We start from the raw sequence: 72,089 nt of genomic DNA, 5'->3' as shown, positions 1-72,089 counted from the left end.
ACTACTCCTCGCATATCAAGATTTAACACTGTAGTGTGTTGTCCCACATATTCTCTGAACATTTGTATTTCAGACAAAGATTTGTGTGCTCACTGAATGGAGTGCAGAAGTGTTGTGAGCCATTGCTTTGAACAAATAGAGAAACCCAGGTGCTCTGCTGTATTTTCAGATACAGTCCAAGCAACACAAGCTCATGTGAAAGTGGAAGTCTTTGAAATGTGAATGGATTTCTTTGGGTATCATTGTCTTGTCTGCAACTAAACTTCAGCGAGGCACAGATGTGTGGGGCAGGGGGCTGCACTGTGATGACTTGTCGTGAGGGTTTCTTGTGGCAGGCTAGGAAAAATTACAATGTGAATAAAGGGAACTTGTTCAGTTCAGATGAAGACTCTATTAATGAGCCCCATTATCCCTATTTTTGGAGAGTGTTAGATTTTTTAAAAGATATACACAATGCTGTATTATTTTTGATTACAGCAGCATTCACTGGTCACTTTTATCTTTGTGTGTGTGAATTTCTAATTATACATGTTAGACAAGTGATCTTTACTGTAAATAGTAATGTGGTTTTCTTTCACTTGCTCTGTCTGTAGTGGACTCTGTTTCATTGTTTGCTTTCTTCATCACAGTATCTTGCTTATTTTGTCCTTCAACAGACATTTCTTTAAATCCTCTCGCACGGTCCTCCCCTCCCCCTTGTAACTTTTTGAAAAGGGCTTTATCTGAGCAGGCAGTTTCATTTGTCTTTTGATCTATTTTTTGATGGATGTGCGTTCACTTCTGGTAGTAAGCCCAGGAATGAAATCTTTATTCACGGCCAAAGTGCGGGGGCTTGACTGCCACTTCTAACTAAGGCTCTTACCTGTGATTTCCTAGAATTACTGGGGAACTTGGGGACCAAAGATGTTCATCATTTAGTTGTGAGACTTTCAAAGGTTTGTCAGGAAGGATATTAGCAATGCCCAAACTTACAGTTGCTTCATTTTAAGCGCTGAATAATGGAAGTGTTGGCAACCACCAGCCACTTCTGGAAGCCTGGATTTTTCACCTCTTGGGCTCACTCCAAGAAGGAGCGCTTGCCTTGCTCTGACAGATGTCTCGCAACATCGGATCTCTTTCTGTCCATGCAGTAGCACGGTTAGTCTGCACGTGAGAGCAAAGTGTGCTTGATGCCTTCCGATGGTCCCACTGGGCCTCACCATGGAAGTCTTTCTTCCATGTCCTTATTGAGGTCTTCTCAAGTGCAGAGACCGTGAATAAAGAAGGCAGAGGGTGGCCCAGGAAAGTGAATCAAAAGGTTTGTAAACCCAAGTAGTACTGACACCAGCTTTGGGAGAGGGAATAGAAATTCTGAAAGCAAACAGAAGAATCACTACCTGGAGATGATAAATAAGGAGAACCAGCATTCATTCAAACCTAAGCATCTCTAAACCAAAATAAAACTGATTTGCAGAGATGACCAGTGTATGACTGGAAATTCAGGTATTTGTTTTGTTCAGACTATTTTTCTGTACATATGTGAGTGACTTAAACCCAGCATTTGTATGTTAAACAACTTGTTTAATATAGTATTAGCATTCAGAGAGTCACAATGAGGCTTTGAGGTTAACATCCCATTAAGATGAATTGGAGATGTTCATACCTCAGGCTGTAGATTCAACAAGACAGCAGAGCATTGATTTACATAGCGAAGGCTGTATCTTGGCAAACCAGAAGGGCTGCAGACATCATTTTTCTAAAGGGAAGCTTCGATTCCAGTGAACACATTACAGTCTGCAAAAGGCCCCAGGTCAGCAGAGCTGCTGGAGCTGGAGAGCCGCTGGCTGTAACTTTAAACTGAAAGACATCAAATGTGCTTTTCACCATAAAAGTTGAGAACTCGGCCAGGTGCTCCCCACTCCTGTCTTGAGACTCTTTGCTTTCCCTCACCCTCTTTCTCCCAGAACTGATTTTCTGATAGAAAAGGTAGGCCGAGGACTTGGTGACCTTTACTGACCTTAATGTTATGCACATTTTTGTTGCCATTTTTAACCAGTATGTCTCCCTGTTTGTGCTTAATCTTTAGATTCCCCCTTTCTTCCATGTGTTTTTTATTCTCCCTTATGTTGATGTATTACCACATTAATTCCTTTCCTTCCTTAGCTCCACAGTTTTCCCCACAGGACCTCTTTCACTTTTCTGTTTTCTTGCTTGCTGTCTTTGCTGTCTGGCACGCTATAATTTTTTTCTTACTCAGGGTCCTCCTAAAGAGTTCCTCTTTGGACAGCCGTATATATGGATGCAGATTTTCTTTAGATCTCTCCCACACAGGCTCTCCCCTGCGGCAGAGTAAGGCCCTCCTGCAAATCCCAGGATGCTTCTGCCTTGGGCACACAGAAGGGAAAGGCAGCCTGGATTTTGCAGTAAGGTCAAACCGCAGCCATTGCGCCTGTGTGTTTTGCAGCTGAAAGCCTTCATAGTCTTTCTAGCACACACCAGCTTGATTTGGGCACCAGTCTGGAGTGCAAATGAATGTGGCTGCATTTTAGTTCCAGTTGGTTACATCGCAAAACCAAAGCATCGCTGTTTGGCCTGGCTGCAGATTCAACAGCGGCTGGGAAGGGAATAGCAGGGGCACTAATGCTGAGTGTATTAATATTTGGCAGGATGAGGCTTCCCCAACAGCAGCTGCTTGTACTGTGCTGCAGATATTGCTTGTGTCTTTTGTCACTGAAGTCACTCAACTCTTTTGAGTAATTATTAGAATTATCAGCTTGTAGCAAGAGAGCCTAAACTGATTTTTTTTCTTTGTTTTTCTTTTTCTTTTTTTTTTCTGAAGGACTTCTAACTGCTTGTGAATTTTGATTTGCAGTAATGTGTTCATTTTTCACTAGTCCAGCTTGTGTAATTAATTAATCAGTCATGGATGAGACATAGAACTTGGAGCTTTTGTTTATCTGACAGGTATTGCTACATACCTTGATTTCCTAATTTTTCTCTTGGAAGTACCTCAATAGAGCTGGAATGAGGGTCACTTACTTTATTAATGACTCTCTATTGCATTGCTTTCAACATCTCGACCATCACTGCATGTCACACAGCCATGCATTTGAAACTCAATGTAGTTACTGTCTAATCTTCATTTTCTGTACCACTAGCTCGTGTTCTGTAGTGTTAGTTTCCCAAGCATGGTACTAAGCAATTTTAGGAAATGCTGATACAACTGTAGCAATTTTCCTCAATTCGTTCCTGACAAAGAACTCGCTTCAAAATTGAATTGGCTTCCTTTTTGTTCGAAACACTGGTAAACACAATTAGCCTCATTAACCCTGGTTTCTGTTTCATAACAGAAAATTAGCCTACAATCACTGGTTTGCTGGAAAGCACTGTTGTAATTAGTCCTCAACAGTCTGATATGAAAATCCATTGCGTTTTTAATTTATCTGACATGTCAGTGGAAACAGAAAACATGCCCGATTTTTCACTTATCTTGGGGACTGAGATAAAGTCAAAGACCAAGTTCTCAGCTGCCTTAAGGTGCTGTTGGTCAGGTAGGACAAACATATGTCAGGGGTGTCATCGGTGCATTGGTCCCGCTGTGCAGGAGGGCAATGGGTGATTTCTGGAGGTCCTCTCTGCCTCTGCAGTTCTGCGAGGTTCTGACCTTTCAAAGAGCACGACAACCAAACAAGGACCATTTAAATCCTGGCCCCACTGACTGAATGTTTTTCCTTAGTGGTCCTTCCCAAATGCCATATATTGTTGCAGATTTATGCCAGACAGGAGCCCTGCCTTGTTCCAGCTCTGAGATGGTAGCGGTGCTGGAACCAGTGGCTTTTTACTGACATAGAAATGGACTGACTCAAAGGTCAGTCAGGCTAACTATTCTTAAACTTCCGAAGATAATCTGAAATTGGTTGATCGGGAGAGATTTATCACCACCTTTAGGACCTGTATCGCTCCAGTGAATATGTCGAGGACTGTGATTATATTCTCAGGAAACAACTGAGTATTTCAAGACTGTTATTCCAATCATAGAGGAAAGCTGTGGTTCATGTGGGTTGCTAAGGCAGTAGCTGGTACAAGGTACATGACACTCTTGGAGGTTCACAGAACTAGTGCTGCTGCAGGGCGAAGCATAGTAGATCAAACTACTGTGAACTGGTGTCCAAATTGTATCAGGCTCTTACCCAGCCACTGCAGAGCAGAAATAAGGTGGTCTGCATATACCCGTGTGAGTAGAAGTGTACTGAAGAACTTCTCTGGGAATTTGGGTATATCACTTAGGCCAAACAGCTGAGATGTAAGTACATGCAGACCTCTTTGTTTGCATTAGGAATGAAAAGATGACCTTAATATTTTGAATTCAGGATAAAAACCTCTAAAGGTAACTCCTAATCTAGCTCTTGTCATGCAGGAAAGAGAGGTGGTGATTGCCTACCTCTGGATGTGTCATGAGTGTCTTCAGTGAGGGATGTTGTATAAATGCTTACTAGTGTTTTAGTGAAAGACAAGAGAAGTTATCTGTGTAATTACAGCATCTCCTTGCATGCAGGACATAGAGCAGGTTTAGAAATGCTTCTAGGGCTGCTTGCACAACAGGGAGCTGAAGACTGAATCGTGTCATTTGTGCAGGAAAGGGACTATTCCACGAGTCTCTAGCGCCTAGTGAAATCTTTGCCTAAGGGACATTTTTCTCCTGTATTAAATATTCCTCTTATTTCTCAATTGTTCTCTCTAAATGCGTATGGCACCCTGGGGGTATCTCCATTTGAATGATCTCAATTGCTTATGTGTCCATTTGGGCGCCAGGCTAAAGGGCTGTGAAGTGAAGCTGAGCTATTCTATCTTGATATCCGAACTGCAAATGAGGAATTCTGCAATTCAAGTTCAGGTCACTATGTATGTTTGTTATTAAGTTCTTAAATAACCAAACAGTAACCAAACAAATGGTAACTTAATTTATTAAGTGCCCAGAGCATTTAAAGTCAAAATGCTAGGGAAATTAATAAGAACTTGCTCATTCCAGAAAGAAACATAAAAGCCTTGACAAAAAGCAAAGCCTTCAAACACCATCTTCATTCATGCATGAGGCACCCTGTGTGCAAAATGATAGTGTTAGGAATGTCAGCCAATCGAGCAGTGTAATTGGCCGAACTACTTAAGTGCCTCATCATATAGAAATGGTTTTTAACATTTTCTTTGCCACAGTTTAGCTCCTCCAAAGTGTGCCTGAGATTTACTGTACTCCCAGCCTATTGAGGAGTTTTCTTAGGCCTCTGCTCGAAGATCTGCAGGATGTGTTGAGCTGTGACCTAACACTTCATCTATCTGCGACTTCGGAGGCACATACCTGCCTCTGAAACCTGGTCATGGGGGAGCTCTGGAAATACTTTGTGGATGGGACATGGCAATGGATCCTATTTCTCCTGTTCCAGTGGGCCATGAAGGTAGATTGGGTCCAGCTAGGTTTCAGGGTACCTGCAGTCTCACTTCTTCCCGCAAGAATGGATTTGGAGCCCCACTTGTCCCTGTGCCAGCACAGCTAAATTGCCAGTCACGTGAAATAGCCTTATCACATAAGCAGGAGGTGAAATGCTCAGATATCAGAAGCTGGCCGAATGGGCCACAAATTACAGGTAGGGAGGTGAGCAGCCGGCGCTTCAGTCCCTGCTAGCAGAGATGCACCAGCACCCGTGTGCTCCAGGCAGCGTTCAGGCAGACGTCCACTCCTGCTGAAGCGAGCGCGTCCTCCCCGGGTGTGCAGGGGGGAATCCCCACCGCGCAGTGTTAGCAGTCTGCAGGGGTGAAGACCACAGAGCAGAGATGATAATTGGAGCCTCATGACTAGTGGTTTTCATGTTTTACTCTCAGCTTCTTCACTGATTTTTTGTGATGAATGGGGATAAATCATCCAGACCATATGAACCAATTCGCTCTTGTGTAAAATGATTATACTGGTAGTTTCTGATCGCCACGCTGTGCTGCGTGTGACTATTCGAGGGATGCCTTGAGATGCTTGCATGAACATTGCTATATAAAGGCAAAGCGCTATCATCAAGTGTCTGTTTCAGAATAGAGTCAGACTCTGCTGGGGAACACTTTACCGTGCATGCACGCACAGAGTCCATCTCTTAGCTTGTATTTGTCAACATGTGTTTGTCCATCCTCCTTTCTCTTGTTTACTTTCTTTGGTTGTTTCACACTACATTTGTCCTAACCTGAAAAGGAAGAGATTAGGTTAGATTATTTCAAACATCTGCAAACGTACTAAAAGGCACAAGGGGCATTTTTGGCATCAATGTTCTGTGGATTTTGTTCGGGTAATTAAGCATGGAAAGGTCACCTTGTGTTCTAACAAGAAGCATGGAGAGATAGCAGAGAGAAAAGCCAAGGAGTGAAAATATTTCCAGGAGAAAGCATCAGTGTCTGACAATATTTTTTATTTCTTCAGCATTTCCCAAGTTGCCACAATACCTTGATTCCTACTCTGTGTCCATGCATTTTGTTTTCAAAAGCTACATAAAGTATGAGATTGAATACGAGATAAGAGCTAGGCAGCTCAAAGAGTGCACACTGCTGACAGCCATTTGGCAATGTTTGTCCTTTGGGACAAGCCTCCAGATGAGGTTTGTTCAAAGCGCATCAGCCTCGCCCAAGGAGGGGATACATGAGGAGGTCCTTTTCTTGTCGTGTGCTTATGTGCCTTGTGAATATTCTGTCCATAATTTTTTTTTTTTTGTAATAAGTGAGAACAGTGGGTAGACTTTGATTATGAGGTTCCAATCATTTTTGCCTGAAGCCTTTCCTCTCTCAGAGATGCTGCTCCCTTTCTCACTTTGCTCCTTATGGTTTTCTGTTTGCAGCTTAACTCTGCTCATTATTTGTCTGGTGAATGCTTCTAGTGCAAGTCACTGACTGTGCTCATAGGTGAGCTTGGTCCATCTTGTAACATCCAGAAATCTATTTCTGAATTACTAACACTGAGAAGGGATTGAGCTGTTGGTTATTGTTCCCACAGCAGCTCCAGGGTATGAAGCAGGGCCAGCTGTGAGCTGTTGTGTGCACACACAAACCCCATCTTTCCCTGTGAGACCCTTGCAGCATCAGAGAGACTAAAATAGCCTAAGAATGATTCCTTGAGGATGATCTCTGCTCTCACAGAACCTAAGACTGGGAGGTTATATAGATTTCTGCTTCATGTAGGACAAATGATTGCAATGGATGAATGCAATGGGAACCCATTTTTCTTCTGCTACTGGTTCTCACAATATATTTAAAATTCACTCTTAGGAGACCTCCCCACCTCATCTACGACTGTGGGGTGGACTGTCTGTACTACGCAGAGCTGTAATTTATTTATTCTTTCTACGTGTGACCTGGAGTTCTTTGAGTATTTTTACCTTCTCGTGGAAAAAGTAACTCTCTCTGCTACCTCAGTCCTACATCCTTTCTTAGGAACACTTGGTAAAGATTTCATTTCAGTTCTCTGCGATCTTTTCTTCTGTTACTAAATAACCCTGGCACTCTCTTGGATGCCCTGCTGACATTTTGCTTCTTATATACTTGAAAAATTCTTATTTGTCTTTATTAATTGAAAATCTTTTTCCACTCTTCCTTTCAGCCTTTCCTAGCTAAGTTTTATTCTTTTAGCTTTATTCCTGCACTTCCTTGTCCACCTCTTGTCTCAAATACCTGTTTCATACCTTTTAGCTGCACAGTCATTCATTTATCTTCTTGTGTCCTTTCTCCCAATGATTTACCTCACTGGATTGCCTTCATTCTTCTCAAACTGATGAATCACAAAATACTCCAGTCTGTTTTTGGCTTTTCCAAGGCCAAACAGAAAACCTAACAGAAAGAAGATAGTGAAGGCTTGGTGTGTGTTGTATATCTAAAGGCAACAGCTTCAGAAGGATTGGCAGTGTTTCAGCAGGGAGTAGACCCTTGGTGGTACTCGTCCTCAGCGAAGCTGCTGTCATGTTTAAAACTGAACTACAGCACTTGCTCTTAAGGACATATGGTGGCCCTTGTTCCTAAATGTTGGCTGCTCTACGAATGAAATAGGAGCAATGTAATTATGTGAGTCACGCCCCAGATTCTTTCATGGCAAACCCAAAATTTGCCTTTAGAGTTTTATTTCTCAAAAGCTGCTTTTTCTCCATCTTTCTGTCTCCTGAGATGTTCTGCTTTGAGTCTGAGAGTGCACCTATTGACTATGGTAAGACAGAGCTTCCATTTGGCCTCATTTCACCACTCTGATTCAGCTTAAGCCTTACCCCTGTGATTTCTGGGTCAGCTTCTGCTTGGTATGCAGCGTTTTGCCTGAAGTTCTAAGCATCTTGATTCACTGTGCTGCTGGGTACTTCAGTGTCTCTCCGGATCAGACCTCTACATGTGCTTGCAGAGCCATCACTTAACTGCAGCATTTTGCCCAAAAGCAAAGCTGGAAATTCCTGAGTTAAAAATGCCACTATGGCTTCTTTTTGTGACTCTATTCTCTTAAAAGCTTTCACAGTGGGCCACAGGCACACTTTCCAGCAACGCAGCTAATTAAGCGTGGTTTGAAGACTTCAAAACTTCTCCAGCTTACTAGGTAGGAAAGTCTAAAGGAGGATGATGGTACTTCCACAAGCCCTCTGAAAGCCATTACATGGTCTCAGGTGAGACTACCACCTCTCCTGGTTTTCATTTTCACTTTTGGTGGCAGCAGCTGTACTCTTGGAAGAGGACAGGATGACACAACAGCCTGAAATTACAGGAAAGCACAAGCAGCCTCCAGTAAGACACTCATGACTGAAAAGTCCTTTACGTGTAAGCCTCTGACACTGCAAGTTCAGAGCAGGAGAGGAGAGAGAAGACAGCAAGCCAGTGGTTCAGGCTGAGAGAATTTAGTTTTACAGGAAGGAAAAAACCCATTGTCTGTGACCACACAATCTTCTTGCACGGTGTGTAATGTTTATAAAGAACAGGGGGTCGCATATGGCTGGCTGTCAGCAAGAAACAGCAAGCTCGAATTAGCATTAAAAAAGCTGAGTACTTAAAAATAATAGAACTACATGTAACAAAAGTAAATGGTTTCAGCTGTGATAAGAGAACAGTCTTTCCTTCCTTCAGACTTGGCTCTATGCTTCCTTCCTTAATTTCTTCTGTCTAGTTAAATTATTTATAAAATACATCCTGGTATTGAAAAGGTAGGACATAAAGCAGCCAGGTTCTTTATTAGCCTTGTGGTCAACGTTTAACAAATTAACTTAGATCTGCAAATGAAAAATTTCTACAGTTCTTTTTATGTATTGCCAAATATGAGGAGGTGTTCAGGTTGAGAACACAGAGAACTGTTGTGCAAACAACTTGTTTTGGGACAGCTTCAGAAGCCCACGTTATTCCCTTACTAGCCTAAACAGCCCCCGTACTCCAGTTGTATGATATTAGGAATGGGAACAAGAGCTGGCCGTAGATAACTAGGGCTGGCTTTAACTGTGTGGGATACTTGTATGTAGGGAAGAAAGAGCTAGTTCTCAAAGAAAGAAAATGAGGCCAGTAAGTACTGCAGGCTTCCCTCTTCATCTTCTGCTGCTTCCTGGGGGTTAGGGGTGTCAGTGTACAATGCTGTGTTTTAACATTGACTGCTGATTATTCAAGTGACTATCAAAAAAAATTACACTGCTGCAAAGAACATACCGAAGATATAGTGCCCAGAAAATGCCATGCACTTCAACAGGGAGCTTTTGCCAGAGAACAAAAGGCCTGGGGCTGCAAGAAAAGACAGAAGGAAGTGTGGAGCCCGGGCATCCCTGGAGGAAAAGAAAAAAATTCCATTAACTTATATTTATTATATCCCTAAAGCATTTTAAAATATGTTTTCCGTCTTGTTCAAATCTTGCTGCTTCTAAGTCACAGAGGAAAGGAGGGAAAATGAGGAAGAGCAAGGCAATGATAGCTTTACAAGGAATAGGGGAGAGTAAACACAGCTTGCCCATCCTTCTGTTCTCTATCCTGCCTCCCGCTTATTTTGTCGCTCCTCATGGCAGCCCAATGCCAGAGGCTTGCACAAGCTGAGGATGACAAAGGGAAGAGGAGAGCGGAGGATAGAAGGTGTGGGGCGGCTGAGGGGTTCCTTTCTCATGGCTGGGGCTGGGCTCCTGAGCAGTCTGCCAGTGATCTTTCTCCTCTCTTATCCGTTGTATTTTCTTGATCATTCATCACTAGCTTCATTGATTAGAATAAGCTGTCATTATAGGGAAAGTCATGAAAACAATGTTCTGTTGAGATAGCAGGTAGAGAAAGCAATAAAAAAAGGAGCTTGCAAGAGCTCAGTCTGACAACTGGAGTGAGGAGGTGGCTCCCACATCGACAGGAGCCACAGAAAAAAGCTGTTCCACACCAGTGCTCCAAATCTTCTTACAGTTATTCACTGCCCACCCGGTGTCCTTCTCCTCCCTGCTGCTCTTTCCCGGAGTCTCTGGGCCGGGAAGAGGTTGGATTTCTGATGATCCATTGGATCAGGGCGAACCCTGGGAGCCCTGAGCGGGAGGCCTCCGGCAGCTTGTGTTCTCTCTGCTGGTTTACCTCATGGCCTTTCCTTCCTAACAGGGCAGGAAGGTGAGGAAGGGGAGGACAGAGAGATGGAGGCTCTGCAGACTGCCTGGGGCAGTGTGATTGCAGCTGTCTCTTGGCATATCAGAATGGGCAAGCAGGTGACAGGCCTGATCTGCCCTGTTAGCACTGCTTGGCAGAGGGGAATTATGTTATCTTGAACAAGGCAATAACCCTTCGTTTAATTTTAACATTTCAAAAGTGTACTCTCTCTCTGTGTTATGCATTTGCTGGGAGCTAGTGTCTGCTCACGCAGAGCTCTGCCTCCTCCAAATGTGGTGATCAGGACACATTATTCAAGTGCAGTGGGGTGGTAGATGCAGCAGCTGCTATATATTTTCTTACAGAAAACAAGATTTTGTTGTTGTGGTGGTGAAAAATACTTCATTTGAAACACAGTTCTCGAGAATGTGAAATGGGCAATATTTTAATCCTAATTTATGTTGACTTTAGTTACACACTTCACTGGAGAAGTTTCCATCTAGTTTGCATACTGGCTGACCAGCGTGCCCCCAGTCCTGGCTCTTCCACATAGAGCCGGTCTGCAATGGCTTTGCTAACTGGCTCACCCTCCTCTTCCTCCTCCTCCCTGCTTTTGTCTGTGTTTCCGGCAGAGCGCTGAAGTGCCCGCCAGCCCAGTGGTGATCCTGCCCCACACAGCTCCTCCAGCTGCTCTGCTCCCCTACCTTCACAATTTGTTCACCCTGTTGAGACCAGGGCCTTGGCATGTGTTTTACCCTGGGGTGTGTACTTCTCTCCATGGCACTATTTATCACGTATCCTTTCTTTCCCAGTTCGTTATTTATTCAAGCATGCAGTTCACATCCTCCCACAGTGGGAATTAGAGGAGGGGGTCCTGCTTGGTAAACGGGAGGGGTTTTTATGCATTTACTTTTTATCTGTGGTGGTTCTTTCATTGCTGAAGTCACTGTTTCTGGCACTGCTGTGATTTCCATGCTGTGATCTCATTCAAATGAGCTCCTTGACATTCTTGTGCCTCTTCTTCAAATGATAGGCATTGTCCATAGCTTGATGCGTTGTTTTTCAGTCAGCTCCAGCTATGAGTTCCTTGCAACTTTCTGCTTCCAGTCCCCTTTATCATGGTAGTTTATATTCTCTCTCCTGCCTGCAAAAGAAGAAGACTGTCCTCTCCCCATCAGTTCTGGTCTGGACTGACTGACTTGGCAGGTTCAAATGGCTTTCTCAGAAGGGCCCCTTACAACTGAGACTGGTGCCTTGATCTTAGATCGGTCCAAAATTTCTCTCTGTTGCCAGAAGCCTCTGTTGCAGACTCTGTTTCTAAACATGTCTGTGAGATATTTTAATCTTTTGTTGTTGCAGGTCTGCTCCTATCTCTGCATTACTTCTCCCCACTCAGCCTTCTTTGCCCAGATCAAATGAGAACTGTGAAAAATGTCATCATCTTCAGGACTAGCCCTGGCCCAAAAAATGTTCCCCACTTTGACAGTTGCTCTCCTTTTGGCAGCCACATCACTGTCTGCAGCACATTTTAAACCTTCTCCGGTTGTATCACACATTCCCAGAGAAATTCTAGCTCTGACGGCACTTCTAATTGGCTTGTTTTTTTTCACTGTATGTCTTATCTTGTTTTACTGCAAGTACTTTGTGTTGTCCTCAAGTCACCCTGAGCCAAAAAGGGTGGCAGGGATTTGCCTCATTCGGTGTCCGAGCTCCAGCAGCCTGGCATCGTGTAAAATGAGAATTGGCATAAATGGAAAATCGGTTTCAAATGGCTCATGCCAACGCATGTAGGAATGTGTTGACTGCAGAAAGTGTGTTGTGTGCATTGCACAGATAAGCATATTCTCTGCTATACCATCATTCAGCGCACAACCTGCCCTAAATGCATGTATCTGCTCCTTTACAGATGGACTAGTTCTTAGTGCAGTTCTGTTTTCTATAATGATCTATAATGTGTTCACTGGCTTTTTGATCTGTCCTTTTCTGGCTAAATCTGTCTCAAATATACCATGCACCACAGGTATATAGGAAAGTCAGATGGCTCTATAAGGGCTCCTTGCCAATTAAAAAATATCCCCTGTGGTTGAATATAGTCAAGTGCTGTAGTTTGACCCACCAATAGATTCTTTTCCTGCAGCACGTCCACTTATTAAAGCTCCCGATTGTAAGAGAGGAATGCCTTTCTGTAGAAATTAAACTACTGCTGAAGAGTCCTTTGGTGGGGGACGTTCACCTCTCTCCGCAAACAGCCCGAGAGATTGAGGAGGGCTGGAATCACCTGCAGAAACTAAGAGCAGCTTCTCTGTAGGTGTTGTTCCAATTTAGAGACTGAAATAATGGCCTCTGGCCCTTGCCCTACATGGAAGGATAATGTGGGAGTTTTGGGCCAACAGATTTGCATAAGTGTGGAGCCAGCATAGAGAAATACAATATAGAGCGTTTGTTAAGTAGCTCCTTTTCTTAACTGTAGCTCGACAGGCTCTACCTGTTTACCACCACAGTTTGCATATTCTCACTTGGTAGTATCTGCAAGGCACCATGCCTATGTTAGAAATCCCCACCTATGTTAGAAATCCCCAGGCTGGCTCTGAAAAGCCTTGTACCTCTCCATTGCTAAATTGCATGCAGATACGGAGTCAGTTCAGTGCTGACTAAACCGGGAGTCTCCGCAGCACCCTGCCTTGCAGGGGAGATGCACCCTGCTGTGCTCTGTGCATCCCCTGGGTGCTCTTAAAATGTATGCAAATGCCACTGTATGGCAATGAGACAGCAGACACTGGTGAAAAAGTTAAATTTCACAGAGCCAGCAATGATACACATGATCTTCTACCTGGCACAGAGTGGTTCACAACCGGAGTTATTCTCCCTCGACAGCCCTGAGAAGAGGGCTGATGCCTACTGCTGGTTGCCAGTGTTTTCTGACAACAAAGTGAACCACTTTTTAAAGACAATGACTTGTTTACTTTTCATTGAAACTTGAATTGAAGATATTTCATAATAGAATTTGAGCAAATTTACCAGATGTTTCATCCCACTGTGCTTTTCTGGCAGCTCTACAAGAAAGAATGCCGACTAAGGCTAATAAGTCAGACTGTGCATGAAAGGCTGGGGGAAAGAATACAATACATATGCCTGAAACCATAGGAATATCTTGCCCCATCGATCCTTGGCAATTCCTGATGTTTCCTGTGCTTTTCTTAGAGACTGATCTCAAATACGGGAGGGGAAGGGAGCCCTGTTCTGTTCTTGTAGCCTATGGTGAGACATAGCTTTGTCTAACAGCACTCCTTGTGCTGGCATTGGAGATCACAGACATAAAAATGATTAATATAATACTATAGTCAGGCAATTATCTATCCAGCTGGGAGAAAATGGGAAATAAGAGTTTAAGGTGCATTCAGAGGCTGGCTGTGACCCAGCAAAGTACTGTATTGCTCTGCAAAATAATATTCCCTTCCTCATCCATCTCCTTCTCTTCCACCCCCCGCCTTTTTGCTTTGTTCTCTTTGCTTCCTTGCTGCCCCATCCAGCAGAGCTCTGGTGGTTCCCTTGGAATCAGGAAATAAAGCCGCCTGTAGAAGACTCTCTTCTTCTAGGGCCTTGCATTGCATATGTTAACCACACAAAACTGTTTTAAAACACATTTCCACTCCCCTTTCAGTGACTCTTATGGTATCTGATCCAGTTTACTGACTGTTGTCTTTGCAAGTTTGTGCCATTCAGTCTTCTTTTGGCCTGGACACCTGCTTTCATTTCTCTACTCTTGCTTTTATTTTCTCTTATTATACTTCTGCCAACTCTCTAGATATTCCCCTCCTTGTCTCTCTCCTCCCTACATATCAGGAAAAAGCAGCTGAAGTTTCCACACTGTCTTCCAAGAAGAGGAAGTGATACAGGAAATACTATTCCTGTTTGCCTGACTGCAGTAGGAAAACATTTATCAAACTCTTAACTGAAGCCCACACCAGACCAGCAGCGCTTGTGCTAGTGATACCTGGTTTGCTAGGGTGCAAGAGGCTTTGGGTGACAGCACAGCATCATGTCACTCTACCCTTGCTTGGAGTGACTAAATTAATGAGCCTTTGAAATCCCCCTGCGGCTAAAGGCCCTGCTCGCTGCAGGACCTGCTGTGCTGCCCTTCCCGTACGGCCAGTTTTGAGGATTCTCACTCACACCAGGGAGACAGTGGTACCAGGCACCCCTTTCAGTCCAGGAGATGTGAAATCAGGATACTCAAGCACGGCAAGGTATTTTTTAAACAAAAACATGGAGACGAGTGGGCCCACAAAGAACAGATTTGCTTCGAATAAAGTTTGTCCATCTGAATAGCAGTGTCAGATGAAAAGAAGCTGCATTTTTAAATCACAATCATTATTTAAGCAAGTTATTCTGTGTGTAGCCTTTATCTGAAGATTGCAGGCATTTATGATTATCTGTCATTTTACCTTTACACAGCTGTTTTCATCCTGATAGGTCACAGAAATTTGCCACGTGGCAGTAACAGCAACTGTGTCATCCAGCATGTTACAAAGGAGCAGAAAGAAGGGGGATGTCTAGCCCAGGACTGCTACAGCAAATTGCTACGCTTAGAAAAATGCTGTAAAGCCATTGCACTCCATTTTCAATGCTGTGTCTGAACAGTCTATACTCAATGAATTGTGTGGTGTTCAAGTTATCTGTCTGTGCAAGATGAAGAGCTGAGCTGGCTGTACCAGGATTAAACCTGTGCTGCTTGTGGCAGTAGGTATTCCTCCGCTCACATTTGAGAGCATGAAACGATCCCGAAACCAGGGCTCTGAAAATACAGCAGCATCTTGAGGGTTAAAGGGCTGGAAAAGCCAACCTTGACTACCCTCCAACTCCTCAGGTCTTAAAACCATCAATACCCGAAGCTATTGTGATGTTCAGGCTGTGTCTGCTGAGCGAGTCTGCACGGTTGGCACCACTCCAGCTGCAGCTGCTCTTTAAAGTTGAAACGAACTGCTTGGAAAGGATTTTTTTTTAAATTACTATTTTCTCAGCTTTGAGAATAGTTCAGTGTCATGTCCCACCCCCCCCCCACCTCCTTTAACAGCAGCTTCAGTTTAGCTTGTGTCCCAACACTCGTCCTGTCGCTGCAGCCTTAAAGGAGCACAGACCAAACCTCAGCAATTTTCAGCAAGGCCACAGAGTTGCTGGAGAGGTTCCCGCTGACTCCTTCAGTGAGCTCTAACAGGCAGGCTCCGGCGCTTCCAGTGCTGCTGTAAATAATGTCTAGAAGGGGCCGGATAAGGAATAGGGGCTACACGTGGCCTTGCTTTGAGCTCGTCTTTCATTTCCTTTGTCTCTTTTAAGAGAAACAAGGGAGCTAATTTCATGTAACTTGGCACATGGTCTGATTGTTGGGCCCTTGGGGGTCTGTTTGGTGCTGCCTCTTCCACCAACAGAACTTCAGGCTCCAGGTTTTACTTGGAGGAGCCAGAGAGGCCTCTCGGTGACTGCAGGGGAGAGCGCAAAGTGTTAAATGCAGTAAATGCAGGAAGAGCCTTAGAAACAAGGGTGATTTGCTGGCTTTGATCTGTCCCTTGGCAGATCCTGGAGACAGGCTTGTCTGGTGCTATCTCTGTAGCAGAGTTTGGAAGGGGCTGAGCAAGATGCTGCTCAGTCGGAGGGAACCAAGTGCCCCCGAGAGCAAAGGGGCACCGTGTCCTCTGTCTGAAGCAGGAGCTGTGAAATACAAACGCAGTGCTGCTCCCAGCTGGGAAGCCAACAGAGAGGACGTTTTTCCTCCTTTCCCTCTTGCTGTGTATTTTTCAACAGGTTAAGTTGGATTTACTTGTTAAGGATTGTAAGTACTGAGAGAGACAAATGCAGCATCTGCAGATAGAAGGAAGGTAGTATTGCTAGGGTGGGGTTACGATCCAGATAAAGTGGCAAATACTAAGTTATGGAAAACTTTCTATATCTTTCCCTTAATTCAACAGAAGGTGACAAGGAGACAAATTAAATATAGAAACCAGACAAGACAGAACTCAAAGAATGTCAGTGCTCTTGTTCAACATTAGGATACAGAATGCACAATTTCATGCAAATCAGGCTTCATTTATTTTCTGTTTTGCTTCTTCAGTTAAATATGAGATGAATGAGAACAAGAGCTTTTTTCAGCATCCCATACCTAGTAAATTCATTCTGGGAATGGAGGAAATAGAGTGAATATGATTCTGGACAATGACATTGCCAATGATCCAAAAAGATTTGCACTGGGTGACCTGAATAGTCTCTTGAATATAAATGAACCACAGGGGAAAATTTCTATTAAGAGCAAATGCAGTAGCTAAAAGGGTGATATTGCTGAATTGGAAATATGCAGAAGGATTAAAGCTTGCTGAATTGTACACAGGATTAAGTGAATTGACACATGTGGAGAAAATAATTTCAATAATAACCAGGTTTTTGTTCTTTGGGAATCTTTCTGGGAAATATAGTCATAATTTTCAGAGACTTATGACTGAGTTGTCATGCTATACATAAGAAGTTACTGCTGTAATCTAGAATGATGGAATGTATTTGCGTGGTAAAGTTGGTGATCCATAATCATATTGTTTTGCTAAACAGTGAAAAAACATAAACATTTGAAACAAAATAAAACTTCATATGTTAAAGTGGATACGTTACCATATGCTTCCTTCTGCAGGACCCCTTCAAAATGATGGTGTGCTTACTAGGTTATCACACAGCACTTCCTTCTACTGGTTGGCCCTTGTTTACCAGTGAGGGACTAAAACACACATAGGGGCAGAGAACTTTGCCACAGCGATGCAGAAAGGACCTCAATTTCTTGGTCACCTTTTCTTTTCTAACCCTCTGTGCTGTTCCTCTGTATGATGATCCTGCTAAAAGGGCCAAGCAAAAGCAACAGCTGGTGAACCTGTTGGGGTGGTTCTGCTCTTCTACAATCTAATGTCTGCTTAACTCATGAGCACTCTTCTCAATGTCAGTCAACCTGGGCCGTTGCAAAGGCTTACAAGTGTGGGGGTTAAATGGTAGAATGGTAGGAAGCTGGTTGAGGCAGATTGGCAAGGGTTTGTCTGTCTTCTCACAAAGTTTCAGGCTTTTTTTTTGTCAGTGCCTTGTATTTCTTATCAGGTTAAGTCTAACTGGTTACAATTACTATGCGTTGAAGGTTACAGCAGAAATATCATTTTTACATCTCTGGTTTTACGGCCTTACAGCTTCCCAAGGCACTCTTTGCCACTGAATTTTTCCATGCATGGTCTCCAGCAAGAGTCAGTTGTTTTTTGATTAGCCCCTTTGAGTTATTCAGTGAAGCCAAATGATTGAATCTTTTTAACTTACTGGAGCAAGGAGTACATCTTATCTCCCTTTGTGTCGTATCACAGTGTTTGCTCTCAGTAAATAATAATAGTAACAACTTGTCCATTAATGGGCTGTTAAGGTGTGTCATTTGAGACCCAGGTTGTACAAAATGATGTTTAGCATGTATGCTTAATACAGATCTTCCTATGTGGCACTTGAGATTTTGCAACCAACCTATAATCTCTGGTTTTGCAGCACCTCTGAGCCAGATAGTTCCTAGCTGAACATGTTGAACAGTATGAGTTCCAATAGCAGCTAATTCAGGTAAAGCATTACTTCCCGACGGCATTAAAGTATAAAAGGTTCCCCTGAAAATGGTTGTGACCTGCCTGTTTTCCATGGCTTTGAGGATTAGCAAAGTCTTTCTTTGAATTGAGAAAGGTAAAAAAATGTTTCTTGACGAAACAACTGTTATTCACGTGATTAGCAAAACCACTAACTGGGGAGTGGAGAACAGCAGCCAAACAAAAGCTCTTTGACTCCAGCCTTGCAGTTAGTGCCAAAACATTGATGGGCAATATGCAATTTTTAATCATTGCATACAGGACAGTAGATGCATGGAGAAAGGCTGTGATCCAGCGCTGCCCAGTGTCTTCTTTGAGGCCATTGCAGTGGTATGAAGAGAAGGCGGCTTGGTGGTCGGGGTGCCTGGGTTTGGTGTCCTCAGTAGTACAGAGCTTCTTCCTCTCTGGTGGAAGAAAGTGTGTGTGCCTGGAAAAGTTTATGATGGTGAGTGGGGACTTGAGTTGGGCTTGTTTTTGCGATCTTTTTGCTTTAGTAAATCCTGAGAGGTTGATCCTGAAAAATGCTAAAGGGCAGAGGTAGAGCATTGTGCTAGTGATGTTGTAGGATATGGCAGTAGTGCTCTGCTCTATCACTTTTTTTGCCCTTCCTCCATGTACATCCAAGCAGCGCCTGAAATCATTACCTGTCATAAACCATTAATTGTGTCATGTATTATCTCCCCACAACAGTCAGACTACAGGGGTCTGTGTAGTGTGGGGAATTGATGTTTTTTGTTGCTCTTGTCGTCTGTGCTGGGATTTGATTTTGATGCTAGAAATATGCTTGGCACGGACGACGGGGATGTAAGGCGCTGTGGCTCTGGGGACTTCTTTGCACATTCTTGCCCTGGATAGTATCCTGCGGAGATGAGTTTTACTGTTGTAGCAGAAGGAAAGTGTGACCCTGCTAAAGGAACACAGTTGGTGATTGCAGCTCTGAAATCGCACAGAGAATGTTCTTGAGCAATTCTGTTGCTATGTTGGAGAGCATCAGGAATGGTCAACAAATGGCCTTGACCTATGGTCCCAATGCCTTGCATAATGGTAACTGAAACTCCAGTCACTTAAGTTTGAGTTATAAATGAATTATAAACTGTAGTACTGAGACCAGATAGGAACTACTTTTCTTCAGCCAAAAGGCGAATCACTGTTGGTGGGTTGCAGCGTAGCTGGAGCCCAAGTGACTGCCTGAAAGTTCAAGTAACTACACAGAAGACGGCTGTGCCATTTTGATGCTGAAGCCCTGCTGAAGATGCCTGCAGCCTTTGTCTAGGATTTATGCTTCAACAAGGGATGAAGCTTTAAATGTGCACTGCTTTGCTGACATTCACTATGGTAGTTCAGTGTGCGGGGCTTTGGATCCCCTTCTGATATGCTTAACCCGTTCCTGAATTTTGAACACTGTGGCTACATGGGGCTTCTTGGGATGACACAGATGCAACCTATGAATAATTTATAGCATTTCAAAAATTCTGATTTTGCTGTCTGGGGAAATGGACTAACTACAGTTTGTTACATCTAAAAGCAGAAAGTTGTTTTTATTGTAAAACTCCAAACTGTGTTTGAATATTCCAATGCTCTGCTATCTCCCATCTCTTCCTCCCTGTCAATAAGCAAAATCTTTCAGCGGTTTGCTAGTAAGAAAGTGATTCCACATTATTTCCTACAGAGTTTTCTTCTGAAGTGGCCTGGCTGTATAGAAGCAGCAACTCCTTTACATTCGGTAACCATACCATTTTCTCTATCAGCATGGAGCATTTGACTCATGTGCCCTAGAAAATAACTCCTCACTCCCACTATGTGCTTATATACTGAGCTGAGATCTAAACCTGACCTGCAGTTCTGGGGATGCAAACTCATGATCAAAATCACTGGACGCAGGAGGTCAGTGTTTCAGTGTCCTTAGTCTCTGGGGTGAGAATCCACTATTTAAGGAGTAGTGTTGTGAATTCAAAACAGGTTAATGCTTTCTAAGGTCTAGTGAAGTTACAAAAACACAGTACAAAAGATCATGTCTGCCTTAAATAAAAGCTGATTATAGAGCTCAATCCTGTTTCTATTAAAGTCAATAAGGGGATCACGCTTCTAAATTTCACCCAGTCAGGGTCGGGGTCTTTTACAGGGGGCAAAAAATTTCTGTATGAAGAATGGAGGCGCTTGGTTTCCAACACAAGCAGTAATTCTACTCTTGCAGTAATGCAATGCAAGTGTACTCTTTAGGGAGTTTATTTCATAAACAATAAAAAATAGTTGTTCTGTCTACAGCCTTTTCTCCCACACAGCACCTTGAATTGTATTGAGTACGGGACCTGACGAAGCAGAAGGCTAACCTTCAACAGGATTTTGCACTCCCCGTAGTCCAGGGACTGGGCTTTCATTAAAGTTCATAGGAGATGGGGTAACGAATATTTTAAGCCAGATCTGGGGCTGTGAATATGTGGCAGAGTTTTGAGTAATTTAATTTTCTGAATCTGATACTCTCAGAATGTGCACAATCCAGAAGTGCTTGGTTGTAAAGCTTGGAAATAGGCTCACCTCCTACTGTAATTATCAGAAAGACTTCTGATCTGTCTGCATGCATAAACTGGATATTTGTATGTACACACGCACCCACCAGGCAAAAGACTCTTGAGAATTTTGGCTCCCTTTGTTCGTAACTTTTTGTTTCATGATCCTTGCTCTGAATTTCTTGTTTGTTATTCCCCATTTCCCGTACTGGAAACCGTGCTGCTGAACGCACCTAATGAAGGCAAAGTGCCTGCTAAGAGTTGCTTTTCTGGGGGAGATCGTGATGAGCAGGCTGGGATTTCAGAGAATGCTGCAGAAACCTACCTCTGAAACCCATTTCTGACAGTGTCCCACTCTCATGTGGCAGCACCCTTGGCTGCGGTGAGCTCCCCTCATCCAGTCTGCCCTGGCTTGCGCGTGATTTTCTTGTTCTCCTGTAGCTACCCATGGATTTGCTACGTGCTGGGGAACATATATTGAAAGTACCCTAGAGAGTAATCAGCCATATGTCTGCTCCATTAATTTTCATGGTGGCCCTGTGCTAGACCTCTGTATGTTGCTGTGGAAAAAAAGTGCCTTCTGAGTTTAATTCAGGGATCATAAAGACCTAACGTCACTTTTCTATAAAGGAGAGAGCAGCAAATGGTTCCTTGGTGCGTTCTGCCTTTGTTTTGTAGCGTGCGAAGACAGGGAGGTTTATGACTTTGTATATTACATAAAATCACTCGGACAGTTCTGCAAAACGTTGTTCACAGCTATTTCATGACCATTTTGGATATTTCTCAGAGACAGAAATGCATATCATGGTGCCATGGTTTGACCAAGTAAAGAAAGTGCTCGTTCTGAAGTTTCTTCCTATAGAAATTAATCAAGTATTTTTAGGAATGAATTTTGAATGTGTTAATTTGTTGATCATCTTCACTATTAACCAGAGATTGACAGAGAAGTGTCAAGTGCAGTAACCCCAAGCCAACGCGGATAGCTGCAGAGCAGCTAAAGACAGACTGCTCAGCCAGCGCTGGTTTTTTCTGCTCTGTTCCCCTTGCTCTCTTCAGGTATAGACTTTACTTGTCTGTTTAGTGGTCCTAGTAAATCCAGAGGGACTGCGTGCCCATGGCTCGAGGTCCCTCTGTGCATGCACGCACACTAATATTCCTGCCCTAGGTGCCACTTATAGTCTTAGGTGTTACCTTCAGAAGATTGTTTCCCTCCCACATAGTCTCAGTTCCAACCAAGGCTGGATCTCCTTCAAAGACGGCAGCTTTCACAGCCCTAACAGGCTTTCATCCATACGGCTTCTCTCCCTTTGTTTTTTTTCTTTTCCCTCCCTCTGCTTTAGCTTTCTCTTGTTCACCTGTCAGCTCTGCAGCTTGCTTGCATGCATTGCTGACTTGGGAGCTCAAGACCAAAGATTCTTTCAAGCTTTCTGTCCTAGCATGTAGCTGAATATATTTGAAGAATCCCAGATGTGACTCTCTGGCTGTGTGTTGGATGGGCTGGGCTGAGGGCTCTACCTAAGCCACTTCCAGCTCTCTCCCAGTGCTTCCCCTCCCCACCGGCCAAGGAAGCCATACATCCTTTTCCTGGTGGAGCAGAAGAAGAGTTCAAAGTCTTGCCCCTGTGGTTTCCTTCCTACCGTTAAACAGATCCATCTCTATACATCAAATATAATTTTCTTTTGCAGCTAGTCAACTCTCTTGATTGTGCTCTTTGCTGATCTGGTAGTTATTTTCGTTGCCTCTGTGGAGGTCTGTTCTCAGCACACCCAGAGCCAGTGCTCCTGACAGGCAGCACAATCCTTGAGTGCCTTGGCAGGCTGCCTGCGTCTGTCCTGCCGGCCCTGGGGGGACTCTCACACGTTTTGCTGCTTACTTTCCTCTTTCCTAGAGATCTAACGCAATTCTGCAAGCAGTCACTTGGAGCCATATTTCCCTTTGCCCTGGAATATTTTATTTATTTTTAGTAAACGTTTGTCAGTATTTCTAACATTGCGCCTCCAGCAACGTGGCCTGGACTGAAGCCACGCAGCAGCCTGACAACCTGTTAGGCGAGTCTCCTATCAATTAGGCTGCAGCTGTCATTGGATCTATTCTCAGCCTCCTTGGTACGTGTTTGCAAATAACAGGGGCTGCTGTTTTGCAGTTCATTTTTTTTTTCTCCATAGCCAGTCAAGAACATTTTGTCCCTAGAATTCCTCCTGCCTCTTTTGTTTTTGCTTTCCAATCATCTTCGCTTTTATCTCCAGAGAATTTATGTTTATCAAAGATATTCTTATAAGTAAAGTGTCTGCTCTTTATTTAACGCACAAACCAAGAGAAACCTCCCCCAAAGAAACAAAAAGAGGAGTATCTCGTTCAAGGCTATACCTTGATCTTTTAGATGTTTTCAGACCTTTTCCAAAGCATCTAGGCTGCTTCTTTCCTGTGGGGAGCTGCCCTTTTGAAAGCCTGTCTCACATGGAAGCTCTCCATGGGGGCTGCCTTGTTTCTGCTGATGTTTGAGCTTTGAGGTGATTGTGTGTTTTATTATCAGGTTTGCCACAGCTGGAAGGAGAGTCCCTGACAATGTACAATCTGTTAGAATTCCCCCTTATACGTTCTGCCATTTGCAGTCTTCTCTTCTCCCGCAAAAATAATGAAAATTGCTCTATAACTTTTTTTCCAGATGTCGCATACTGCGTGGTGGTACTTGATACTTATATTTCATTCAGTAATCTATGGAGCACAGCCCAGTTTGTATTAGAGCAGCCATGCTTAGGTATATAATTTTCTTGGTTTGCTTCCATGTGAAATGGGAAATTAGTATTGGGGTGTTCAAGCAAGCCAGAAGCACCCAGAGCATTTCATCCTTGGGCTGACTGAAAGATACATTTTGATATTATGCTGTCATTTCTTTCACAAGCCAGGCTCCGGCTTTGCACAAAACCAGTGGAAACTGTTCCAGTTTCCTCTTGATCCGTAGGTCCTAACAACAGGTCTCCAGCCAGCTTGCAGCTTTGGAGGCAGAACCAGCCCATCGTAGGCAGATTGAAGCAGTTAAGTTTAGGTCAGCTCGTGCTGAATTGGCAGAAGTCCTTATGCTTGCCTGGTGAGAGAGTAAGGGCAGGACTTTATTCTGTCCCTGCTAAATAGCACACAATACTGCAAGCTTCTTCCCCTGCAACATCACTCTGTGTTTGCTCTGCAAGAACCTCCACAAGGAGCCCAACTAGTGCTGTAGCTGTGCTGGCGTTCAAAGGCATCTTGAAGATTTTGCATATAAAATTTCCCCAAACCAGCTGTGTGGCCTTGGGAAGCTCTTAAGGCGCTGTAAGTGTTAATATAGCTCTGCCTGTCCACGCTGTATTTCCTCGAGTCTGATAAACCCATGACGGGAAGGCTCCACCAGGCTCCCCGGACCGGGAGGTTTGGTGTCACAGCCCCAGGGCGCGGGGCAGCTGGCTCTGCGCACGGAGCCTGCGGGGCTCCGAGCAGCTGCCTGGCGTGCGAGCAAGAGGGGCTTCTGCGGGAAAAACTGGGGAATCTGGGACACGCAGAAGGCCTAGGCAGGGCATTGCTGGGTTGCCCAGTAGTGCATTAGCATCTCAGAAAGACCTGAGTACTTTTGTAATCCTCTTCCTCGGTGTCCATTACCATCTTTCTTTGCCAAGGGAAATGCAACTCTAAATCCCTTAGGAAGCAGCTATTTAGACCAGGATGTAGGCTCCCACAGCACTTCAGGTGCTTCATCAAATGCTTGTTGGAGATAGATGCTGTTGAATGGTGCTGTGGACCTTTGGACAATCTCAGGCTGAGACGTTTAAGGTTTTCTCAAGTACTTATTTAATGAAAAGCACGTTTCACAAGCATCCCAAATTGCTCCTGCTCAACCACTGAGCTTTCAGCCCTTTGAAAGTATAAACATAGTGAGAACAAGCTGCCATCCTGTAGACAAAGCTTAGTTGGCAAGAAGATGTAGTTGATGCAGTATTTATGTTCTCCCAGTAAACAAAGACAAGTAAGATACTTTACTTGTTAACATTAATTCAAAGAAAAAGCAAATGATGGCATTTGCTGTAATCATGTTCAGTGTTCTGAAGGTGTCTGTGTGTTTCACCTCTATTCTAAGCTCTTGCTTATAATTTGCTTCTTATGTTTAATAGTGTGTGACGCTGTTTCTGAGAATGCAATGTACAACTTTGTTTCAAGACTGTATTTAAGCAGAAGGTTCTCTCTGGATTTTATAGTGATAATATTAAGTGCGGCAGGAGGACTGGTTAAATAAGCAGGAGGGGCCTGAGCTGACTAGTTTGGTGTTCATTTCTTTGTCAGCTGCCATTGGAATGGTGTTCAGATGAATGTAATTACTCTTTGCAGTGGCTGCAAGTTCATAGACCAACTGTGCACTTGTATCAAAGCCATCAGAATGATTTTAGTCCAGGGTTCCTACCAGAATTATTTATATAAAATGCATTTGAAATCCTATATTGGCCATTTACACGTGAGGATTTCTATTTCAGGAAGCTTTGGAAACAGCCAGGATCTTCAATGGCACCCTTTCCAAAAGATACAAGATCCTTTTAACATTTAATGATGACTGAGAAGGTGCTTAAAAATAACTTAGAAGCACAAAGCACATTAGTGTTCTCCCTACCAGTTACAGGACTGGACTAACAGTTAAATTTTGGATTCTATTTGCATTTCTTGTCCTTTCTTGCTTCATGACCTGAGATGAATTGCCCAGTTCCCCTTGATAAATGAGTCTAATACTTATCTATTGTCCATATTTACATTATTACATTTAGGAGGTGATAGAATCTGGATTCATCTTCTCTGAGGAAAGAACTCTAAAACTCTGTCGTTGTCAGGTGGTATAAAATATATCCTTCTAGATGACTGCGTATAGTATCATCTGATGTATAATTTGCCAGGTATCAAGTCCATTTCACATGCAAAAGGTCCTCAGTTAACGGTGGTATAAGTTCTTTTGGGAGGAATTATGCTTACAAATATATTTGTACAAATTCCACATAATAGCAAGCTAATCTTGACTGCATCATTTATGCTTTGCTACAATTTATACAATATAGGTAATCAATTAGTGTAATTCTTCTGCATACTGCTAAATGAAACATGAACAGCTCGTAATGGGCAGCAGTAAATACACATTTTTATGTACACAGGTACACTGTGCAGTGAAAGAGGCATGCTGGAGACAAGGTGCTGAACAAAACAGCCTTGCATAAAACCGGGCATTCATTTAAAGGAAGAAAAATGTCGCTGAAAGCTGCAAGATTATTAGCATTACTATGCATGAGGAGTAGTCAAAGAAGATGTTACAAGAGGAAGGGAGACATTATTCGACTGTCTAAGAAGACAGACCATCATCAGCAGTGGAGAGAGAAAAAGCTTCCAAAGGGATAGCATAGCATTTCAAACACTAAATTATAAGGAGACTTGAAGCTTTAAAAGGTATGTTGGAGTTTCTGCATTATTTATTATTTGAGATTGACTTTTCCCCCAAATGTTCGAGTTTTCTTCCATTCATACAGAACAGAAAAGTCCTTGCCATACTTCTCAACTTTCCTAGGGCTTTCTGGACACCGAGCCAGCTCCAAGTGTCGAGATATGATTTACTCTAAGCAGACATTGATTACCTGCAATGCTGCAGTGGGTTGGAGCTGCTTGTTAGAAAGGCTGGGGAAGAGAGAAGGATTTGGCTGCTGTTACTCTGGAGCCTGGGAAAACCAGGTTTGGAATTAATTATTATTTTGTATTTTTATTGCATCCTTACCTGCAAGCTCCAGGCACTGACAGGTGTCACAGTGCTAGGTGCTGTCCTTTCTCCAACACAATTTAAGGCCTTGTGGACACCTTTTTCGAACCTAATGCATAGGTGCACTGGTAGTTCAGTCACTCAGAGTGCAGAAGTTTACATTAGGAAAAAGCCCACAAAAATATAGCTTGTTGCCTGAGCAAAAGAAGCTGTATTGGCAAAAAGAAACTTTTTTTTTTTTTTTTTTTCCATTTTGCTCATATTGCACCGTGTCTACATTAGGGCTTTTGCTGGCATAGCTAAAAAAAAAAAATCACACTCCTAGCTGACAGGGATATGCTGTCAATTTTTTTAAATAGATGAGTCTGAAGTATTTCCACATGATGGATCAGTGTGTGTTTCTGTGTGTGGGGAAGGGGGAGGGGTGAATCTATTTTAAAATAGAAGTTTCTAAACTTGGTTTGCACAGATACCCTTAAAATGGCAAGTACTGCCCTTGCCAACAGCTCCTTGACGCTCCCGTCCTTCTCGCCCAGGCTCAGACCCCAGCCCTGTATCCACCTTCCCTTCCGCCTTGGCTGCCCCACACCCTGGAGTGTCCAGTGGGGACTCTCACCTGCCGTCCTCAGTCCTCCTGCTTTCTGCCCTGGCAGCATCCCACCTCCGTGCCTCTGCTTCCTCTCCAAACACCTTCACTGAAGCTCCAGTCCATCCCCTGTGCCACCAAGGGCTGGTTCTGCTCCCTCAAGTGTGGGTTTCTTGCCTCCCTCTCCTACCGCTGCTCCCAAGGCGCCTGTTGGGCGCGAAGGCTCAGGCTTTGCACACAAACAGGAGTCCTCCGTAAACTCTGTGCCATTGCAAAATGTTTCATTTCCTGCGGTCAAACTCCATGTTAAGTCAAAGAGCGAACAGAGGGATTTCCATTTCAAACAGGGAGGCAGAGCCTTGCCAGAACATCTGGAGAATATTTGGAGGAAGAGACAGAGCTGTGATAAGATCACAGGACTAGAGGCATGAAGGTCGGTTCTGTTGCTGCTTGTCCTGACCAGACAATTACTGTTGTTTACTTTGTTCCGTCAGCTCGGGTTGGTTATGGAGTCCAAATGGCATATCAAGGTACCATATGTACTAGCTCCTGGGGAAGGAATTGATCCCAGAGATGCTGTGATCTTTCTGAGTCACCTTTGGGCAAAAGTTACTGCTTTGGTGCCTCAGATCCTTCATGTATGAAATGAGACTTCACAGTCATGAGGTACAAACCTGAATTTGAACAAACTGGAAAAGGGGATGGATGGACATCTGTGGTGGTTGCCTGCTGAATTGCGAGCAACAGGGATTAGCTGGTCCTCAGATGGCTCGTACTCCTTTAGAAGTACAAATCCGTGAAAATAAGTTGCTAAATAACCTGCACACAATAAGCAGGAGTGAGGGGTCAGGGACAAGCAGGCTCCTGAGCAGGCAGCAGCCTGGGCAAACAATTCCTTAAATCACCCACGTTTGTTAGCGTGCATAGCCAGCACCCCAGAGCTCTGACTGGTGGTTATTGCTGGTAATCCATAGGTTATACACCTGGAAATTAGGCAGATGTAATAATTTTTAAAGAGAGCAGTGAGAGGACTTGTTTTAATTTTTTCTGAATATGACAGTTTAAGCATTTAAATAGCATTTAACCAAGTAACCCACGGCCCATTGGTATCAACTATTGTTCAGAGTTTAAACTGACATTTCATAAGTATGTTAATTGATACTGCACTAACTTACTATAGGTATCTTCCTAAGTGCCAATTATCTGCCTCAACATTCCCCACAATTTAAGTTTGTTAGTAAGAAGCTAATTACACTAGTTTATTGCTGATGGAATTACATGAAGAGTAGATTTCGCTCTTACGTACTTATTAGACCTCAATAAGTGATCCTTAGCAGTCTGTTGCTATTCAATTAACAAGTAATAACTTCCTTAATGAATCTAATTGAAATGCTTATTTCAGCCAGGCACCTAATATAAAGTGTTTTACTTTGAGCACTTTTCTGAGTGCTAGTCTCGTTTATGTAACAAGAACAAAATGGAGCCACTGAGGAAAACTCTGGGACTGTGATGAGAACTGAACCGCTGTTGGTAAATCCCTGCCAAACATGACCAGAAATAACTTGCCAGGTGATTTCTGTTCTACAGAAGTATCATGAGAATAAACCAAGACATTTCTCTCTAAGGGTTTAAATCCATGGAGGGGATTCTGCAGCACAGAATTCTTCTGGCACATTAGCTCTGCCTCCTGCAATGGATGTAAGAACGCCCGCTGCTCCGCTGGGAGCTGCGCAGCTGAGCTCCGGTGTGCTGCCGTGGACGCCGTCATTGAGTTCTTGTCACAGTTCAGCTCTCTCAAAAACTCATTCCTTTTCTTTGTGAGGCTGCACACTTGCCTTAAGAGATTGATAGAATATGATGATGGCTGTATTTAATGATCTAAAACTATCAGTATAATTACAGCCCAAAAGAGGATATAACTGGAGGCTTTTATACTGTTCCACGTACTTCAGTGAGACTGACACTAAATCACCTTGAATTTAGTCTTTGCTCACAAGTGTAATCTGCACCAAACTGTCCTGAGTGACCACTCCTGGGGCTAACAAACCGCAGTCGTACGTAGGGACAGCTTCCTAACAAAAGTGGCAAAGAACGGCGTGCAGTGTACGTGGGGCTGTGCGTGCTCTGGGGACTGGGAGTCTCCCTAATGGGGAAGGAGATTCTTAACTGGGATTTTGTAGTCTAGGAAATGATAACCTGCTTCGTCCACTTATGGGATGGGAACACCCAACAAGCATTGGCTTCTGAAACTATTTTCGGTTTCAGGGTTAAAAGTCTGGTTTCTGCTGTAATAAGGCTTTAACAGACAAGATTTGTGTTTGTGGGTAAATGCCAGGAAATCTTCTCAAGCAACACTAACAAATTATTCCATTTGGCAATGTTAGTGTATGGGCAGTAACCTTTTCTCAAGAATTTTTAGCAGATAGATTTAGTGTCAAAAAAACCCACAATAGACTGTAATATCTTCTCCAGTCTATCAGGTTTGTTACTGACTTTTTAATGTATGCTTTCTACTCATTGAATTGAAAGACCTTATTGATCTCTTTGCAGCTGAGCTGATTATTGGGGTAAGAGAAAGACTTCTTGCAAGAAGCCAAGAAAAATTATTCATTTAACATATTATGATTTTAGTAAACTTCCATTTAACCTCCAGGGTTAATTAAAAAAAAAATGCTGGTTGGCTGGCATAAATCTATTAAATCAGACAGAAACTGAGTTCAGGCTAGTACATTTAATGTCAACTTTTGTAGTATTCTTGGGGAAAAAAATCCACATAGACTTATTAGTATTCCAGAATTACTTTCTTTTAAAACAACAGCAAAGCAACCCGACTAGGAAAATAACCCCCCAAATGAAAACACATTCTGCAACTTTGGATAGTCCAGAAATACTCAAATAAGGTATAAGGAACTTCATAGGTTTGCTATTATTGGTTGAAACCCTGTTTTCATCACGAAGTATCAGCTGGTTGGTGTCTGTAGCTTCTTTGGGTTGGAATTAAGGGATTTGGTATGCTTTCCAGAGATGCCGCAGTTCTTCCCTCTGCCTACAGGGTGAATGATACGCATCATAGCTGGCGTCTCTGTTAATGTCTGAACAGAGAGCAAGGATTAAATGGGCCTAGCAGCTGACGGGATTTTCAAAGGCATGAGTGGTATTTAGACATGTATCTCCTGCTGCTTTCTACTGGTTTTCCAGACTTGCTTTGAGATTCCTGGTTTGGTGCGTGTTTGTCTCCCCGCTGCTCTCCCCGACCCTGTTATGGACAAAGCTACTTGCGGGTGTTTGATGGAGATCTGGGGAAATTTCAGAAGTACAAATGTCAACACCCAAGTTACATGGATGGACTGGAGGAGCCCAGGCAATAGAGAACCATACTGGAGATGGTTCTGTCTTGTCATTCATGCTGTGATGAGCCTGAAGGTGAGATCGGGTGGCATAACAAAGGTGCGGTCTGACTTTTTGAAGCTGGGCTCATCTGATGCTGACTTGACCTTGTATCTGAAGCAGAGTGGGGCTAGAATATCCAGTGAAGCAGCAGCTAGAGAGAGGAGAAGCCTTCATTGGAAGGACTTATGGAAAAAAAGAAAAAAAAAAGAGCACTAAAATACCAAACTGAGGCTTCAAGACAGGTGAGTTTTTATCCTGTGCAGGACAAGTGAAACCGTGTTTTAGAGAACACAAGGAGCAGTATAAAAAATCCAGTACTGGATTTAGACAGAAACTGCTGGCGTTGTTAGCTGTGTGGCATTTGTGCAAGATTTTGTTAAAAGCCAACATCATAAAGCTGTCCATTCTGTCAGCCAGTTTCAGGGCATTTTCTCCTCCCCCACATCAAATTGAGATGACAAGTTTCTAGGTGGTTTTAGTCTGAAACATGACAAAAAGTGTATTTTTGGCAACTAATCTCGCTTTGTGTCCTATGTGATATTTTGTCCCTCCTGGCCTGGAACATCTTACGTAGTTAGAACCTTCCAAGGCATATCCCCTCCCTCAGAGGATGAGGAGAAATTCCACCTGGAGTTTTGTTCTTGTGGAAGAGAAAATCCAGCCTTTCGCCAAGTACTGCAGTTTAACTGAAGCGGCAGGAACTAGCAAAGAATGCTCGTAATACGGAACATATCATGTATAGTAAAAATGTCATTTTCAAGTGCTTTCTGAACTATCCATCCCAGTAATGGAGCAGCTCTGAAACGTCACGTGGCTTTCTCACAGTGCGTTGCACTCCGTATAACCTTGCCTTTGATCATGATGTCACTTTAGATGAAAGACTTGCATGCAGAGTTGTGCGTTAGGATCAGCTGAGTATCCTCTGGGATCTGAACAGTGAAGGACTATTTGAGATGTGCACTCTATGCTTCTCAAAGAGAAATGAGTGCTGCAATAAAAATAGTAGTCAGATATCCAAACCCACCTTAGTCTGGGTAGAAGGAAGACTTCACCTTTAAGCAAAAAGACCTGCTTAATCTGAAAGCTCTCCTAGAAAGGAGTGATCGTCACTTTTGCTGTCTTTCAGTTCAGGGTCCTAATTCAGCTCAGTGACTTCCCGAACGCTTGAGTAGCTCTAGATGGCCCTGCCTGGGCAAGGGGGTTGGACCAGATGATCTCCGGAGGTCCCTTCCCACCTCAAACACTCTGTGATTTTGTGATTTTGATATTTCGACACCCCTCACTTGACTGTTACAAACAGAAGTGAAACAAACGCCACAACCCCCCTCTTCTGCTTCTGCTGGCACAAGCGGCTCCCCACAGGACACCCTCTGTGTGCTCAGTGGGTGTCTCTATGTAGCTTTTCTCTTGCGTCTGGGAGCCTGGCATTTGGTGCCTTATGTCCCAGTGGAGTGTAGTATGTGGTGTGCTTTCCTAGTGAATTTAAACCAGGCAAACTTACAACCACGCGCATTGTGGTCCGGGGGTGGCAAGAGGACTCCACACACAAAATGCCAGCTGGCATAGGCAAGCCTGTTCAGCTCCCACTGTAGTATCTGCTGGAAAACCCTCCGAAACCCAGAAAAAACAGACTGTTCCCACAGGGGCGTTTTTCTTACACTGAAGCTGTGATCTCCTTATCAAATAAACATGGCCAGAGATGATGTTGGGGCTGCATCCTGTTACAGCAAATGCTTTCCTGCAGATGTGCACCCATTTGGCTTTGGTCTTGCTCGCACCTCCTTAGCGTTTGCTTTCTGGGAACGTCTGGGTGATTGAGGGCGAAGGCCTGGCCCCGCGCAGCGCTGCCATCTCGTTCGATCGAGTCCGTATTTCACCCGCGCTAACAGTGACAGAGACTGAATGTCAGAGCCGCACGCACAAGCTTTCACAGAAATCAATTCTCACACACAGCATTAATATTGGAAGTGCTTCTCACTCACCTGGTCGCTGGCCAGGCACAATAACCTGTGACTAATAGCCGTTCACGGTTATATAGCACGGCCTGATTAGAAAAATTTGCCATTAGTCTGTAACAATAAAATGTTAAGCTGTTAATTGACAACATGTATTCCTGAGGAAATCGGACTAATCAGATAGATATTCATTGCAGAGAAAGGGAAAGTACAGCTAGCTTGTGAATTGCTTTTATGATTCCTCTGCTCTGATCTACTTCTGATTATTTTTCCTCCTGTGGGGCCAGTATTGTAAATCAAAGATTTGAGAAATAAGCCTGTGCTTAAAGTGTCCCAAATTAAAAGGCAATTGCCACCGTTCTTCTCTTACCAGGCAGCTGTCCCTTTCTGTGCGGGAGCAGACGTGTGTTACAGGCTGTCGTACAGCTACAGAAGCAAACCGCTTAGCTCATGGGCCGCCTTTGCCAATGTTAAAGGTCAGCTACTGGAAAAAGTTACAAAACAGCTATTCCAGCCAGGTATGATCCTGTGAAGGGCCTTTCTTGAGAACAGTTTGTCTTTGCTCATTTTTGTGCAGGTCAGTGGGACTCTGCCCTGGAAAAACTGTCTGTGATTTGCAGAACAAGGACAGCAGGTCAGTTTTGGGGTTGTGCTGTGGGGTTTTTTGGCCATTCAAGTTTTCCTTTAGTAAACTTCCTTGTTTGTTGACCAAAGGGGACCATTCCAGAAAATGGCCAGGACACCTTGTCCACGTGGTAGATTTCCTTCTTCCCTGCCCTTAAAGTATTACTGGAGCTTGAGCAATACCCTCCTGGCTGACATGAGCGGCAGAGGCACCAGTCTGGCAGAGAGGATGCAGCATCACCATTGCAACCCAAGGAATTCTCAAATTTTAATTACACATGGTGACCCTCTGGAATCTCTGCTCTGGTCAGCAGCCTTCACTGTAGGACACAGACTTGGATCTACTTAGGATTTTAAAGAGCAGAGCTCAGAAAATTAGTTGGTGACTGTAGGAAAAAAGCAAGCAAGCAGACCATAAATCAAGTCATTGGATGAATTCAGAATGCACTAATAAAATCAGAGCTTCCAATAAATTTCATTTCAGGCAGAGTAGAAACGGTTTCTCAGTCTCGGGTTCAGGACAGATTATAATTTCAGATGTGTGTGAGGCCAATGCAATACGTCTACAAGAATGTTTGCAGGCAGCACTGGCTGGTGCAGAGTCAGGCCCTCACACCAGTTGCACTTCAGTATGATTGAATAAAAAGGCAAGGATTTCTGGTTCTCTGAGCAAAGCTGAATCTTTTTTTTTTTTTCCTCCCAAATCCTTTGGTTTTTTGCTCTTTCATATTGTGCTAAGATGACATTCGAACAGCAAATGGAGTCCTGGTAGGTTGGTCTCCTGGTACTGCTTTTTATATGAAAAGCTTGCACATCCCAGCTGAAGTCCAGATGCTGCATTTATGAGGTATTTTGTCGTGATCAATTTCTAAAAAATATTTTTCATCCCATGAAATTAATAGGCATCTGGGGAAATACCAGCCAGCTCCTCCCCACTCCTGCAAATACTAACCTTTCCCAGATGGGAAGGGATTTCTTTTTCCCTTTATTTACCTGCAAGATGTCCTTGCTGGTACTCAGAAGCACAGAGGGAGAAGGAAAAATAAGAAAACCTTCATAAGTGTAAAACGTTATAAACAGACCAACTGCACATACCCCAACTAAGAACGCTGCCTTCTGAGGATCCATTATACTGAATAAACCCTGCATAATCTTCCCAGGGTCACAGAGTGAGTCATTAGCAAGACGGCACTAAGACAGAGGCATCCTGATTTTTGTAACTGCTCTGATTACTCTAAGACTCTAATTTAAAAGGCCATAGGTTTGTGCTGGCAGCACTGGCATACAGATAACTACTCATGGCTTTACAAATTGCTTTTCTTGCAATCATCTCACTACTACGGGCCTGCAGCCCTTTTTAGTTGTGTCTTTTTTTACTTGTTTATGTAGCGTTCAAAATTATGTTTTTTCTACAAAAATCAATGTGAGTCAGAGATGAGCAGGGGCTTCTCCCCTGCCCTCTCTCCGCAGCCCTGAGCGCCCAGGCTGGCTCTGCTCTGGACCTGGGACCTCCCTTGCGAGCACGTTCCTGCCCACCGGCATCAAGCGCCCTTCACACCCTCGTCAGCTGGCGCTGTAGCTATGGACGGCTCTTCAGGAGTGACTTTGGGATGCTTAAAACCAACCAATTGACACAGGAGAGTATCTGGGTAGAAAAACATAAATTGTTTTCGTTCTTCTTGCTAAGCTTTTCCTTATTACATTTCGCTTTCAGAAGGGGGAAAGTAGGCGGCTGCTTTGGCATCATCATTAACGACAGGGCAGTTTAAAAGCTGCTGTTATGGCTGATTAGCCTTTGGCTGCCACGTTCCCTCTCTTTTTGGTAAAGGGAGAGTTTTTATTGAACTTATTTTTCTAACAAACAGTGAGTATTTGTTTTCATAGACTCCTGTGGTGTTTGCACCCACTATGTAGCCCAGCAGAGCGTGTCAGAAGAGGCGATCATCTGGTTAGACCCATCCAGCCACCACGTACTCTGGGTAAGTGAGAGCTGGTTCAATATAGACTAAAACAAGTAACTGCGGAAAATGGTCATTTGACACCTTTTAGATAGAATACAGCTAATTTCTGAACAAAAAAATTCCATCATTTGTGTCGCAGATGCACTTTTATGTGTCATTAAAACAACTGTTTGTAATTTCTCATTACGACACTTAACGCCTGCCTGAAAATGATGCAAGTAGATGTGCTTCAAAAGTTGCGGCCCCTTCACAGAGGGAAGACCTCTGGCTGCACTGGCTGACACCTCCATGTCAAAGGCACACGGATTTTACGGTGGGAGCACAGCACAGGTTTGCAGCATGACAGCCCTATGTGCTTGACTCTTCCATCTCATATATAAAGACATCCAATGGAAAAAAAAGCACATAAATAAAAAGAAATGTAAATTCACTTCTGCACTAGAAAAAAAAATATTGAGCCATTATAGATTAGGGATTTTTTTTTTTAGCACTGTGATTCTTTTCTCTTTAAAATATGTATTTTTAGTAAGATACAACTAGGAGCCATTGCATTGTTATAACATGCACAGTAATTTCAAATGAGTAATACCTTGGCAACATAACCTCATAACAAATTGTTTTTATCCATTATCTAAAATCAACTTTTAATTATGTTATACATGTTTTCTGGTACCAAATTACCTTGATTATTTTAAAATTACATCTGATGTTGGCACATGCTAAATCTACAGCATGTATATTCCTGTTGGGCTTTACTGTCTGCCTGAAATGTGAATTTCAACTATTTAGGAATGTCCCACTATGTAGGGTCTGCGATTAATTTTGCCAGGAATGAACTCTATCTTTTTGTAGCCTACGTTTAAGAAGGAACACACCACCTTCTTTCAAAACCGTACTGTATTTGCACAAAATTGGTATTTTTCTAACTTTAACAAGAAAGGTTCGCTGGAATGAGAGCCCAGCCGAAACCTGAAGCAAGCTCCAATAAAGACTTCATGTGGGCTTATATTATGTATTTTCAAATTTAGTGCTTCTTTCTGGTGTGTCAGATGGGCAGCCCTGACACTGCACTGTACTCTCCCATTGCACGGCAGTTACTTTGATATTTTATATTTCACTCAGGAGGCTGAAAAGGCATCTACAGTCGCCTCAAGAACATGCATGTCAACACGTGGCTGTGATGAAGATGGAAGGAGAGCGGTGTGTGTCGCCATCTGCCTCTGCAAGTCACCTGTAAGGCTGGTGAGAGGACATACCCTCTTCAGCGCTAGTAAAGGCAGGTGGAGTTTTTCTTCTATTGTAATTCCCCACAATAGTGCACCTAAACTACCTTCACTAATAATGACATCAGACACTCAGTACATTGGAATATTTTATTTAGACTTTACATGCGGTGTTAAAAACCCAAAGAATGTATTATTTACACATCCACAATACAAGTTTACAAGATATCTATACATGTTAAAGTACTCTATAGTATAGAGCAGCTTCATTTAAGGGTTACTTTTTTATGCCGTACCATTAAAAAAGATACAATCTGCGTTTACCTTTGCACAAATGGATAAAGCATCTTTTATTATTAAATTAACAGAATAAGGACTAGGTTGAATGTTAGAAATTTCAACATAAATACTGAGAGAACTCACATTACCATCTACAAGGCAGCACAATGTTACAGGAGGTTATCAGGGTTCACATACATTTATCTTTCTGTTTCACGCAAGTCTGTATTAATTAATATTTGTAAAGTGAATTCGGATCAGTTTGTGTCTTTGACAACTGAATAATTTTTTAATAGTTATTAATCTGTAGTGTTTTAGTTGCAAGACAGAAGTGTTTAGGAAGAGAGATCATTGCTTTTTGGATCCAGAGGTCTCAGGAAATAAATGTCCCTTACAGCCTCACAAGAAAAAATGACTACTTCTATCCTTTGCTCTGTAACAGAGATCCAGTTTTCAGTGACTAACCTTTTCTCCCCTTTGAACACATAATATAAATCTCCACCGTCTCTGAAACCCATTGCAGTAATTTGTCCTGCTAATTCATGAATATTCCTCTGCCACGGTTATTTCTATAGTTATGTTCAATAAACAGTGTGCTAGTGTGTAGTTTGCAAGCTAAAATAGCCATCTGTGTTGAACATCAGCTGCAAGTGGATACTGTAAAACCTACTAAATAGCTTACACAACTTTAGCAGGTGTTCCATTACCCTAGAAACCTCATTTGATTTCACATTATAACTGTTTGATCCTTCAGAGAGCTGGAGTGGAATGTTTATCATGGTAAGGTGATTTAATGCTGCGGTCTTCTTGGATTGTAGGCTGCCTTTAGTTACCATTAATTATTCTTGCTTTTTATCTTTTTTTTTTGGGTGCTGTTGAGAGGTTTTACAACTGGCACTGGGGAGATATGTGCTATAGTGAGAACACTTGACAGATTTTTTTTTTTTTTTTTAGTACTTTTATCATTTGCATGAATAAGGCACAAAATGCACAGATTCAGGTAAACTCACACATAATATTTACAGAATATTGTCATTACCTGCATGACTTTGGAGAAAAACCTTACATTACACAACAAAAACAAATTGATTGCACTACTGTTGAGTTTCACAGACTGCTTCTGCCAGGCCAACTAATGTTTCTTCTTTTTTATTGACAAGAGTCTATCAGCGTGTAGGACATTATTAAATGCAACAAACCCGTAACCTTCTCTAGTTACACGGGCTTTTGTGAAGTGAATTGATAATTAGCTGCCCTCAATGAGAAGTACAGGGGCTCGAGTTCACAGTGGCCAGGTGTTGGATGGAGGCACTGTGGAAACACAGTAAAACTCCCCCGTTCCAGCCCAAAACACTGGATTTGAAAAGCACAGCTCTGAATCAATAGCAGCACAACAGAGTTATGAAGAATTAAACATATCTGCACTCTTTCACAGGTTGACTATTTCATCAAGGCTTTGTCATTCAGAAGGCTGGCAGAGATGCACAGTTCATCCTTAGCCATCTCCAAACTGAACCCAACAGGCTGCAGAAATGCAGAGTGATCTGTTTGTTCAGTCATGCTCAATGTAAACAATTCCACAGCATAAAAGATGCAATGGGAATCTAAGTACATCCTAGTGTGTACAGTACACACGCACATCCACACACACACAGCTTTATCTGTGGCACAAACAAAATGCCACACACGGAGAGAAAAAAATAATAATGCTACACTTGGGCCAGAGACTGAATTCCAGCAAATTGATTATTAACCCAGATATTCATTGAGACATTAACCATTTTCTGACATTTGTGCAAGAGGCAAGGTGAATGCATACATATTAAAATGTTCACATTTAATGGGAAGGACCACACTTGGCGGCAGTCTAAAATGGAACCCATTTTTCAAGTATTTGTTTGCCGATTTTTTTTTTTCCCCCAAGAACTCTTTTTTCGCTATTCAGAACAGTAAAGTAGCCCCCACCCCATTGTGCTACATGTCTCCTTAGCTCCAAACAAAAGAAATGTAATGACCAGCACTTTCCTTTGTTTTTTTGTGTTTGTTTGCTTTTAGCAAGTACACAAAATCTTGCTATAGCTACATGTGGCAAGACACAGATGTTGCTGAAGTAAAGACAGCTTCTTTGGCCACTTTGTTCTCTTTAATAACAAGCAAGTCTCTGCCTTTTGTGCCTACCACAACATCAACTCACAACCTGTACAGGTCAACGCCACACGCATTTTTACCACAGACGTGTCCTAGTAACTGTATTTGTTCAGTGGTCTGACTGAAGTTGTCTGAGGAACAAACGAGGGTTTTGGTGGCACGTCGGGTTTTAAGGAGGGTGTCCTCTTTACACCCGTACGAGGAAGGGTGCCGTTGCTCGTGTAACTGCTCTGCCTGGACAAGGAAGGCTGGAGGTGAACGCTGACAGGCGTCCCTTGCATGTAGTCCATCTTTGTGCCTGCCGTGGGAGGCATGTACCCCCCACGATTGATACTAGGCTGTCTGGATAACAAAACACCGTTTGGTGAGTTTAAGTTTTTAGGAAGGGCAGATATTGAATGCCTTTGTGAAGAATTTTTGTGATAACCCCTCTGCCTTTCCAAAGAGGTCATTGGTACTGCAGGAGTGGTGGGAACGTCCACTCGTTTTGTGGGGCTGTTTCTCGGAAGTGTTGATGGAGGTGAGTATAAAGACGCCTCCCTGTTGGGAACCTTAGGTGGGATCTCAGACATATTTCCCATTGGATCCAGCATTAAAGTCTGGTGGGCCACTTGAATATCTCCCATAATTGCTTTGGGATTACTAGTAGTTTCATTTAAGTGTTTCAGAAAATCATTCAGGGTGTTCCTGGAATCAACGGATCTCCTGTGGTCTCTTTTGCTGGATGGTTTTGTAAGTGGATGATCACTATGTTGCATCTTCTTGTCTGCCTTGTGCGCATTAGAATTTGAGAAAGACGTATTGTAATCATGGGTAGCATTGGGAAGAACGATAGCACTAGGAATATGTCCGTGACTTAGAGGAGAGTGGGGTGGAGGACTGGAAGGAAAAAACTGAGGGCTTTTTAGTGGAGTTTCCTTTCGTGAAGCATTGAGGTTGCTATGCGCTTTGTCTGACTGACTTTTCATAGCCTGCAGAGTCTTTTGTTGAAGAACTGGTGTCGATTCAGGAGTTGGAAGCGCAGCTAATTCCGGAGGCTGGCCCCTGTGGTCCATCATCATGGACTTTGTATCACCAGTTGGAGGTAAGTCCTTTCTGCTCGTCAACAGGTTTGTGTAAAGTTTGGGTGAATCAATGTTTTGTTGATACTCCTTGACGGGACTATCAAACAGCCCGTTCAGTTTAGCAAAGCTCCCACTGGAGTCAGTACAGGACTGAGCCGATTCTGCATCTTTGTGTATTTTTCTGGATTTCCGTACAAATATATCCCGGTAACAGTAAACGGCCACTCCCGCGATAAAGGCTCCCAGGACAAAAGCGGCAAAGACACACGTGATTAGGACATTCATATGTACCATTTGGTTGGACTCTCCTGATTGTACTTCCCACCTTACACCTGCAAAAGACATGCAGTATATCATAAATGTACATGTACTTCATACTGATACATTTCAGAAGAACATAGCCTCCCTCAGGAAAGCGTCTATTAAAGAGTTTGTAAGTGTCCAGGGTTAGTGTAACTCAGTTGGATCCTGCAATCCACAGCACCGGTGAATGCAAATAATTTTATAAATCAAAATGACTGTGTGAGCGTTGATCAGTCTAAATTAAGATTTTCTTTGATAATGAGGAATGCTTGTCAAAACTTCTCATATTATGTTCGGTTTAGCTTGTCCCCAAATTTCCTTAAAGGCTCGCAAATAGGGGCCTGTATGTTATTAACATTAATGATTTCTGCTGGAAAATTGAGGTTAGAAGGTGCTACTGGGCCAGAAAGCAATTAATAGCTCATGGATGGATTTCTCTCTCAATTTTCTGCCCAACTCATAAATCAGTATCAAAAGAGAGACGGCATTATGCAAATGTTGTGTAAAACTGTATAATGTACATACTACATTGTTATAACCACATTAATGCAGTATAGTACAAAACCTGTAAACTAATACATCCATCGGTTGCTAGACTTGGAGTGGCACGCCTTTTGTTATGTAATTTTTGAAGTTCAAGATTATGTCGTTCTGTTAGAGCACTGATTAATTGTTCTTTTCTTTTTTTTCCTTTACTCAATAATTAACATAAATACTTGCATAACATTAAAAACAACAACTTGCAAGGTTAAGTAATTAGACTATGTTAAAATTTAGGGAACTTTCAGCTTAGACCAAGAAGTTGAATACTGGATTAGTTTTTTATTTGTGTATTAACAAGACCCCTTTGCTTTTTTGAGATTTTTAAAGCAACCACAGACATCTCATAGCTAAGACAATGTTAGTTTTTAATGAAAGTATTTCTGTTAACTATCCCAAGGGATGTTAAAATGAAAGAGCAAGAGGGAAGGAACGGATTCACTTTTGTTAGAGGCAAGGCCTTTGAACGTTGTTAATGTTCAGGGTTATAGGTTTTAATGGCACTGTGCAGAAAGAAAACATGAATGAAGTTCACTAATAGCTATGGCACCAAATGTGATTCAGACCAAGAGCAAATGATAACAAAAACTTAGAGCGAAACAGAAAATAACTGCAACAAATTAAAATGACAAATGCACTGCCATAGTGGCTGATAGGAAACCTGATATGTTTTGGTGAATGGTAAGAAAACACAAATGGATTTTGGCTGGTGAGATTTTCAGTAAATACAGAATTGTGCAAACATGTCTGTCACCTGGCTCTTCTGTGTAGTGATGGAGACCTGCGTTAAGTTTTGGTTATGGGATTGGAAGTGTCTTGATTCTTTGGTTGACTGCAATAGTCCTACTGAATTCAAGTCTTTGTTGCTGTTAAGAGCCTAATCAAAGGTTCACTTAGCTGAAAGAATGGCTACAGAAGGATCAATTACATGCAGAACATGCTTCTTTCTGTGTTCAGCTTAAAATTTGTGTGTGTGTCTCTCTCTCTTATGTACTGAGATCATCTGTAAACTGATGCTCATACCCAGCGAATAAAAATTCAGCACGTCCTTGCTCAGACCTGACCTATGTTCTTCAAAAACATGCTGCAGGCAAGTAGAGTTTGGAATATGCCCCATTTAATGCATGAATATGTCATAGAGCTGTGCTTTGTTTTCTTCCCCCCCTGTCCCCGCCCAAACCAAACAACACTATTAAGCTCCTGTAAGTAACCATTCATAAAGACTAATAGTATTACTCAAACTCAACTAGTTTGAAAACAACCACCAGAGGTGCAGGTAAGTCTTGACTGTAATGTTTTTTAATGCATCCAGAGCTCCCACTGGTTTTAATGGGAGCTTTGGAGCATCCCTGGAATAAAAGCCTGAGTTTATTATCTGTGTTTCCCATTATAAGCTCTAGGCAGCACTTTGTACACCGGATAAGTAGGTATGAAAAACATGATTGCACTGTCTGTATATTCATAGGAAATGGGTGTAAAATAGGGCCCAACAATCATGGCTGTTACTTTTAAGCCTTAGACAATGCTGAGACTATCAGGTTTCCATTCAGCTGCAATGTATTCCCTGGTAAGGCCTTACCCTTTGGGACACCTGATAATGGATCAGAATAATCAGAAGTGTTTGGGTCATCTTGAACTACAAATTTCCGAGAGCCAGTCACTTTAGGTTTCCAGGAACCAATCACTTTAGGTGATATAACTGGGATACTTGCCATTGTGGTAATGGAAGCTGAGGAGAACTCCATGTCTGTGGTGGCAAACAGATTTTTATTAATGTGTATTACAGTCAGGCTTTCCTCACTGTTTCATGGCACATCTAAGCTATACCTGGAGACAGCATTTAATGGGAGTTACGTCAGAGGAAAATGTGACCCCCTACACTCTGCAGAAGTACAGAGGGCTGATTAAAATCAATTGGTTCAAAACTTTAAGTATGAAAAAAAAAAAAAACCATCACAACATCAACAGCTGCTAGCCAGAAAGCCAGAGATGTCAAACATGAAAGCAGTGCAAAAGTTAAAGTAAGCAACTGGTGGACGTGAAAAGCACAATTTATTCTACTTAATTGCTATTTTCTTCACTGGAGACAACATACTTGGCTGCCTTTTAAACATGTTAAAAAAAAAAAAAGTTACTTGGACAGATACACACTTATGACAGGTTACACCTGAGAAACCAGATGAGCTCCATTAGTGCTATTATAGCATACCAGGAACTGCTGAATGAGCCATTTCTGCAGGTGGGGATGAAAGGACTGTTTTTAACCTCTATTTTGTAATGGTTCCTAAGGAACAATGTTGCACAGATTCTGGCTCCTCTGTAGTACATTTGCTGAACAGAATCACCATAGCCTCCATGAAAATGCACGTGAGGAGTAAACATGTCAAATAAGGTTTACAATCCAAAGTCTACTGTGCACACTCAGGTAATTGCGTGTTCACTGTCTCAGTAGTTTTAGGCATGAATGTCTGCGGCTGAGAAATGCACTTCAAAAGCACATTCGTTCAGGACTTGAAAATAAGGCTCATGTGTATCTGTGCCCCAAAATATCACTTGGAAAATTCAGTTTATAAAGTAAATACTCATGCAAGCGAGGTAGCATTCCCATGTAACATGGTTTGGTTTTGTTTTGCTTTCCAAAGTGAGTGTGTAAATATATCTGGAAAATATTTGTCTCAAACATTACTTCTTGTCAAGTTACAGAAGAGCAAATATAATCAGAAACCAAAACACAAAATAATATTCTTGTTCTTGATGCACTCTTACAAATTTAACATACAACCATAGTCTTTTCATATTTGTCAGTCAGAAAGGTGCCCTTGGTTTAAAAGCAGAGACCAAGTTCTGGGAGGAAAGAATGGAAAATAAAGGCTCGGTCTTGCTCCTGTTGAAGTCAACACAGGTTCTGCTTTTGAGTTCAACAGAGGAGCACTGGGTCCTGTCTCCTTGAACACCAGGGGCTGATGGTGCAAACACTATGAGAAAAATCACCGAAGGAGAAAAGGATGTGAAAGTGCACCTGACAACAACGCATAAGTTTTTTTTTTTCTAAGTCACCTTTGTCTATACAAGTCCTCATTCAGCTACACAGTTTGTGATATTCCATTTTTTTTCCATTAGCATGAACTACTTAAAACATTTCAAAAATATAGAAATACACATTTTAGAAAATGCGTATTTGTGCAAAAAGCTTGCTGGGAAAGAGGGAAAAGAGGAAAGGAGCGGTAAGGAGGAAGATGATGAAATTCTGCCATTCATCTACTAGAGATGACCAATAGGGGTATTCACAAATGCATGGCTGGGGTTAAAGAGTAAAGCTTAGTGGCCTTTCGTGCAGTGAAGATGTCATCTATGTTAATCAGGCTCTTTAATAACAGATGTCTCAATAAATAATGAGCTGTTAACATGCGGCTACACAGAGTGAAGTGCTGAGTGAGAAGAGTCTGACTATCTTTACCATCAGTGGGAACATGAGTAAAAGCACAAAAATGGAGCATTGCCAACTGTGCAAAAGGAAGGAAAAAAGGGCTGAAAATGCTGAACTGAAGGAAAGTAAAGGTCATTAATTCAAAAAAATTAAAAAAAACTAACCAGATGTTGGGTCGCCAAATATTTTGTAATCTGGTGTAGCTGTAGTAGGCAAAATTTCTAAAAGAATTAAAGGAACAAGTAATCAGTAAAAAGTAACAAAAAGAAAGCAAAAGATCTCAAATGGAAAATAAAAAATATTACTGCTTACAAAAAAAATTCTTCAATACTTTGCTGTAGACCCCAAATAGTTGTAAACTGGTGAAGGAAAGACAAAACTCTGCCACCCAGGACCAAAAAGCTCAGCCTTGTGAACATTCACAGTAACACCAGGTGATGTGTTCATCGTGTTACTGAAAAGCTCATCATAAATTTAACATCCTTAGTGAGGTGTGGCACAGACTTCTGCTGAGACATCCTAAACAAGCAGCAACAACTACGCCTTACCATGGCAGTCCCCAAGTTGCGCTGTGTTGCCATATTCGACATCTTGTACGTATCCTCCAGTGCTGTGGTTGTATGAAATAAACAAAGAGAACCTGCAATTAACAGTATTAGTAGGGAAACAAATGGTGATTTTTTTTTTCTGTTTTGTTTTGTGGTTTTTTTCTGGAAGCAGCAAATGGAAACATACAGAAGAGCTAGTGCATGGCCCCCCCCAAAAAAAAATCATTTTACAAAATGCACAAGTTAGCTATAACCAGACTTTAAAACTCTATATATGAGTGTACGCCAGAAATAGAAAGAAAAAAAAAAAATAATAAAAAAAAATCCCTTTTTCTGCAACTTCATCATGTTTTCTACATTGGGTGTGCTCCTGGTTTTAAATACAACCATCCATTATACTAGTTAAAGTTTGCACTGACCTGCTACAAAGGCCTCTTTTTAAGATACAGCTGCTAGTGCACTGTACATTACAGGCTTGATTTGTGCAAAATGCCTTTGGTATGCATATATATCGCCCAGGCTTCTGTGTGGAGACAAAAATCTCACTCTCTTCCCAGTGAATCCTGTGCTTTTATATTTGCAATTGCCTGTGCCCTGGCCCTGAGCATGCCTGGGAGGGGATGCTGAGTACTGGCCTCTCTGAGCTGCTCAGGTTTGCAGGCAGCACCTTCTTGCCTTCCTGCTTCCACCGCACTTCCTACAGGTCTGCGTGTCCTCCTACACACATGTAAAACTCCCACTGAAAACAAGTCTTCACCTAGAGATTTCAGAATTAGGTCAAACTTTAGCACTCTCTTCTCTTACGTACACAGTACACTGAAAAGCCATCCCTAAAATAATAGAGATGTATTAATTGAATGCAAGGGAACAAGGCAGAGGAGTACGAGCTCATGTGGTCTATAAAGCATATGCAGATCTGCTGGGTTAATTTGCAAAGCGGTACTTACAGCATGTCTGGTGTCACCCTTCCACAAGCCTCATGGTCTAGCCAGCCACAGTATGGGTCCCGTGAAGCAATACATGCCCTTGCAAGAGAAAAAAAAAAATAATTAAAAAAAACCATACTTTTTTTTTTTTTTTTTTTTTTAAATTTCGAAAAGATGTTGGGGCCCTTCCTTTAAGAGGGAGTTCAGGAACAGGGCCGTACTTTTTACATGACCCGTGACGCTCACACCGACTCAGAGGAATTCTGATGACGCAGCTGGAGAACGCCACGAACAGAGCATGGTGGTCTCTATCCAGCTGAAGGGAAATGACTCTTCTGTCCTCCTCGCTCTCAGCATTACACCTGTTCAGCAAAAACAGTGGGAGACCATTATTTTAGTACCTGTAGTACTTTGTGCAGCACTTACACTGCAAACATTTTAGTTATTGTCTGTGTAGATACTGAAAAGAGACTTTTTACATATATGAATGTAACTTACTCATCTTTGCTGAGTGATTTCTAAACAAAACTATGGGTTATCAAATGCCAGCTTCTGGTTCTTATTTACAGCTAGGTGACAAGTTCACTGAACTACGCGGGGAAAGAAAAAAAAGCCAAGTCCATTTTCTTTGTTCTTAGTTGGCATAAATAGCTCAATAGAGCGGAACAGAAGTCCTGCATTTGGACGCCTGTAGAGTCTAATTGGCACACTTCCATTCCCAAATTCTTTGCACCAGAATAAACAACTTTAAAATTACTAGATGTAGTTTATACATTATTGGTCGCTCTTGAGAAACTCTCAAGATAAGCTCAAATTATTTCTTCTTAACAGCAGCAGATAGTTCTGACGTTTCATATTCAGGAAGAAGCGTATCTATTTGCGAAAGAATTTGATGGTATCATTGACGTCACTGGAGTGAAACTAGGTTGTTCACTCAACCCATGCAAAATGGCAAGTGACCAAATATTTTCAGGCTATTCAACATAAGGAACACCGTGAAATGAAAAACAAGCGGTGATGTTGGTGATAATGAGTTGGTTTTTGTTTACCATAATGTTTTTTAGCTAGGTACCAAGGACTAGGTGAAATGCTTTGGTGTTCTGGTAATACTTACTTTGCATGGTTATATGCTTCAATCTCTTCCAGTAATACGCTGTCATTCAAAGAAAAAGGCCTGGTCTTTGCCAAGATTTTAAGTACAACTCCTGCTTCGGAGCCAACAAATAGGACTGTGTAGTTCTGGTACGGTCCAGCAGCATGGTCCACAGCAATTGCTGTCAATCTGTATCTATCAAGACCAAAAGGCACAGTATTTATGGCATGTTTTCTTGTTTTCCTTTTCACATCTGTTATTTTTGAATGGTGTTGTACCTGACACGTGTTTTGGTAAACCAAGGCTCCTCAATGACTGAGGGAACAGCTGAATCCATCAGAGGATGAGATTTGATGAAGGAGAGTGTTTCGTCTGGGAAATCAATGGAGGTTTTGTAAGCCTCTGCTAGGCCGTGTTTTGCACAGCAGCCAGGTCTGAAAGGAGAACAACATTGTTTTTTCTCTTGGTGTTGTAGTTAATGAGAGAAGGCAGTCTGCTAATGAGCATCCTTATGGCTGAAGTGTAAAGCTCTGCTTTGGTTTTTACCCAAGACACTCGAGAGTGCAGCTGATTTAAGGTAGCTCTTTACAAGGACAATATTACGGCATCATGAGTAAGGACCTTTTACCTTGGCTTTGGTACTTTGTCTTCAGGTACAGCTGTCCAAACAGAGTCAGGAGTCTTTTGTTCTTTAAATCTCCCTTTGAAGACTTTCTCAATGTCATCCATGCTGAAAGCACACACTGCTGAACCAGGGATGCTGTAAAATTACAAAAATAGTTGCAAGAACTCAGACTATAATGGCACCAATCTCGGTGTAAGAAAGAACCAGAGAACTACCTTTGATGTAAGGTTGCTCATCTCTCACCTGTTAAGCTGTGTCGTGAATACACCGACAACCATGGGGACTCCATTGATTTCTATTATGTCTGTGATAGACTGCAGAACATCAAAGTAGAAGAATGAATCCCCAGGAACTGAGCAGTTGAGCCGAGCTTTCAGAAAGGATGTCCAATGTTTTTCCAGGACTCTTTGGGACCCCCCCATGTCATTTTTGCATATGCGTGCCACACGGGAATACACAGCCTGTGAAGGGGAAAAAAGAGAAAAAAAAAAAAAAAAAAAAGGGAAAAGTGAGAAAGACTGATCTGAAAAGTGAGAGATGCAAGGAAAACAGTGCTTGTTCCTGAGCTGTTAATAGAACACCACAGATAATTTTGTTAACAGGAAGCTGCCATTTATCTGCACAGCAAGGATGAAAGCAAACGGTGTTCAGATAGTAATGCAAAGGCATCTTAATGTATTCGCCAAGCAAATGCAACTCTGCAGCTTGTCCCCACCCTTTTTTCCTTTCAAAATCATATTGTTAGTGAGATTTAAAGACTTTAATTAACCATGTGTAAAGAATTTAATAATTTATTATAGAATGTCCTTCCATGGTGAAGCATGAGTATTATACTCTGTACTGGCACGACTGAATTATTCAATATCCAGGGACATTAGAGAAACTTCTTTGAAACTCTTCTTTTGTCTTGTTTTCTTTTGTTTGTTTAATAAGCATGAAAAAAACCTCAGATTTTCCACTACTTGCCACAAGTGTTAAGGCAACAGCAACACTAAAAGATACCTGTAGCGAGCTCGCCTAACAGCAAGGCATAAAGAACGGAAACAACTTTTTGGTTGAAGAATGCACTGTTCACTTTGTCTACCCCCCTGCCCCCCGCTCCATAAATTACAATGATGGGAAACCTGTGCGAACTTTGTACTAGTCCATAGTCCAAACTGTGCTTGTTCTGATACTGCTGTAGGATGACCTCATTCTGCTGCCACTCATGGTACCTGACAGCTCGCTGTGACGATACCTACCTTGCCTAAATTATTGTGCTCTACAGCGATTTCTCGGAAGAAGAAATAGACGTAGTTCCCATATTCTATAGCATGGAGGAAGTGTGGTTCTGTAAGAAAGAGCAAAAGGTTACTCTAAAGAACTACTCAGTAAGTACACGACACCGCGCTGTGCGACCTGGAGGCACCTCCGCAGGTCCATACCAGCTCACATGAGTCTTCCAGAGACTTTAGGATGTCCAGATATGGGTGCGTGGGAGCTTAAATGAACTTGAAGTCTTTAATGTTGGCTAATGGACTGTAAAAAGGCCTCAGAGGAACTGCATTTCAGCTGAGGTATTTTGTTACTGCAGATTCATTCACTGATGTACTTAACAAAAGTTTTGCTTTATTTGTATTAAACTGCTTTCTTATCGTAATCATACTGTACTGAAAGCTGCGTACATGCTGATGTTATGGTACCTGTGTAAAGCACAGTGGCTGTGAATTACCTGACCCTCTGTGCCACTGAAATTACATGTGCCATGTGTATGGGAAAATACTCCCCCAAATTACCTTTTATCCATTTGGAATCATACTTTATTGTTCTTAGGGCAGATCCATCCCCCATGCTGCGATAAATAACAGCATCACTTGCCAGGAAATCTGCTACAGTTGCTGAATACAATTTTCCATCTAAAACGGAAGTTGAAAACATGGTATTAAGAGGCCTTTAATAATCTACAGAATTCTGACTAGCCTGTATTTTTCCCCATTTCTTTACTGCCACTCTTCCCCAAACAGCGGCAACCTATTTATTAACAGGTCAGCTTCTAATCCTTCGGAGGCCCTTTAGAAAAAAATCTAAGAGCAGGGACACCATGACACCTTTAGCTTTCCTGTGCCTGCATTAAAAGCTCTCTGGCTCCTTTGGTGTCATTAATCATTTGGACTCATTACAAGCAAAAGTTCTTACCAGCAAAGAGGGCGACATTGGTTTGTCTGGCATCAAATGGGCATCTTGCCAAGCCACTAATTTCTTCCCCATCATACTCTAAGGTACTCAGCTAGAGAAGAAAAATAAATGGGTGATAGTGTCATTTCTATTTTGTACACTGCCACAAAAGCATAACACTGTCTTTCCAGAAAACTTAATTCAGCACATTGGCTTCTGTCTGTTTTTATTTCACCTTGAAGCACTCTCCGATCACGCTGGCTGTACTTGCTATAGCACACTTAGTCCAAGCAAACCCAGTAACAGCTAATGACATTTTCAATATTCTTACCTGATAGTATCTGCACATAGGGTTAAACGCATTTGTTCCACAGACAAACACCATCTCATCATTTCTTGGAACAAAGACTTTAATGAAGTTATGGCATTCATCCTGAAAAAATAGTAAGATGTATTAATCACAGACTTCACATACACAATAAATATTAGTGTTGTTTTTCTGTAATGTATGTGCTAAACTTACTTTATGTTTGCCTTTCATAGCACAGTTCTCTCTGTCCTGCTGCCTTGACCTCCATGTTAATCTCTGTTAAATCAAACCAGAACCATGTTAATTTCTGTTAAATCAAACCAGAAAAGAACATGTGATTTCTTTTCCGCACACACACTAATCTTAAAAAAATTAAACCCGAAGAAAACACCTCTCCCTTGCCAGCACCTGTATCTACTCACCTTGCTTGGAGTAACTTCTGATTTTGGAACTTCATTTAAGTTTACAGTGTAAACTTGATCCCTGTTTGCAAAGAGTAAGAAGACACAACTAAATTCATTAATTCGTTTGCCTTATTTCTTATAAGTTAAATCTATTTTGAGAGTGCTTTGTTAGACCAGAAACTTCTATGAAATGCTTAAGGATTTTCTGTGCCTAATACAAACTGGAGAAGGTTGGTCATGGGCAACAGGGGGTGGTTTTGATTTTTATTGCTGTGGTCCTTAGACAGCACCTACAGTGTCCAGCTACCCACCTCTGTCCTTCCATTCTGTTGAAGACTAATCCAGACTGTAAATATTCAAGTGTGTTATCCTCACTTCCTACATCCCTGATGTGTCAGCCCAAGTTTAAAATGATCAGCAGAGGTTTTCATCAGGGCAGTAATATAAAAGAGGGAAAAGAGTATTTGATCATTGGTTTTAGCATAACTACAGTAACTGCAGCCTTCAAATCCAATTTTCATGCACTGGCCATAGATACGGTGTATTTCTCTGGGAAGTCCTCCTCCAATTCTAATTTTTATCATATTCTGCAGATTTTTCTAAATGAATTTTACCCATAAATGCAAAACCAGAAGAGAAAAGAATTTTAATCTAATGAACCGAGTGAAGGAAAATTACCTGCCAGCGATATAAAGTGTGTCTCGAATTTTCAACATCAGTTGGAAGTCCAGTCTGTGCTGAGATTCATTGCCTGAAGGGCGTCCTCTAAATACTGGATATTGCCTTGAATCTGCAAGTAAAAATGGGCTACACCATCACTCAGGATTATAGAGCTAAAGAATCAATATATGGCATTGATTAGCTGTATATACTAGGTGTAGAAGGGTTTAAACTAAATTCCTTGAGTAATGTCTTGAATATAAATGAGAAAAAGATGGCTAATGTCAGCAAATGTTCTTTTTCCTTAAGTTATTGCTGTACTTCTGATTGCTTTTTTAAGAAAATGATTAAGTGTTCTATTAAAGATACAAAGCCAGTAAACACATTTCAATTTGAAAGGAAATGGACTTTTTTTTTAACTTCTCAAGGAAAAAAAAAAAAAAAAAGAACCCACCACATTAAAACTTTTCCCACCATTTGCAGATTACTTACAGTGGTAGTCAACAACGTTAATAGGGTCCTCATCTTCAGGGAAGCTGACAGCTCGGCACTGGGACAGGCTCATTAGCATCACGGAGGCACAAAGCAGAGGAAGCCTCATGGCTGGTGAAAGATGAGCGTTACCTTTGTGGCAACACTGCTTAACTACCTGGAAAACAGCAACGCACCACTGAGATTCCCACAGCACAGGACACTAAACCTGATTGCAGAAAAAAGGTTTTGTTTGTATTTCAGCACCAGCAGCAGTGGCCTAAATTGGTGCTTACAAAAGGCTCCCGCACGTACATTGATGGAAAACTACTGCGTGACATAACCCTACTCAAAGCTGCTGTGAAACATATTGATGTTTGCTAATTTTTAGCTGGATTTACAGGCATTTCCAAAGAAGCTGATGACTGTCAGCCCATTTAATTCACAGGAATCACAAACAGAACATGCAGGCTGCTGACCTGGCAAGAAAAATTGTCAAACTTGGGATTAGAATTTTAATTAAACTGCAATCTCTTTCCATCCCCTCTATCACTGAATGTCATCCAATAAAACCCTCTCTCCATAAAATACCTAAATCTTATCCACAAAAAGTCATGACACACACAATCTGTCTGAACATCCATGCCATGTTTTAAAATTATTGCTTGTTTCCAGGCTGTGCCATCATAATACTAAGCCTACCACGCTCACTGCAAAAGACCTTACGTCTAGAACCAGACACTTGATGCTTTGCCTTGTGCGGCAATTTACACACAAGCAAAGTAAATGCAAAAATGCTGCCTCTGCAGCGTGACGGTGCTCGCCACGTGCTCGCAACCGTGGCAAGAGACTCAAACGGGGACACAATGCCCAACTGGGTTCCCAAGATGCTGCTTTCCCCCTAATTCTGTTTGTTACTACAGAAAACTAGCAACTTCACACAGACTTTCACAGTGGGCTTTTTTTGGTGTATATGCGTGTGTGCTCTATACATTACACAGCACATATTATGATAGCACCACGACATTATACAACAAAGCTTCTAAGAGGGGAAGGGAAACATAACTTCTCCAATTAAACTGCAGGGATATTTTAGTGAGCAGAATGCAACTACTCAAGTTGCAATTTGGGTAGGATTCAAGAAAAGGCATCTCAAAGGGAAAGACGATCCTTAATGACCACAAGTGGTCTGGGCAGGGGTCATATTTCTCATTAGAAACCTGGCAACGTGGTACTATTCCCTCCTCCAACCTTTTGGAGGCATTCAGTCAGCCCCGACTCACAGGTCAGAGCTTTGAGTCACCGGCTCCATGTCTTGCTGTTGCTGACATCGGTTATTAAACTCTTTGTCTAAACAGAATAAAAGAAGCCTTGCCATTTTAATGTTTAGAGAATCGCTGAGATGTACATGTTGCCAGGCCTGATCCAGCAAAGCACACAAGTATTAATCATTCAATAATTTGAAAAGCAATTAAAAAACCCCTTCATAACAACACTTAACCTTCCAGTAATGTTTACCAGGGATGAAAATACCATATTTGTTAATTGATACTACAGCTTCTTCCTTCCACAAAGGCTGCTGCGCTCTGTTCGGGCTGGACTGCGAGGAGACCAACCTAAAGGGTGATAGTGTTTGGAGATGGGCTGGGGTGTGGGTGCTGTCTGAATGCCCGTCCATTACGGACTGACCTGAAAAGAAGCATTTTCCACTGTTAATGATATTTCTGTATCTCAGTCCACCAGTCCAGAACGAATGGGCTGTGCTCTTAGCCAAGATTGATGAGTGCAGTGGTTAATAAACACTAATGATTCCTGGCACTTTCCCTCTGCTCTTCCTTGTCCTGACATGGCCTCTTCGGCTGAAGCATCTTGTGTTAAATTACTAATGAGCAAACTTAAAACAAACTGGAATTAATAAAGTTAGCCAAATTAGTTCTTTCTTGTGAAAGCACCATTAGAGCAAAGTCCTGCAGCACAGTGGCTCCCAGACACAATAACAAGTCATTAATGGTTACACAATTTTTGTCTTTTTTTTTTTTTTTCCAAGACAAGCAGGCTCTAAATACCCAACGGACTGCTGTCCCAGTGAAAGAAGAGAAGGGGGAGGCACATAAACTGTGCTTTGAGTCAGTGCACAGTAACATCTGTAAGGTGCTTAGTAAAAATCCTCCCTGAAGCCTCGTTTTCTTGGAGAACAAATGAATACAAATTGCCGAAGAGCAAGAAGCTCTCCCAGCCATGGAGGCTTTAGTTAGCATAGAAGATGAGGCTGTTCATGGCCCACACATGACTCAAATAGACCCTGGCCTGGCTGCAAACGCGCACAGCCTGCAAACTCTGCGAGTTCTGCCAGCATCAAGCACGGGCATGTGTTAGGAAGAGTTTCTTTTTTCCTCTCTTTCCTTCCAGTATCCCATCTAGGAAGAATTCACTTGGGCAACAACTACAAAACCTGAATGTAACCTGCCTTACAAAGGCAGATGCCGTCTGTCCTCTGCCTGCTGGAAATGGCTGCAGAGAACAAAAGAGCAATTTGCTGTGTATTGGCCACAATAATTGTGACCTAAAACCAGTCACAAAACCAAAACGGAAGCAACCAAAACGCCAGGTAAATAGAGTATCTGTTCCCTCAATTAAATTCAAATTTCAGGGAGTATATCATCCTCCCTAAAAACAAGGCAAAGTTCTGTAAATGTAAAACCACAGGATGTGCCTCCCTAGAGATTGCACCCAGAGCAGAACCCAACTCACGTTTATGTCTTCCCCAAAAACCCTCCAAACATCTGAATATACTCCAGACATGAACTCTGAGAACACAAAAGGTGGGAATAACTATGCTCAGCATCTGCTTAACTAAACATCACCTGTCCCAAGTCTCGATCAAAGAAAATGTCTACATCTGCACGAACCACAGACCTTTGCCATGAAAAGAGAAAAAAGCAGACAGAGCGCTGAACTGGGTCAGCAAACCACAGCTAATCACTTCTTACCAGCCAGGTAACAAGTACGGGTTTATTATTTTGCTTGTTAAAATATCACAAGAAAATGAACAGTAGCTCTTATTTCTAGCAACATACAAAAAGAAAGTGCACCTGCTTTAAGAGGCATTTAAATGCACCTTTTAGCTGGTTTGACACAGACTTGAGATCAGAGCCATTGAAAAGAGAATAAACTTAGAAGAACAGCTGTTCCCTGGATATCAGAAAAATGGGCTCCATCTAGCCCTTGGAACAGGGCTTTATGACAGCCAGGTGTATGCTCTGGTAGACGCAGATAGGCTGGTGTGAAAGACATAATTCTTGCCACATTCAACCCTTTTAATGGAGGCCACTACTGGGGGCTATAAATAAAAATGCTGAAGTATCTGTTTGGACCAGAATAGCTGATTATGAAATGGTGGCAATGTCTACCTTCAAGAAAACGCAGAAAACAATCATACTCTGGGTCTGATGATTTTTCCCCAGCCAGGATGCAGACCAGTCTTTGATTAATTTCTCTTATAAATTGCATTCCTAGCATTTCTGCTAGGAAACAATTCACGGCAAGTGCGATGTTTAGCAATTACCATATTGCTGTGCTCGTTTTGCAGCTGGGGAATTGAGGCACAGATCTAGGCTGAACTTGCAGCCAAGACCAATCACCCAAAAAGCCTTTTCGAGGATCTGAGCTGCTCCGGGTCATCCATGGTCACTCCTTGCAGCACAGGCAAGCTGGCCACTGTCACCCACGTGGAAAAACTAGGAATGGATCAGAGACCTTCTGGCCATTTGGTCTGTGCCATAATTAGTTATGTCTGCAAATGCAAAGAAATAGAGGTATAAATGTTAACTGGTGGCACAAATCCACACTGGTAAAGAGGACAGCAGCCCGACTGAAACAGGCCTCAGGGTGAGAGCTGTGGGTCAAGTGGAACCCAGGCAGTTGTCCCAAGTAATAAACTGGCTCTTTGTGGCTGGCACCTTTCAATCTCAGATACGAATCCCATCCTTCAATTCCTGATTGGGAGAATCCAGAGAAGCATGATATAATTTCTGTTAAAATATGAGCCCTCCTTCAAATAATCACACTTGAAGGGGAACAGGCTGGTGTTTCTTGCCCATTAATCTACTCCAGCCTTTGACAACGCACTGGTGACACTCCATCAATCATCTTTCTGTGTGCTGTCATGTAAAAGATGAGGGGGGAAGGGGAAGGGCATTCAGCCAGCTGGAGAGAGGCAACACATAAAATAGCTTCAAACCAGACTGATGCAATATCTTCTGTTCATTAAAAAAATAAATAATTCTTTAAAAATAATCCTTAACACAACAACTGCTTCTCAAAATGCTAAACGCAGACAAGAGTGTGGTATGGCAAATCCAGGCTGAAGTTCAACACAGGTCAGAAGAAAACCTATTTCCTAAAAGTTAGTTCACTTGAGATTTTGGCAAGGAGAAAAGGGTTGCAATAATAACAACTGAAAAACAGGAACATAACATGAAAAGGATTAAATGACATCCTCTTCCTTCTCCACCAGACACAGGGCAAAATCAGGCTGTTGGGTGAGATCAAGGATCTCCTGCGTGCTCGGAGGAATGCGTTAACCATGGTGTCAAGGAGGGACAGGCAGAATTGATTAGTAATATGCTGAGCTTAGTTAATATATGTGATGTGGTTTCCCACAATCTCAAGTGACTGGACTTCGACAGAATCAGGAAATCCCTGTTGTCCTCTGTTCTTACCTGCACGCAAACAGCTCCCCAAGGACGCTAATTAGTGCAGAGGCACTAACGACTGCATTTCTGAGATGGTACCTTCTGAAATTTTGAGCATAAAACCACTCTAAGAATATAATAAAAGTTAAAACCAAAAAAAACCTCCTCCAAAATCCTTTACTGCTGCTTGTTCACAGATGCTCAACAAGTTTCTCGGCACCTACAGCTGAGAATTCAGTTCCTCCTTCTGATGGCAAAGCAGATCCTGTGCAACACTCAGCGACTTCCACTCATTTCTGCCCTTGAGACAACCCCCGGTGAGGGTCACAGAGCATCCTTGGACAGTGGCTTCACGGCACCGAGCAGTTGTCCAAATCAGCGCTTCGAAGCTTTTTAAACAGCAAAGACCCGTTGGCCAGTCTAGAGCAAGTCACAGCGGATTTCACTTGCAACCAAATAAAGGCAGTGCAACGGTACTAAATTACATGGTATTAAATTAACAAATCACTATTTCTTTAAGCTCTAGCTGGCTGGTCATTTTGACCATATATAAAGGCACAGAAAACTGAAATTAATACAATGTCTGAATGAGAACCTACTTGTGTTTAGCACCTCCCCATACACACATTTTTGGATGCAAAGGACTAGTGTAAAAAGGTTAAAAATATTGTTTACTACTACGGCCTCAGGGATTATTTTTTGATGTACAAACAACTTACGGTCCACTAACTGTGGGCTGAAAAACACCAGTTGAAAAGGGTATGGTTCAAATTCTGGGCTTCATGAAGTCAAAAGGGCTGCTGGCAGTGACTCTGCTTTAGGGATCTAAGGATTTGCACATGAGTTTACCTGCTGATGGTAACTGCTAACAGGTGGGAGAAGTTCAACTTCTTGAGCCAGCTGCAGAGGGAACAGCTTGCCAGTAAGGTGTGGGTGCTGCACTTCGCTAGGGCGTAGTAGCGAAGGGTAAGTTGTTCTTGGATGTTGTTTGTCAAGCAGGCCAATCTTTTCAGAAGATAAAACCTTTAGAACAAAATATATGAATGTGGTACAAGCTGCCTTCAGTGGTGCCCTAGACCTGCTGCAGACATGTATGCATTGGCAGCCATGGATACGCCAGAATATTCACTCAGAATAGCACCTTATCCCTGCTGTGCATGCAATAAAAGAACTCTAGAGCAAAGCTACACACTGTGGGAACCAGACCAAAGTGTGTTTTGGTAGTCAAAACAGGAAAATGCAGCATTTTTATATCATCCAAGCCAAAATTTAAGACCAACATAGCCCAGGGTCTGGTGACTTGAACTCTCGAGAGGAAGCAAACAACTCTTTGTCCTACCTCTATTTTTTGGTCTTGGTCCTTTTTTTCCTCTGCCTCACTGCGTGACATTGGTATAATGAGTCATTTGCTTACAAGCCAGAAAGTATTCCACATAGAATGCAACACTCGCCTTAAAAATCTGTATCGGTATCTATTGTATGAGAAGCAGACGATTAGATTCCAATTTTCGGTCGCAGCTATACATAGGTTTTCGAATGATGAAATGACTTTATAGTGTGGCAAATCCACCCAAAACAAGGGTACGACAGCCAGCATCTATGCATTTTTTTTTAAAATGGCATTCCAGTATAAATGTGTTTCTTCTAATGAAGCCTGACTTCAGTGAAGTTCTGCAAGGCAATGCCTGACACAGGGGTTTACTGTACATTCAAATCTCAGAGATTGTGATGCAATAAATTAATATTGTGGAGTTTGGTGACAGATTATTTCAGCTAATTATCAAATAACACAGGAAAATATTTGTGCTTATAATAAACATATTTAAAGTATTATTGTAGTTCCTCTTAGAAACTCACAGCACGACTTTGTATGAATAAATAAGAAAAACTGTTTCCGTCCTATAAGGGAACACTCAATTTTAAATTGCAGTATGTAGCCATCCTTATTTTCTATAACATTTTAAAAATCTGCAGCTCTGAAGAAAAAATTTAGGCTATTTGGAGCAGTGATATTAATTGAGCATGAAAGTGCAAATAACAAGTCTGTTGTTTTAAGATAATACTTGACTTCTCTTAAGGATTCTGCATTAACACCTCTTGATCTATGCCTAAGCAAAAAAAAAAAAAAAGATAGTTTAATATTTAAGTGATGAAACCCTACCAGTGAGTATCACAGCTTTCATCTTAATTGGCTTATGGTATTGCTAGTTACACTTCAGTTGTTTGCAGGCTTTTAACATCACTGAAAGCGCACCCCTCTTGCTCTAGAATGAGCTGACAGAACGCTTGCAAAATGGATAGGGTGACTTTTAATGATGCAAGTGTTTAGTGGTTGATTAGATGCTCTTTGAGGGCTAAATTGTCCTGTGATCAAAAATTTACTTGAACGCAAGGTAGTTCCAGGAGGAAAGGAAATGCTGAGCAAACTGTAAGCGATCGCTTCAATGATGTTTATTTTAAGTTAATTTTTGAGCGTGAATGTTAACTACCTACCTTTACCGCAACGATACACAAGTTCTCCAGATGAAACCAACCTTTGATTTCAGCTCACATCTATGGTCAAATCTGTTCTGTTTTACAAAGTCCCTGCAGGACACGCTCCCCTTGAAAGTTTGCCAGGGCTGAGCTATCGGTGATAAAGTTCAAGGTACTTTAACTTCAGCAGTGCTCTGGATTCACCATTTCAGCAGGCTTGCATTTCATTAATCCAAGCTGCTGGTGCCCAGCTGAGACCGCCCTAGGACATACAAAGTTTATTTGTGAAAGCGTCCAAGGATTGGTGCACAGAATGTCAATACAGTGATGCTCGGGGTTTGTTCTGTACCCCCAGCACTGATCCTTCTTTAATTCCTGACCATGGGCAGCACAAGCTCCAGCTCCTGCTCCGACCCCAGCCCAAGGAAGCAATGTCAGCCTGCTGGGGAGGGCAGCTGTGGCTCAGCGGGGTCACCTCCTGTGTGCCTCCAGCTCTCACCTGTGTCACAGGTGCCTGGTGCTTTTCCGTAGTGTTTTTTAGTCTGAAATACTCTTATTCTGAAAACTAGACGGAGCTCCTATATCAGGATGGCAAAGATCTAATTACTTACAGTAGTACATATAGGCTTGGATATAGGTTTGGAAACAACCAAACTGCCCCCCCTCAGCCACAAACAAAAACCGAAAGCCTACAAGTGCTACCTTTTCCTCCCTGTACGAGGGCTGGCTACAAATGTGGGTGAGTGCCATAAGTGAAATAAGTATTCTTCCTGCAAGCCCACAGTACGTGATTTACATAGTAAAACTGCCACTCATTTCAGCATGATTAGGCATCATCTGATAAGGCAGCTCTGGGACAGGTATAAACCAGTATTCGCAGGTGAGGACATAATGAAGGTCTTGGGCACAACCTGCACAAACCTGGCTGGCGCCATGGCCACAGTGAGCTGCTGGCAGCACCCCGGGCCTCCCGGGGGTCTGCTGCCTGCGAGCCCTGCTGCCTCCCAGCAGCGCAGAAAGCAGCCTTCGCCTCCAGCAGGGCCCCAGCCCTGATCCTCCAGACAAGCACTGCCCATTTTAGACCTGGCTGGAGCCCAGGAGGTCAGGGTTTGCCTATGGGATGAAGTGAATAGGATGTTTTGACATGGAGGTTTGGGAGAAAGAATACGGCCCAACGAGCAGGAAAGCTGAAGGAAAAAAAAAAAAGCGATTTGCACTGTGGAAAGGGCAAATCTGCTGTTCAACAGGCTGTGCCCCAGACAACGTTGCTGTCAACCTCGCTCCAGAAAGCATCACTTCTTCCCACCCACTGCTCTCCCTGTTGAAACGCCCTTCCAGCACCCCAGCGCGGCGCCTTGCCGGAGCACGGGCCTTGCCGGAGCACGGGCCTTGCCGGAGCACGGGCCTTGCTGGAGCACGGGCCTTGCCGGAGCACGGGCCTTGCTGGAGCACGGGCCTTGCCGGAGCACGGGCCTTGCCGGAGCACGGGCCTTGCTGGCCGGAGCTGCGGCTGCGTGGCAGGGCTCTCGCTTCTAACTGAGAGTAAATGGCTGCTGAAGAACTGCGAGGGGAGCGACAGGAGACTGTCAACTGGTAACAAACACACCAGAGCACCTCAAGCACTGCACTAGTATTATCAGTATGCCACTCTCAGAGCTGGAGCAGTCAGCCAGCCTCAGCCACAGGAATACTACCTGTAGAGACCGGGGAACGACGTGTATTTAACTACTCCTGGGTTTTCTGCGTGGACAGATCTGGTAGCTGGCCACCCAGTTACCTATTTGTATATGCAAAGCATGTGCTCTGTCACTTTCCTGGGCAGAATCAATTACATGTACAAAATACAGACATGAAAACCTGGAGGAAGCCTGAGCTCCAAGTTAACGATTACTATTATCTTGTTAAGAATTAAAGATTAACTATGCCAGTGAAAGGATGTGTTATGAAATGTCTTTCCCAGGCTGGAAAGTAAATAGAGGGAGAGTTCTGTGCTTTTTTTCTTCTCTAAGGCTACTCAGCATTTGGAATAATCATTTAAAGTGGTGCTTTTATTTACCATAATATCAAAATGTAGTCACTTGCCACGTGACTGCTCATATTTTCATTTGAGATGTCGTGCAGAAACACATGGAAATCTGGTGAAGGCGAACAATTTTAGAACATGTTCCAAGCAATTGTTTGCAGCACTGCCCTACAGTATGAAGTCCCTTACATTGCTTAAATTGCCTAATCAAATGCAGACTCTGTTCCAGTCACGCTAAATTTTCACATAATGGCAGAAAAACACTTCTTTCTAGCCTAGCACTGAACAGTTGGATCGCATTATTACACTTGCTGCTTTTGTAGTCTCCGAGTGTGTATTTGTAAACGTATGTATACACATATTCACAAAGGAGATGGGGGGACCTTGGTGCTCATGCTGTGAGACCCTGGGGACGGCGAGAGGGGCACAGGTATGTCAAGGGATGCCTGTACTGGCTGATCAACGATGCAGAATGGTAGTGATGAGAAATTTATTTTTATTTCTTTAAAAATTAGATGTATTAGTGCAGGATTTGATCCAGCTGATTCCTTGCCCTACAGTCTGCTTATAGTTATTAAACTGATATAAACACAGGCAAATTATAACCACATCGACACCAGTCTGGGGCTGGAGGCAGGAAAGGTACGCTGTGCAGCCATGGCTCTCCTGTTCCGGGTCCCAGGCTTGGGCACGTCCCTGGGCTGCAACGCATCACTTCGAAGAATTCTCTGCATCACAGAACCGCCCACTTTCCATGGGCCAAACACAACCTGCAGAGCTCACTCTCAGCAGTTTGCAACAGGACAGAGCTGTGCTGGGCACCAGCTCTCCTTCCCCTCAGTCTTTGTCTTGGGGTATATCACCTCATTACAACACCTACCTGGTAAGGCAGGGAACTGTTTGTATCACACTGCTTTGGCATTTTGACTAGTGAGCCACAGAGAAGCCACAGATCAGACTTTTAAAAGTACCAAAAAACCCAGTAACACATGGACTGCAAGTGCTTGAATCAAGGTCACAAGGAAATCTGTGGCAAATCAGGGAATGAGACTTAGGGCTTTACGGCTCTACATTACAGCCTGCCCCATTCTCCCCTCCATACCAGCCTCCCAAGATCCCCAATACAATTGCAATGTTTCCCCTAAATCCTTGTGTTATCACTAGTAATATTTGGCCAGTGTAAGAATGTGACTAAATAATCATATCTGAACCACACACTGTATGTATCTGCAGGTCTATTTTTCCTCTACAGCTGCACCAAATACATTTTCGTTTGTGTTGGCATGGTTTGCCATGCAAGACCACTGTTCAGTCATGAGCGGTGCTTGTTATGCCTTTGGCGAGGATGGAAACCTGATGCTTTAGGGGGAGGAAAAGCCATAATCCACTCTCACAGTAAAACCTGTACAGCAGTACACAAGACAAAAAAACCCAACAACTCACAAACCTATCCATACCCTTGCAGGGAATCAGGTTAATCCCCAAAGCATGGGATTTGATTTTTTTGTCTGAGGTTATAATTAAGAAAAAAAAAACCCCTACATAATGCTACAAATATCCATGTCGCATTTACTCTGTGAAGAAAATATGATTTACTGTGCAAAACCAAGTTATTGTTTTTTCAGTGTTAATCTTTGATAAACACGTGCTGGGATATAGAAACTGTCACAGAGAGCAGAAGTTTACAAATTGAAAGAAACCATTTACCTCTGCAAGATGATCCCACCCTTCCCCCTTATTATTCCTTTCATGAGACACCTGGGGACATTGTTCACACACTGTTGACAGCTTTCACACCACTGCTCTTGCTCCATTATCCTTCTCATTCTCTTCGGCACTTGTCTCCGGGTGGCAACGCGCGGAAGAGCTGCGTGTGCAAGATGTGCCCATGCTGGCTCTGGGACAGCTGTTGGAAAGCCAGAGGGCCCTCTCCTGCCTTGCTGCTCGGTTGGTTCGAGTTGCTTGCACGGGGCACTGAACCTCCCTGGCCCACCAGGCAGCTCTCTGATCCCTAACACCCGGGTGCAGAGCGCTTACAGCCCTCTCCTGGTTTAACTACCATTACACTCACAGGCAGAGTCATGGCTCGCTCACTAACACTGGACTACATTCAAACGCCATCTAAAATGTTAATACCGTAGCCTTAACTATGCACTACGGCTTTTGTAAGTTGAATGCAGATTTTTCTTCTCTGTAGTTTCTCAAAACAGGATGGTTACGCAGCCCAATAGGACAAGTAAGTGTTCACACAACATAGGAAGGGGGTACCCAAGCGGAAGGACATATAAACAGGCGCTTGAAATACAAGCATGAGAATTCTCTTTTGACCCCAAAGTGCATCTGTCATGACAGGCATACACAGAAACAGCAGCAACACCTTCTGTTGGTGCTGTAGCTGCTGCAGCCCCTGCCCAGCACCAATAAACATGCCTGGGAAGCATGGCAGCAGCACTTCAGGAAAATACCTTTTGTTTCATGCCACAATAAAACTGAAGATAGTTCTCCCTAACAGAGGTGCGAGCTGGTACCTTACCGCTGCTGGGGAAAGCAGAGGCCCAGCTGTCATGACCATTTGGCATAAGAGAGATGAACTATGTGGCTCATGTTAAGAAAAGCCTATTATTGCAGTAATAGCTGAGCTGAGTGACCAGCTGATCACCTCTCATCTCTTCCGAGGTTTCGCTCCCACCTCCGGTGGGCAGCTGGTCTGTGATGCCGGTCCTGCTGCTCACTCGTTACCTTTCCAGACCAGCACCTCTGTGTTTGCTTCCCCACTGTCCCTCACGCACTTGAAGAGCCCCCCAGCATGCATCTGCCAATTAACTCCTCATTCCCATCCCAGGCCCTCTTCAAAGCTCTCCTTTGCCTCTGATGCCTACAAGCACGCGTGCCCCCTTTCCCCGACACATGCAGCTCTGCTACGTTTCGGCAGCTTGTGTGCTAACACGGCTGCTGATTATGCAGGCCAATGCGGCTTCTTGAGGCCACCGCCCGACTGTACCCATCTGCCGTCTCTTCTCCTAAAGCATCCGCTGTGGGGAACAGAATATATCCTTTTTATTCCGCGTTTATCCAGTGCCTATCAAATTAGAAACCTGGGCTGCAAGTTGGCTCTTAGATGCAACGTTTAAAAAAAAAAAAAACACCAAACAAACCAACCAAAACAAACAGCAACAACAAACCTGTTTGCAAGAAGAGTATGTGTGTGCAAATATGACCTCTGTAATGTTACCAAGGTCAGACAGACCAAGGCCAATCTACTGTGAGAGAATATAAATCAAAGCTGTCCAGGGACTGATTTCATTTACAAGGTTTGTAACCATTCTGGACAGAACGAATGTCACTTGCTTGCTCGAGCTCCTTGCTCCTCCTCTTCCACCACCACTTCTTTGCTCCTCCACTTCCAGCCAGCCCCTCCCTGCCTGGTAACACCTCTTGACCTCCTTTGCTCTTGAAAGCAAGGCTTCTCTTCCAGCAAGAAAGCTGTGGCTGACATATGACAGCCAGCCATGCCAGGCCGATTTATTTAAATCATGCAAAAATCTCAACAAGTAAAATTAGCACAGAGCCACGAGTACATTCACCTGCTGGTTACCCGCCATTCATAGAACATGTCAGAATTAAAACAATAAATCCCCTAACAACTTTTTTCCTATTGCATTCATAGATCTGCAAAACGAACCAAGGAAAGCATCTGTAGCAAGTATTAGAGTCTGGGCACAGATCCTGTGAAATCACATGGTTTCCGTTGTGGAACTAAAAAGGCTTCTACAAGAATGTGTGAAATACACAGCCGAAATTCTCCATTTCTTTCTGTGCTCTTTGGCAGTTTGTGTGGCTACGTTAAAGCAGCAAATTCTATTTCTTCAGCTGGGGTCTTTCAAAGCACAGTCTGACCTGCACACTGAAAGAGCACAGGATTCAGCTAGCAAGCTCCCCCCTGAGTAAGTATGGAGTTAATGTAATCTCACTCCAAACAACAGGTTGCTGTCTCCAAACCGGAGCCTTGAAGAGTCCAGCGGTTGTCTTGCTCCTCGCAGCCGTTTCGTGGCCCATCCGCAGGTGTGCCCACCGAGCTGCACCGGGCTGGGCAGGGGCGCCAACACTAAAGAAACTTCACGTTCTGGATGTTAACTTTAGTTACCATAGCCAGACAATGCTGCCAGTGGTGTGGAAGAAAAAATTGCTGTAGCCAGCTGTGCTGTTCACAGTCGGATGGTTTCTGCGTAGCTCCAAATGGTTATGGAGCCAGTAGCCTGTTGTGGCCAAGGACAGGATGATGGATGGTCTACACACACTGTCCAAGCAGGGAGAATGGCAGAAGTTCACTTCAGGGTTGTTAAAATGCTAATCTGGGTTAGTTAACAAAAGCTGAATGGAATAGCAAAGTTAGGGAAATAAACACTACTCATATGTTATATATGTGCATTACAGATGTGATCTCTGTGGTTAACACAAACATTTGACTTTGGAAGTGGGACAATTCAACAGGCTTCCTGGTTGCATAAACAAAATCAACTTCTGATATTAGCTGAACTCTAATTACCATCAAGCCACAATGAGGGAAAGTGGGCTATGGCAGACAGCACGGGGCTCCGGAAAACAGCATCGGAAGGGCAGTAATACGATTTTCACTGCACACCTCTTCCATGTGACATGGGAACAAATCAGAACCTACTTTCTTTTGAACTGGAGGCTGGCAGCTATTCACAGAACAAGTAACAACTTCATAAAATGGCTTAGATGGATTTTAACGGTAAGTGCAGTAGCTTATCTGATGCATAAGAGATCATCTGTTCTAACAGCAGTTTTGACGAAAGCAACATTTGAACTGTTTTAATTACATACAGAGCTGCTAAGACTTAAAATAACTTGTACTACCCAATGCAAGTAAGATACTTGCCATCTTTTCTTAATTACTCATCAAGCAAATTATTACTTTATCCAATGGAAAGACTTCTGATTTTTTTCAAACTGGAATTAGAGGTACGTCCAATACACGGGTATGTAATCAACCACCATCCCCTCCTTTCAGAAAGCAAAGCAAACACATAGCATATTCCTTGAAAAACAGTGGAGACTGCAATGTAAGCTCAACGTAAGCTTATACGAGCACAGAAGCTGTTGATATAACTGTTTCCTTTGTCTTACAAAGACTTACTAGAACCACTGTCTCTCATATCACTTGTATGACACTTCATGAAAACTGACCGTATCCACACACTTCAGATTTCAAATTTCTTTTTTTCAGAAGGAAGCATGACCAAAGCACTTCAACATTTCTATACAGGTTCTGTCCAGCTAGCTGGGCTTCACCCGACTTCAAAGGGTGCTGGATCCTGTGTTAAGTGCAATAATGTTTTTTAAAGAATTTAAAACCCATAAAAATCAAGTGCTGCAATCTGCATGTGACCAACTGTAGTAAGAGCAGAAGATGTTATTACAAATGCCTAATATGTGCTTTGAAGCAAGCTTCTATGACATACTTTTCTTTACCTTCACGTATCACATATGACAGGACCGATCAGATCGAAGACCAATTTAGTCAGAATTAATTGCATATACAATTAAGCATTCTATCTAAACGTGTGCTCTTCATAAGTCTACATCAAAGTCACAGCGGCTCCAAGGGCTAAAGTATCTGCTCTAATAGTCAGCTCAGATGAGCTATACAAGAGAGGTAGAAACGTTCAGATGGTACAGCTCAAAGGGCGCGAGAGGCTTGGGGGAAAAAGCCCGCAGCCATACAGCTGGTCTGTGGAGCTCTGACAGGGCCATCACTGTATTCCTGGCACACACTCCTGCATCACACAAAGCACGTTTAGAAAATGATGTTATCTTTGTTGCATCTCGACCATAAATGAGAACAGGTAGTGACAGACTGCAGGGTATGAGAGAGGAAGGTAGCTGTTCGCTGTAACTAAAGATGCAGATGAAAGGGAGAAGCTTGTTAAATAAACCGATTTAGAGCCTCTGGGTTATACTTTTTTTGGCCATCCTTTTGAAAACCAATCTGAGCTATATAATTCAGAATGCTAATAAATTCTTACTACAAACTTTTCCTTCCTGTTTTTAAAAAAACTGACCTTTATATTAGTTAATATAAAAAGTGCTAAAGTTCATGATTATATAGAAAAGAAATCAGAGCACTCAACTCGCAATTTGTATTTATCTAAGCCAGAGTAAATATTTATACAATATCTGCCAACATAACAAAATATGCCCGTCACTTACTACATTAAACATGATTACGTGCAGCTTAATTTACTGAATAGTAACTTAAGTGGATTTCAGAAGTGCATAGAATTTTACAGTGTGAATAAAGCAGGAAAAACATCTATTCTTTTTTGCCACAAAAGTGGTTGCGAAGCTTTACAATGAGCTTCCTGTTGGACTTGGAAAAAGCAGAGAACCTTGGAAAATTCTCAGTGAAAGTATTTGTATGTGAGAGCAATAGATCAGCAGTAAATGCCTCTAAGACAGTAGGAAGCTGTTCCTTCAGATAATATTTAAGTGAATTAATAAACATTATTAAAGAAAGACTAACCACTTAGAACACAAAGGTATCCCAATAAAGATGCATGTTTTTTCCTCAAAGGAAATAACCAAGGGAAAAAACTGCCACACATTTACAGAGCACTGAACAGTATTTCGGAGGAAGTTTGCTGAAATTCCTGCATGTTATGTGTCAAGCATGTGTGTGTGTGTACATGGATAAGCTACAATACCATCTGCACAGCAAGTGCCACATATGTGAGCATTATGAACCATCAGAGCTGCTGCTGTGCTCAAAAGTAAATGTATTCTAAGCCACACACATATATAAATACAAATGACTTTACACACCGAGGGCCGAATTCTGTTCAAATTACTCAGAGGCTAACACCTGTGATACAAACATAATCTTGACCAGAAGTAAGGAACAACTCAAAGACTGAAAGAAAGCCACTAATTTAAGACTAACTATACTCATGCTAACAAGTGGGATATCCACCGGCACTACGATATTTTCAATACATCAACCTAAAGCATACTTAATCACATTTTTCAACTCACTAGATAAAACACGACAATCATAAAAACTCCAACACAACAGCCCCACAGCCCTTTAAAAGACAGGCATTATATGCACCTAGAAATATCTGCGTGACCTTCCATTTCTATCCAGCGCTTATAAATAATAAAGAAGGCTTTAAACCCTTTCTAATTACTCCCTGAAAGCTGCTGTATCGGTTTCTGCAGTGCTGAAACACCCCACCGCCCTCCATAAAAAAGAAAAAAAAAAAAGTTTCTCCGCTCCACACCTGAGCAGATCATTGTTTTCACCAGGAGGCGAGGCAGCCGGAGCAGAGCTACCCCTGCTTCTGCACGGGGATAATTCAGAACCGACTCTAGTATTTGTTTCCATCCATAATTGATGAGGAGCTTGAAACACAGCTCCCTCTGCCTCCCGGCGCCCGGCTCCTGCTGGGGAGCCCGTAAATCACGGCTCGCTGAGCGCCCGCGCCGCCGCCCCGCCGAACCCCCGGGGCCGGGCCGGCGCAGCCCCCGACCCAGCGCCAGCCCAAACTCACCCTAAGTGCCCCGGGGCGATCGCGCTGGGGATAAACCAAACAGCTTCGCTTCGGCTCCCCCCTCTCCGGCCAGCGCCGGCTCGCACAGCGGCCGCCCGCTCCGCTCGGCAGCGCCGCCGCGCACCCGCCGCGGCCCCGCGTACCTGCCGCCGCGCCGCTGCCCACGGCCGCCGCCCGCCGGCGGGGCTGCCGCCTCCTCCGCCCGCTGTCCCCCACCGGGCGCCCCATCCCGGCGCTCCGCTCAGTGCCGAGCCAGCGCGGGGGAGGCGCGCCCCGCAGAGCCCACCCCTTCCCGCCTGCCTCTACACCCCCCCGCCTTCCACCTCCCCTTAATGCATTTCTTCTCGCCCGCCCCTCGCCACGCCGCGCCCGGCCTCGCTCCGCCTCCCGCCTCCGCGCAAACGCCGCGCCCGCGGCGGCACCCGCTCCGCTCCGCTCCGCACCACTAGCGCGGCCAACTTTTCAGTTCCCCCGCCCGCCGCCCCGCCCGGCCCCGCCGCGGCTCTCACCGCACCCGGGAGCGCGGCCCGCGGGCGGCGGCGGAGCTCCGCGGCCAGCCGCGCCATGGCGGGGCGGGGGCCGCACCGCCCGGCCGCGCGGAGCCGGGCGCAGCTGTGCGCGGAGATCCGGCGAAGTTGCCATGGAGTTTTACCCCTCCCGCAGCACCTCCGAGGAGCTGCCCCACTCCCTCCTTCCCTCCCCCCTGCCCACCGCGGCTCCGCAGGCGCGGAGGTGAAAAGCTGGGGCGCAGCCATCCAGAAGGCGTTTTGTTAATCGGCGACGCTGCCTTCCCTTGTTAATACAGAAATTTTAATTTGTACTTCGAAAGCAAAAAGTCATTGCGAGCAAGGCAATTTTGCAGGCTAATGAGAGGCAATTTTGCAGACGAGTACTTTGGTGTAGTGGTGGTGGGGGCGGCGGGGGGGGGAACGTCCTTGAAATGACATCTCTTTAAGTGCCTGTCCAAAATCCCCTCAGATATTCCAAAAACAAAGGGTTTAATCCCAGTAATGTAGTCCAGGAAATAGCTGTTGCAAATTCATTTTTCTTCACATGAAAGATTAATTAATTAAGGCTTAAAGTGCCACAAAATATTTTGGATGCCCCTGAAAAAAAAAAACAACAAACAAACCAAACCAAAAAAAACCAACAACAAACCAAAACACAAACCAACACACATGCACACAAAGCAACCAAACAACAAAACAAAAAACAAACAAAAAACCCTAACACAAAAACCCAACGCTTATCATCTGTGTTTGTTTTACGGGAAATCAGAAAAATTCAGAGTAAAAGTAATTTAGAGATTTTTGCGGGGGGAACATCTCTGTCATCCACATGCAATTCCCAAATTCCTGCTCCTCAGCTGTGCACAGCCTCCCCAGCGAGCCCTTGGGCTGGTTGCTTCCCACAGCCCTCCTGCCCCTCTGGAAGAAAAGCTCTTGATAACTCCCAGGCAATCTTTTGGGCTGATCCCACAGGTTTTTGCGCATGCACCACTCGCAGTGGGAGCGTTGCCTCTTGAGAACTGATTCATCTAAGCAAGGGCGCCAGGATTTGGCCCATAGTAAATTCTCTTTAGAGATGGTGCCAACAAAATCTCTCAGCCATGGGAATAGGACGTTTTTGGCAACTCAGTGCCTTGGCTGTCTCTCTCTGATGTTTCCTGGTGGTGACAGGCTAAAGGCGAGATCATTATGGGCTTCCTCACAGCAAACACAGCATGGCTGTGTTGCACCCCAGGAGCTGCTGCCTGGTTAAAGGTGCAAGGACATTATTTTCTCTTTCTCAGGAACAGCCCTAATCTGAAAACCATCAAAATTTGCACAGTGCGTGAAAATGCCGCAGTAGAGACTACTTGCTGGGTTAGGAATCAAATTGCAACCTGAGGACAAAAAAGCTTAGAGTGCCTCAAAAGAAGGATTCGGTTCACGAAATAGCTCTGTGGCCCTTTCACTAGAAGTCAAACCCTCGGAGCAGCCCCAGTGTTGTGTGGATTTATAGAGGGTGTGGGTCCCCAGGTGCAAGCTACCCACACCAGGCATTACAAGCGTGGGGTTTGCTTCTTGGATTTTTAAATGGCTGAGGGTGGTGCCGGCCAGAAAAAAACGTAGTCCTAGAACAGCCACCCATGTTTTCATTCAATGCATCCTTTTTGTGACTGGCACGTAGAATGTACTCAGCAATGCTGCGCGGTTATCCCTGCAGCGGGCGCATGGGAAGCAGAGCAGAGCCTGTGGCTGCACAGTCCCCTCTGCTCGTGGGAGGGGACCTTTCTTCCCCACAAGCTGGCTCAAGGCTTTCACATATCAGGATGGGCGATGAATATGGTTTAAATCTCCCTCTGCTTCAATGAGACAGATGACACAATGTTGAGAATCCAATCACATTCCTGTAGGGCCAAGGATTTCAGATTGAAGTACACAATTGTGGTATAGCCAAGACTAGTATCTTGTGTCTACACTTAAATATGGTAGTTTATTATAGTTTCAAAACTTCCTGCATGGCTACACACCACTTTATGTAACGATTTAAAGTACACGCACTTTTTATGTGTGCAGTCATGGAATTAACACAGCCACAGGTTTTTAAACACAAATGTATGCAAGTTCCTATTGATATGATAAACTATCAGTAACGTGCTGCAAAGCTTCTTAAATCCTCATTGACACAACAGACCACTATTGTGTCAATAGTGTGCAGATTAATGGGGTATTGCCAGGCTATTTTAGGCCTTAACTTTCGTTTATCCTAAAACTTGTTCTTCATTGTAACTCTTAACCTTTGGATTCTGCCAACACATTTCTTGTCACAAATATACTAATGGAATTAAAAGAAACCTGGCTTTTAAATGTTAATTACCCTTAGAATGATTGATTTGTAAAAGAAACACATCAGCAGAATCTGAAAGTACAGAGGCACAATAAAACGGACTGAGTGTCAGTACAAGAGCTGGGAATGCCCGAGGAGCAGCTTTGGCTCCGATGAGACTGTTCCTGTGTACGGTAATGAGAGCACTTACTCACCCTATCTCATAGGTATAGCTTATGGATTATTCCTGTTGTCTAAAGGACTTTTCACCCTCTAAGTGTTTTACAGACTTCAGCAACACTTGTTCACGAATTTGAAAATGTAAGCAAAATATTCAAAATTTACATGCAGATAAAAGAACCACCATCTGTTAGAACAACAAATTGAGTTTTTGCTTCATTAAAATACAGATAATACTAAACTAATATGTGTTTAAACCAGACATTTCATTCTGCTTGAATGCCTCCATTGAGTTTATAACCAAGGCTGAATTGATTTCAGCAAACACAACCGTTCGTTAAAATCACTGCTTCAGCTAGGTGGTGATGTGGTAAGAAAACGTAAGTGCACACAGTGCAAGGCAGTTTGCACGTTTGGGAAACCACCTTCAGAGCACGGTCGCCTGTGAAAATTTGCTCCGGTGGTGCAACCCTAGGAAACACCGAGTGCTGAGGAAGATGGTATTGATGGTTTCCCTCTGCCTGAGCCAGAGCTGAGTCAGTGACTCAGCACATGAACACATGAACACGATGGCTTCTAAATGGAACGTGAAACTTAGATTTTGAGGACATGTTCATTTAAGCTTTGTCATTTTCAATAAAAACAGCAAACATCGGTTACAGAAGGATGGTCAAATCACAGTAGTGCCAGGATGTGATGATGTTATATGCTAAGAATCATTATATTTTAGCTAAGTATTTTCCTCCTCCTTTCTCTCGATTTTCCTCCAAATGCACCACATTTCACCAGTGTGTACAGACATCTGCCTACTACATGGCATTGTACAGAGGAATTGGTAGGTAATTTAGTATGCATCAGATATATAATTACCAATGAAGTAGACATGCACCATTTTTATATTCACTGTCCTTAAATCTAAGTTGCAAAGTGTGGATGTTATGACTTACCTTGGCTGTAATTAAATTTGATAATAAAAGAGAACAGAATTAATTTATTATGAGTGCATAAAATCAGTTGGACAATTTAAAGTGCTATTCAATGAGTAATGCTCCCATAGCTGGGGTAAATATTAGTCTGCCTGATAATATTAGTTTCTGTTAACAACCTAGAAAAGTTATTTTGATACAGCTCTGGCTTAATGTGCCTTCATGCCTTCTCGACATCTGGGGAGCCATTGCA

At 43.0% G+C, this 72,089-nt stretch overlaps 1 protein-coding gene across 9 annotated transcripts; it reads right to left on the bottom strand.

Annotated features, from left to right (window-relative positions):
• Nucleotides 1-36,346: 36,346 nt before the first annotated feature.
• On the bottom strand, nt 36,347-68,200 carry SEMA6D (semaphorin 6D). Of its 9 annotated transcripts, none has more exons than XM_065642193.1 (19): nt 68,063-68,200; nt 51,175-51,331; nt 50,701-50,812; nt 50,041-50,101; nt 49,832-49,894; nt 49,640-49,741; nt 49,330-49,420; nt 48,930-49,049; nt 48,396-48,484; nt 47,398-47,615; nt 47,158-47,289; nt 46,808-46,963; nt 46,551-46,724; nt 45,658-45,798; nt 45,458-45,535; nt 44,511-44,602; nt 44,127-44,183; nt 42,115-42,282; nt 36,347-40,024 (listed from the first exon to the last, which is right to left on the bottom strand). In XM_065642193.1, exons 2-19 carry the CDS (start codon nt 51,281-51,283, stop codon nt 38,721-38,723), a joined length of 3,267 nt encoding a protein of 1,088 aa, XP_065498265.1. In that variant the 5' UTR covers nt 51,284-51,331; nt 68,063-68,200; the 3' UTR covers nt 36,347-38,720. The 9 variants fall into 9 exon arrangements, with proteins under 9 accessions (XP_065498265.1, XP_065498260.1, XP_065498266.1 ...); XM_065642188.1 differs by having other exon boundaries at nt 44,511-44,572; nt 68,063-68,137; XM_065642194.1 differs by lacking the exon at nt 68,063-68,200 and adding an exon at nt 67,920-68,042.
• Between the last annotated feature and the right edge of the window lie 3,889 nt (nt 68,201-72,089).

The sequence above is a fragment of the Caloenas nicobarica genome, chromosome 10 (genome assembly GCF_036013445.1).
Source record: "Caloenas nicobarica isolate bCalNic1 chromosome 10, bCalNic1.hap1, whole genome shotgun sequence".
Classification (NCBI taxonomy): Eukaryota; Metazoa; Chordata; class Aves; order Columbiformes; family Columbidae; genus Caloenas; species Caloenas nicobarica.
Note: the sequence above shows the minus strand (reverse complement) of the source record. Positions and strands in the feature narration are given on the sequence as shown.

Coding starts and splice junctions, on each gene's coding strand:
- SEMA6D (XM_065642193.1), bottom strand. CDS start 51,283: ATGAGGCTTCCTCTGCTTTGTGCCTCCGTGATGCTAATGAGCCTGTCC. Junction 50,813..51,174: donor TAACGTTGTTGACTACCACT/GTAAGTAATCTG, acceptor TTTTACTTGCAG/ATTCAAGGCAATATCCAGTA. Junction 49,895..50,040: donor CAGAAGTTACTCCAAGCAAG/GTGAGTAGATAC, acceptor TTGATTTAACAG/AGATTAACATGGAGGTCAAG.